The 72,089-nt window shown below is 39.4% G+C and overlaps 1 protein-coding gene across 1 annotated transcript; it reads right to left on the minus strand.

The window, feature by feature from the left end:
* Window positions 1-2,760: 2,760 nt before the first annotated feature.
* On the minus strand, window positions 2,761-49,507 carry LOC128739578 (zinc finger CCCH domain-containing protein 18-like). Its single transcript, XM_053835072.1, has 10 exons — window positions 49,437-49,507; window positions 43,661-43,766; window positions 43,498-43,594; window positions 42,983-43,434; window positions 42,504-42,926; window positions 42,280-42,416; window positions 41,854-42,003; window positions 41,589-41,777; window positions 33,439-33,542; window positions 2,761-2,960 (listed from the first exon to the last, which is right to left on the minus strand). Exons 1-10 carry the CDS (start codon window positions 49,505-49,507, stop codon window positions 2,761-2,763), a joined length of 1,929 nt encoding a protein of 642 aa, XP_053691047.1.
* Between the last annotated feature and the right edge of the window lie 22,582 nt (window positions 49,508-72,089).

The raw sequence follows: 72,089 nt of genomic DNA on the forward strand, positions 1-72,089 counted from the left end.
CACACCTAGAGATAGAGTGCCCAATTAAGTACCGTCATCCGGGGCGAGATTGTGCCAAAAAAACATACTTATTTATTCTTTAGCTCAGTATACACACAATTTAGGAAGTAAGTTGATTTCAAATCTGTCAATATATACTAAATTGTTCAATTAACAACTACCGTAGAGATGGTTTAGTTACAATGAAACTTAATTTTACTGGAAGTGCATAAACTTCTAGGGAATGACATTGTGCCAAAAACATAAAGTTAAGCTAAAAACCTAAACAGTGAACATTAGCATGTTTATAAACAATACACATAAATATCAGTATAGAGTAGTTCATATGGGACCATCCATGAACTAAGTGGACTATTAGGGGGTCGGCCAAAAATAACGCATCATACAACAAGTATGAACGAAAATAACCCGGGGAGGTCTGAAATAACTAATAATGAGTTCGCAGTCAATGGACAGCCTTTATATAGCCAGTACCGTTTCTAGGGTTAACAAGGGGGAAATATATGAAGGGGTGTATCCTAAGGGGGCATACCTATTTGATCATTTAACAAAAGAAACCATTACTTCGTTCGAGAACCCGCGGCCGCAGAACATATGGGCTATCCCACCCCACACCCCCTCCTTAAAACTGGCAGTCTATACACAGTATAATATATTCGTCTTATATTAGAGTGTTTATTCAAAGCATCTGAAATTTCCAGAGAAAAATTAAAAATTAGTTTACATTATTTAGCAGACTTATGATTCTGTTTGCTCCAAAATGGATGATGCAATCTAATCTGTCAAAATATTGTGCTCAATTGTAAAGAATGTGAGTGTACTGGTGTATACTAACGTATTTTTGTTGTGTATGTGAAATCCACAAATTGGATCGCTCATTATGGCTTGGCACAATCTCACCCCCGTGAAGCTCGAAAAGTACAAAGTTTCGAAAAATATTATTTTCGTAATCAAAACTTATCCAACGCATAATAACCTTTCAATACATTGTAAATGATTAGTTTATATACCTTCAAAATAGCAAGTTGATGCGATTTCTTGTTTGGGTTGGTTTATGGAGGACATTTTTTACGAGCGTTATTTCCGAGTATTTTTGATCGCGAACTTTGAAACCCAGTTTAGGCTAAATAGTTTGCTAATATTATCTGTGTTCCATTCTAAGGTAGGAATGAATATGTTATTTTCATCATCATTTTGAATTTAGGTCACCAGTTTCTACAGATATAATAAATTTTCATAAATAAACGTGTTTGGTTTTTGGCACAATCTCACCCCGGATGGCGCTAATAAAAGAAGGATCTAACTTCGGAAAGACTTAAACAGATTTTCAGGCAAATCAAAGCCACAGACTGAAAACGGAGGAGAAACCAATAAGGGAAAGCTTTGAGGCAATTTCTCAGATATTGCATGACGGGGCCACGGTAGCAATGGAATCAATTTCGCTGCCATAAATTAAATATTATAACTAGGCGTAGCGATTCTTCAAGCATGCATAAGTTCGTGTTTGTGCTGAGAAATTTATCCGAGAAAATTATGATTTAGCAAGGCATAAAATTGTGAATTCAAGCTTAAGTATCCATCTTTAACAAAGCAGTCAACTACTCTAGAGCGGTGCTAGAGTGGTACACTGCTAATAAGACTCTTCAAATCGTCTTTAGTTTCAAACCTATTGAAAAATTCCAGGTAATTATCAAGTTGCGTCTTCGACGAAGCGATTAACAGCACTGAAGAAATGTATTTCAAGTGGCAGAAATATGCTGATTCAGTACTACTTCAAACTGTGTAATGGTGAATGTGATTAACTCGATAAGAAAAAAGTTCTTGATATTGGTAGACCCAAAGAAATTTAGTTTTGTATCATCTTTGATTGAAACATGTCAATTACCGCAAATTAAGTACAAGTTGTTTTGTGTGTTTAAATTACCTTCTAGCCAGTCTTTATAATATAAAATTAAAAGGGTAGAACCCTGTTTTAATTTTATTAGCAATTATATATTTTAAATAGACCACTACGAATACCAGTTGAAAAAATATAAAATGATGAAAATTTTATGCAACTCAAAATAATTTTAAGTTTACAGAAAGTAGTAATATTTACTGCCTATAGACTATAGAAGGATTATAGAATCATTGTTCTGCCTAAACGTGCAGTAAACTATAAAATACACCCACACTAATCTGCGCCTCAACGGCCGCACACCGAATGGCGAAAAAAAGGGTACAGAAAAATTCGGCACAAGCTACAAAGAGGAAGAAAAGCTCCAAACCTGCGATCCGTGGCTTCCCACCCAGCTTTCGTCGTTCGTCTTCATCGGTGCTGAGACTGGACTGGCTGGTGGTGGAAGTCGTCGTCTTGACCGAGTATGCTCCGAAACTGGTCACCTTGACGGACAAAGCCGTGTGTTGCCACACCTCCAACCAGCGACGAGAGCAGCACACTAACACTCAGAAAGCACCGTCGAAGATTCGCCGTTGCCACGGGCAGGATGCTTTCGACTGCAGCGTTTCCGCCGTATACTACTGCCTATCAGATACACTTTCGCTGGTGCTGGCCGCCACGGCGCGGTGTGTTCCAATTTCGCTGCTGAAGGATCTAACCGTGTCGGCTTATATCCGCACAATTTACCCAAAACACAAACACAGACACGCAGACGAGCACTCTGGTACTCTCGCAAATACTGCCAGTTAGTCACAAGCGAGAGACGGAATATTTTGACAACAGCTCAGAAGCAAACAGTGGCTAAGGGACTCATTAAATGATCACTTTTCGCTTTCACTTGTTTTGTCAGAGTTGCGGGTCGGTTCTGCTAATAGAATCTTTCTGGCTCGGGTTTCACTTGAAGTATATTCGAACAGCTTTCCACCACCCACCACTACCGTATGTGGTTTTGCGTATTGATTCGATTTGGGTTTCTGGCACATACGACAGCTGACAACGCAGCAGGGTGTGATTATGTGTCCTGAATTTGGGTTGGAACAGTAATATGAGAAGGTGAATATTATCCTTCCACGCGAGCCTGTTGATACTTTGCCTCCAACATACACATATACATACACATACGGAAGTGGATTCCGATTCAGCAGTTTAACATCAATAACAGTGGCGATTGAACACTTATAATTCTGATACAGCGATAGACACTCAAACACCAGGACGACGTGCTAAAGCGGCGAGGAGGGTTCAGGATGATGTCATGGATGAGGACTTCGGCACGTGAAAAGAGGGAAATGGAATCCTGTGTGGGGGCAAACTTGGTGGCGACCGATAGAGATTTTCTACTATATTACTGCGTGGCACACAGGAGCGCGGTAGTGCAAATGAACTAATTGTTCAGCGTCCGAAGCTTGCGTATCCTTGGGCGTCTCAAATGGAACTGGCGCCGAGCTCGGCAGCAGCTCGGGAGCTGAAGGTGGATTTCCTGTTTCGCCAGGAAGTGCCAGCCAGCTGCCCCCAGATGCGCGACGTGAGGGCAAACGGGGGGAGGAGCTCGTCATCTCGGTGTGGCTGGCAGGCCACAAGAAAGAGAAAGTGAGCGCGAGAGATAGAGGGAGACTGAGCGAAAAATTCGGAAATTCTCGCGGGGAGAGCGTCCCGTTACTGGCAGGATTTACTGCCTTACTGGCAAGTTCAGGGAAGGATTGCCAGCAAAGGTGCGCCGTATATGGGTAGTTTTTCAGCTGAAAGTGGGAATAATTCGAAGCGTTCAGGCGGACAAAGCTGATAGAGTTGAAAATACTATGATACTGCTGGTAAACAAATATTTTCTTACCAACTTTAAATATTTTGAATATAAATTGCTTCAATAATTATTTAGTTGTATAAATTAAATTTCAAATATCTGGATAACAAGTTCGTAAGCATGTATTGAGGAAGATACATTTTTTTAAAACCGAAATTGATTGATGGCTCATTAAAAGGTGCATTTAGAGAATTCTTGATTCACCGAACTTATCACGCATCAACCCTCCCTCGGCTTCACCAAAAAGACATCTAAAATTCACCTCAATTTTTTTCACAAAATAAAGGAGAAGGGAACACATTGACTAAAAAACAACAAAATTATAGACTGTTTCTTATCAACCGCTCGTGCAGATAATTATTTTTACATGAAAATTAAAACTTGAGCTTCTTTTGAGTGAACTTTTATAAAAGGAATTATCATTAGATTGAACACATCGTTTTTACCGGATCAAATCCATTGTAACGGTTGCAGTGCGGCATGTTGCACCATCTTTTTGGAAGAAATGGCATTGCCATCAATTTCATCAACCTTGGAGAGAATTATAATCGCACGATCTTCATTTTTATAGAAGCTTCTGAATTGTATTTTTAGCAGACTAAGTCCCCGTACAAAGTGCACCCTGTACAAGACGCTTATTAGACCGGTTGTGCTCTACGAGCATGAAACATGGACAATGCTCGAGGAGGACCTGCGAGTGCTCGGAGTCTTCGAACGGCGAGTACTAAGAACGATCTTCGGCGGCGTACAGGAGAACGGAGTATGGAGGCGGAGGATGAACCATGAACTCGCACAGCTCTATGGCGAACCCAGTATCCAGAAGGTAGCTAAAGCTGGACGGATGCGATGGGCAGGGCATGTTGCAAGAATGCCGGACAACTACCCTGCAAAGATGGTGTTCGCCTCAAATCCGGTAGGAACAAGACGACCAGGAGCGCAGCGAGCAAGATGGTTAGACCAGGTGGAGCGAGATCTGGCGGAGAGTACTCGGTGTCCGAGGAATTGGAGAGCGGTAGCCCTGAACCGAGTTACTTGGAGAAATTTTGTTCAACAGGCTTTGTCTTAGGACGGCAAGCCACCTAAGTAAGTAAGTTCCACGTTTATCGGTCTTGGGCTGCCGCTCTCCAATCACTCCAATCACTTATAACACCCAACATCCGCTGCACAAGCATCCACATCATCAACGCTCATCCTACGCTTACGGGGTGCATCGAAGTCGTCGGCCTCTGTCGGGTTCTGTGCTGAATATACTTTTCGTAGGTCTCTCATCCGGTATTCTTGCTACATGACCAGCCCACTGTGGCCGACCGTATTTTAGTCGGTTCACAATATACGCATCCGTGCATACTTGCATACTTGCACTTGGAATATTTCGTGATTCATGGGCCTGCACCACACACCCTCTTCTAATATGCCGCCAAGAATTGATCGCAGAATCTTATGCTCAAAACGGCCAGAACTCGTCGGTTGCTCTCTTTCAACTTTCACGCTTCCTGGGCGCAGAGTATCACCGGGATAAATAGTATCTTCTGGAGCGCAAGTTTTGTATGAAGATGCTGACTACGGGACTTACGTCCCGTAGCTGGCTACATCGTCCGTTGAAGACCCTTTTTACATCCGCTATCCGCCTTTTTACTTCACTTCAAAAGCATCTCCGTCCATCACCACCGCAGTCCCAACACCTGTAGAGCTACCACGCCCTCTAGCAGCCACCATATACTTCGTTTTGGTAGAATTTATGATAAGCCATATCCTCGCAGCTTCCTCCTTAAGATGCGTGTACGCCTTTTCCACAGCTCTACGGTTAACACCGATGATAACGATGTCATTCGGTTGTTTGTAAACCATCAAGAGAAGCACGTATTAGTCTAATCAGTTTCGTAGGAAATCCATATTCATGCATAATCCGACACAGCTCATTTCGTTCAACTGTATCGTACACCGCCTTGAAATCTTTAAACAAATGATGATTCTGTAAGTTGAAGTCCCTGGAGTTTATCGAGGATTTGTCGCAAGGTGAACATTTGATCTGCCGTGGGGCGCCCCTCTCCATAGCCGCATTGATTTTCGCCAACAAGGGTTTCCTGCAATTGTCCCAGCCTATGAAACAGGATGCGGGTGAAAATTTTGTATATACAGAAGGGAAAAGAATGATGTCTCGATAATTGTGGCATTCGAATCGATAGTCCTTTTTGAGACCACTATTTGCACGCTTTACTAAATAAAAACTTTATCTATCTATCTATATACATAAAAATGAAATGCTGTTCGTGTGTCCGGTATAGACTCGCAAACCATTCGACGGATTTTGATGAAACTTGGCATACACATTGCGTTTGATGTGAGGAATGTTGTTGGTTGGTTTGAGACCCCTCCTTCCTCTAGAAGGGGGGGCTCCCATACAAATGAAACACAAATTTCTTCATAACTCGGGAACTTATCAGGCAAATGGAATCAAATTTGGCATGTGAAGGTCTTCGGAGGCTGATATTTTTTCTATGGTAAATTAAGACCTCTCCTTCATTTAAGAAGGGGGCTTCCATACAAATAAAACAAAAATTTCTTCATAACTTGACCATTAATCAAGCAAATGGAACCAAATTTAGCATGTGGGAGTTTCAAGAGACAAGATTTTTTTCTTTGGTTATTTGAAACCCCTCCCCCTCTAGAAGGGGGGGGGGGCTCCCATACAAATGAGATACAAATTTCTTTATAACTCGGGAGCTGATCAAGCAAATGGAACCAATTTGGGCATGGGAAGGTTTTTGGAGGTTGATTTTTTTTCTATGGTAGATTGAGAAACCTCATTCTTCTAAGAGGTGGGGCTCCCATACAAATAAAACCAAAATTTCCTCTTAACTTGACTATTAATCATGCAAATAGAACCAAATTTGGCATGTGGGGGTTTCTAGAGACAGGATTTTTTTCTATGGTTGCTTGAGACCCCTCTCCCTCTAGAAGGGGGGCTCCCACACAAATGAAACACAAATTTCTCTATAATTCGGGAACTAATCAAGCAAATGGAACCAAATTTGGCATGTGAAGGTTTTTGGAGGTTGATTTTTTTTCTATGGTAGATTGAGAAACCTCATTCTTCTAAGAGGGGGGCTCCAATACAAATAAAACACAAATTTCCCCATATCTCGACCATTAATCAAGCAAATGAATTTGGGGGTTACTGGAGGCAAATTTTTTTTCTATAGCGTATTGAGATTCCTCTCCCCTCTGGAAGGGGGGAGGGTTATCATACAAAATAAACAGAATTTTTTGCAATATTCAAAAAGTAATCGAACTCGCGAGTGTTGCTGTCCATACTAAAATATAAGATAAATTTGGAACAAAATTATTAAGAATAAATCGGTGAAGCCTAGATAATGGGTCAAATTAAATAAAAGTAAGATAATATAATACTTATTTTAAAAACAAAAGAAAAGGCAGCGAAAATACATTGTTGAAATGAAAATATGAAGAAAATAATGTTGAGATTACACTAAGTATATGGTTTCTGACCAGTTTTCAACTGATGAAGTTGGATTGACTGCACTGATATTTTATTAAGATTTTGCCAACATTACCATTTTAAGGTTTGGTAATAAAACCCAAATTGTTACGTTGGACTTGCTGCTCGAGTCACAAATGCTGATGCGTTGCATTAGAAATTTGCGGCATGATTTAGGAATATCTTGGGTTGTCAAAAAGAAAGCTCTTGGTTGCAAAATTACAATTAATCAAATCTTCAGGATTGTGCATGTACCCCCTTTTTAAAATGGCGTAGCAACGCGCGCCGGGTCCTCTAGTTTGAACTAATTAAAAACAATTTTTGAACACTACCCTTCGCGTCGGTGGTCGCTATGAATAAAGACTGAGGTGGTATTTCTCACTTCCGACAATTCTATTGCGTTTTAAATTAAAAATCGCTCTGGCTGTTATGAATGTTCACCTTTCGTTCAAAAACGGCTAGTGCACATATGTCTTCCGTAAGCAAAGTTACTGTCTCAAGTCCTTAGAGAACTACCGGTCTGATTAGTGTTTTGTACATCGTCAACTTTGTGCGGCGACGTATGCTCACAGCATACTTCCAGATCATCGCCGTCAATAGTCACTGTCCATGGGAGGCAAACGTTTCTTTCTCTGGAGCAATTTCCTACCATATATTTGGTTTTCGACGCATTGATTTTTAACCCTATCCTCACAGAACAGAAGTGGAACTCCGAACGATTCGGCGATCAAAACTGGTGACAGAGTCTTTTTTGTTTTTATTTTTCTTTGGGAAGGTTTTCGTATTGAAGCGAATAACAGCAATATAAGCAGAACGCTCTCTGCCAATCGCATAGCAGCTTTCACATGCTTTCGTGTGCATTCGTATGCGTTCGTGTGTTTTCGTGGAAAAAAGTGACTCGCTACCGTCAGGTTCACTAGTATCTGTAGAAAGTAGCATGTACGTGTTTGGATTTCTACTTCCACTTCTGTTCTGTGCTATCCTCCTAGCCTCCGTTTATAGTCTGACGTAGATTACTTTCGCCGTCCCAAGGTTTCTAGTAATGATGTCGAGGTCGCCTGCGAAGGCTAGGAGTTGGCAACTTTTGCTGAAGATCGTTCCTCTCGATGCCCGCTCGCCGAATCACACCTGCAATAGCGATATTGAATAACATACAGGATAGTCCATCCCCTTGCCGCAACCCTCTGCACGATTCGAAAGGACTCGAGAGTGTCCTCGAAACGCGCACGTAGCACATCACTCACTCCAGAGTAGCTTTGAACAGCCGCGTCAGTTTATCCAGAAAACCGAACTCGTGCATTATCTGCCATAGCTGTATGATGCGTGGGCACGTGCTATTCTCGTAAATTCTGGAGAATTTGTCGGAGAGTAAAAATTTGATCCGTAGAAGCACGGGCCCACATAAAGCCAGCCTGATACTATCCTACGAATTCTCTCGCTATTGGGGATAGACGACGCAACAAAATCTGGGAGAGCACATTGTAAACGGCGTTGACCTACGTGATGCCGCGCTAATTACAGCAATCTTGCCGGTCACCTTTTTGTAGAAGGGACAGACTACACCTTCCGTCCACTCCTGCGGTAGTTTCTCCTCCTCCCACATCCTAGGAATTATCCAATGAAGTGCCGTTGCCAGCCGAATCTTAATGGCTCTAAAACCATGCAATACATCTGGTGGAAACAAAACGGTAATGTGAATTATGACTGTTAACCCTGGCGCGTTGGCGATCGGCACAAGCCATAATTAATTCATTTGAGTAGTGCATTACGCGAAAACCGCTTAGAATACACGACGAGATATGACAGCATTATTTTGCTACATGACAGTACTCGGTCTCTTGCCGTAAGACTCGTGAAACGCTCAGTAGAATAATAGGGGAGAGACGTCTACAGTGAGACACTTTTTTTCCAAAAATTTTAAAAATTTTTTGGTGATAGTTACCAACGAGGTCTTCAATCCATTTGAAAGGTATATCCTTCTAGTTGTCTGAAAAAAAGTTTCAGCCCTTTTGGTTAAAAGATAAAATAGTTACAAACGCAAATGTGAAGGTGTCTTTTTGGCTCACTGTTCCCCAGTAGGTGGGAAGAGTGAGACAACGAGTATTGAATACTGAGACACATATTAGAATTAAACTTAAACCATATTTTTTGTTTACAAAGAATAGTTTAGAGGTCGTACTGCTTATTTTGTGCATAAAGGATACATTATTGTTGTGCATTATTGAAAATTCCGATTTTTCTCACAACTACATTTATATTCATATAAAGGTCAAATCCTGGTTATCTGACCTTCAACTTATACGTTAGAACTCATTTACAATCAATATATATAGATTGAGTTACAATTCAACACAAAATTTTTTTTTTAAAATTACCCACATCTGTTTGTCTCACTGTTCCCTATAGGAATGTTTTATGAGAAATAGTGAAATAGTGGTGTTAGCAAACAATTCGATGGTCTTATATTTTTTATTTTTATCTCTCATTCCTATGAGATGCCATGTAGTAAATTTAATTTGGATTAGTTATGCGATTTGCCGTTAAAAATCGCCTGAAAATGATCGCAATAAAATTTACTTTGACCCCCCCAAAAACGACTTTTGTTGAAAAATATACTAAAAAATTAACAAATTTTTCTCAAACTGTATTATGTGATATAGATTCACAAACTTTACTTTGCAGGAAAATATCATGGATCTTGTATGTTTTATGGCGAAGCTATTCCCGATGTCTCACTGTTCCTGTTGTCTCACTGTTGACTACTCTCCCCTATAGCTGGGTATAGCATCTCTCGATGACTGGGTTTTATGTTGTTTCAAAAATATTAATATATGCCTGACCGCATTTCAAGGTCATGACAAAAATCACGAGGTTTGGTCAATTTTCACAGGAACGGGGCCTTCCCCCGAAACCCCGCGCTGTGAATCGCGGCTAACACGCTGACAGATGAACAACGTTCACACGCAGTACCTTGTAAGTCGCAAGGGCCCGCATAGTCTCGTCATCCCGCCAATAAACACAAAGTTAGATTAAACTTCTCGGTAGGTGGTTTCTACAGTAGGTGGAGGAAGAGGCACAATTTGTGTCTAAAAATAGCCCAACCCATGTCACTACATTGATAAGGGGGATGTGCAGTCTCCTTTTGTCCAGCGCCTCTGTGGTTCATAGGTACACGGGTACCAGCGAGCCACATGGCGGGTGTTGTGTGTTTAAATCCGGTTATAATCTCTGATTATAGCTTGGTTCGACCCATGCACCTTCCACCATTGGACAAAAGGTAGGAGTCACAACGACAACTTGTTAAGCGTAGCTACCCCCCTTCCCCTTTCCTCTCCACTCTTTCCCCTCCATTCCCAAAAAATCCTTCTTCGTTACTTTCCCTTACCGTCCCTTCATCAATTGTAGAACCATCGTTTCAAAAATATTAACTTCATTCCGGTTTTGTTACCGTTTTCTTTATTTCAAAATACTGGTGCATTGCTTTAAATTTTTTGAAAGTTATTTCAATTATGATATTTTTTCCATTGAAATTTTTTATTAAGTTTATCAGTTTGTTAAAACTTATTGCAGTGAACATGTTCTGCGAGTCAATAGAATATTTAGGTAAATGATTTATGCACTTCCCAAGTCAGTTCGTCACTAAATTTTTATCAAAATCAGCGACAAAATGTAAAGAATCGAAATCTAAAATAAATGAATATTGATTTTCTCAGTTTTTGGACGGCCTCTTATCTAAAATTAATGCGGTACCTATCTTCCTGGCAGCTCTGCAGGAAAACATCCAAACAGAGAACAGTTCAGCTCTCGCATTTTCACGCATCTCTTTGAACCGAACCTTCGGAAACGCTCACCGTTGCGAACCCATGAACCACAGGTGGTAAATTTTCTGCTAGCTGTTGCTTGGCTGTCGGACGTTTTCCTTCTCTCTATTTTCCTCACTCACGCAACGAAGCCTTTCTCTCAGCGCTTACCACAGTGTAATGTAAGAATTTCTTGCTTCACACTCACACACTCACATGCGTCCACCCCCACAGACAATCGCATTTTCTTTATGTTCTCTCGTTCCGATGTTGTAACATGATAAGATTCCATTTTCCTTCGGATCCTACAGGCTTTCTTACATGCAACGTGTTATAGCAATTAATGGGCCCGGAGGCACAAGGACGATGGATGGCATGTTCATTCATGCTGTTTCTACGGTTTCGGAAACGGTTGTCAACGCCGTTTATGATTCTGTGTGCCACCGCAACGCACCGTGAAGCTCGCTCGACAAAACGTTTCGCGACAAAATGCTCCACGCAGCTGACAGAGGGCAAGGGGACAGAAGCAAAGAATCGGGGATAATTTCCCCGATATAGTCAAATAACTTGATGGTAACCGATTTTGGCAGCCTGTGACCTAGTTTGATCGGCTTCGCCCACATTTTTCGGAAGCAGGCAGGCTTGCGTAGGAATGTGATTCACGTCGAGTTGAAGGTTTTTTTTTCGTGCTGTCATACCACGCGCCTCCATCAATATTAAATAGGCTTTAGCTTTTATGGTTTATTCAAACTAAGAATCCTGCTACCTACGCATTTCAGTGGAAATCTATTTTTTCTGCGAAAATTTTTGTTCTTTAGGGAAATTCTGAAGCCTGAGAGAGAGAAGATAACCTGTTGAATCTGAACTCAGCGTAATCGGGTGGGATGGCAGCTAAATGTTAACGACACATGAAACAAAACGTGCAAATGTCACGATCCACGGTATCGAAAGCTAATAACGAGCTTATTTATGAGACTATTCGAAGGTAAAGACTGTTGTTCGATGGTGAAATCAAAAGAACATACAAAACGATTGATGTGCGTGCCAAAAAGGGTATTGGCATTTGGTATTCATTGAAACCTTTTTCACTAATATCGAAGCAAAAACTAACTCAAATAATCTCAATGATTATTGTTTTAGCTTTGTCGGTATGCATACCCAGCGGCATCGAATTTCTTAGAGCTCAGTTGATGGCACACTCGTGAGATATTGTTGAAGTGGAATTCCATCGAATGGTGAATATACCTATTTGAATCCTGATATTTTAACAATGAGAGCCAGATGCTGCTAATTACCGGGAAACGACCAAAGGAGAACCGGTTGTTTAAAACCCAATTACCGAGCATAGGATTTGAAAAATAAAATAATTATTGATCGGATTAAATTGTATGCAGGTGACCGGCAACTAAGTTGATTGAACATTTGCTGAAACATGAAATTAGTTTAATACTATCTTAAACGTTGTTGAGCAATGAAAGTTGTAGATTTGTAAAAATCAAATTCTGGAACATTATTAATATTATTCATATAAATTTGAGACTTAAACATATAAACATTTTTGTAGCTTCTGTAAGCACACCGTTAAATTGGGCCTGCTAGAGTATTTTGAATTTGCTATTAATCTTCAATACTATTTTAGTTATAATTTTCGTGAGAACGCTAGTTTTTTTTTTTTTGGCAACAAGGCTGAAGGTTTGGAAATTCAGGACCCCACTTCATACGGTTTTTAATGTCAGCTACAGAATACTCCTAACACTTCCTCCACCAGTTGGAATATGAACCGAGAGAAGAGATCGTGTAACCAACTCCAAGTGAAGACAATGCAAGACGCTGACAGGAAAGGGACACTCCTGCGGCCGCTGAGGGTTAGCGAGTGAGTACCTAACTCAGGCGTGGCTCTAGGTAGCGAGATGACTGCATTGTGCACCTTCTTTTCCTAATCAAGTGCGCGTTTCTTCTCTATGCTAGGAGCGGCTCGCGACAGTGTCTGACCTGAAGCAGTTGACTGAAATAAGAAATGTTGCTATGCTGAAACCGAATGCCACAAACTGAAATCGAACCCAATATCGAATGCTAAAACCAAGATGACAGCTCGAAATTAGATAGCGTGGCCCTAACAAGGCAACCTTCCTAAATACAACGACTACGATCAACCAAAAAAATTCTACACGTAATATTCGGTAGGCTACAAATATGAAATGGAAGTTCGGTCCATGGAACTACTGAAACTAAAGAAAAGGACACTTGCAGGCTTCGTCGTAGGCGAAATACGTATCTGTCGTGAATAAAATAAATAGTGGAATTTTATCGGAAAAATTTTTCTTTTCTTTAATTTAAGGTTTCATATTTCACTCCAAAACGCTCCAAAAACTTCAGCCATGGAAATTCGCTTCTTGCATGAGAAGAGTTTTGTAGTCCACAGCTACTGACTAACAAAAATTTATAATCAAAATACTAGGACACAGGATTACAACTATTCCGATCAACTCCATCAATGGGTATGAGCGATCCGTAAACTGTGTACAGCAATCGGAGCCTGCCACAAAAGACGATCATTAAACCAGCCGCATTGGGCTTTTAACCCAATGCCCTTCTGGCATACAAAAAAAATCATAATACAATAAGATATTGGTATCTGACTAGATACTCTTGTAGATACTCTATTACGAATTCGCACTTCACCAATTTCTAAAGAATTATCGAGAATACAATGTACCTACACATCATATTTTCGTCGACTTTAAAGCAACATACGATACAGTCGAACGAGAACTGCTATGGCAAATAATGCACGAGTACGGATAATCTCGAGCCAGTAGCACTCTTATAATTTGCCTTGCCAATAGCACCCTTCATTGTTGGTAAATGAAGATATGAAGGATGAATATGGAGGGTATAAGCCCATGTTAAAGTAACGTGGAACATCCGAATTCTGCTAAGATTGATTATTATTATTTATTTATTTATTTATAGACCCTTTTACTTCACTAATATTTGAAGTCACGGCCACTCGCTTGTCTAGTCAGACTCGATAACCTTGTGACCCCTTCTTAAGCGATTGTGATCGCTTCTTAAGCCATTGCGAGTTATACTTTACTTAGTGAAATATTGCACAAGATGGAAAGGTCAATAGAAATAGAATAACGATTGAACATGATGTACAAGCTGTGGATTCACCAAACTTGGAAGAGGTTAGAAAAACAGCGAGAGAGCAAGGTAGCTGAAAAGGGCGGCATCCCTTCCGAACTTTTGAAAGTCGGAAGTGAACGGCTGTATTGTGCAATCCTTCCGGGTATACTAAAGGTATGTACTGAGGAGGAACTACCTACGGACTGGTTAGAAGATCTCATATGCCCTTTGTAGGCGGATATCAGCGCGATTTTTGAGAGGGGCGCTCTACGAAGGGCTAAATATACACTTTGCGAGAAATCCGCGATAAATTCCGGGAATTCAACTTGCATATTCACCATTTGTTTATAGACTTCAAGGCGACGTATGATTTAGTTAATCGACATGAACTGTGACTGATTATGGTTCCCCAACAAAACTGATTAGGCTTATAGGTGCTACCCTTGATGGTTCTAAATCAAGCAGAAGAATAGCAAGTAAGACATCGGACTCACTCGGGCGTGCAGAGAAGCAGTACCATCATCACGAAATCTTACATGCTCCCAGGGTTTACGAACGACATCGATTTCATCGTTGTTAATAATAGGATTTGTCATTAATTCTTCCAAGATAAAGTAAATGGTGGCTGGTTGAGAGCATGGTAGCCCTTCAGGTGTTAAAACTGCGGTGGTGATAGGTGGGGATACTTTTTAAGTGGTCGACAAATTTGTTTAACTTGGAAAGTTAGTGACATGCGACAACGATGTAAGCCGCGAAGTAAAAAGACGGATAGCGGCTGCCAACAGGGTTTTCTACGGGTTACGTAGCCAGCTGAGGTCCCGTAGCCGACAATTCCGCACAAAACTCTATAAGACGCTAACTCTTCCGGTGGTGCTCTACAGTCACGAAGCGTGGACATTGAAAGAGAACGACCGACGAACTCTTGAGGCGTAATATCCGTAATATCCTGCGATTAATTCTTGGCGGCATATTAGAAGTGTAGCACAGGCGCATGCAATATACCAAGTATACAAAGATGCGGATATTGTGAGGTGGCTAAAACATTACAGGCTACAAAGGGCTGGGTACGTAGCAAGGATGCCGGATGAGAGACCAGCTAAAAGACAATATTCAGCTGAGACAATGTACCCGCGGGTGTTAGAGACGATTGGAGGGCGGCAGCCCAAGACCGAGTAACGTGGAGACGTCTCTTGAATTCGACACGGGTTCGATAACGGATTGTCGCCGAAAAAGTAAAGTAAAGTAAGTAAAATATTGTATTAAAATGCACCCTTCATTACGTTTCAGTGTTTTGTACAATTTACTTTCAGGACGAGCAATACAAACAATCCTTGACCTTTTGGCACGTAAAGTTTGTAAAGTTTTTCTGAAATGGAAATACTCGAAATCATAGTAAACAAAAATTTTAAAAATGGTCGTCAGTGTCTGTGAAATCAGACGACTACAAAGGAAATATATGAGAAAATTATACCTTTCTTATACAAGACCTCAGTATTAAATAAATTCATATAAAACCATGCATCTTTGTTCGCTGTTCTAGACACGACCGCATGGGTGACGTAGGAGTAGGAGTATTTTAGCAAAATTAAATAAACTCCAATTAGAAAAGTTTTTTCACGACAACAGACACGAAAATAATTTTGTATTCTTTTTAAACAAACAAACCTATTGGTGGGTATAAATCTCGGTTGCGATTCGTTTTTCTTTCTAAAATTTGATAAAAGAAAATAAAAAGGCGGGGCAAAAATCAAGCAGTCATTAGTGGCTGGAGATGGACAAGCAATTTTTTAGGGAACATCTTCGATGGTGAATTTGGCACGTAGCTGTGAAATTTTGATTCAGTGTTGCGAAGCCCGCACTCGTGTGGCCTATTTTTTCACACACGCATACTCAGTCTAACGAACGCGCCAGCGTAAGTGTCGCTTAAGGACTCTCGCTCTTATTTATTCATGCATTGCGACAAGTTTGTGTGTGTGTGTGTGTGTGTGTGTGTGTGTGTGTGTGTGTGTGTGTGTGTGTGTTTGTGTGTGTGTGTGTGTGTGTGTGTGTGTGTGTGTGTGTGTGTGTGTGTGTGTGTGTGTGTGTGTGTGTGTGTGTGTGTGTGTGTGTGTGTGTGTGTGTGTGTGTGTGTGTGTGTGTGTGTGTGTGTGTGTGTGTGTGTGTGTGTGTGTGTGTGTGTGTGTGTGTGTGTGTGTGTGTGTGTGTGTGTGTGTGTGTGTGTGTGTGTGTGTGTGTGTGTGTGTGTGTGTGTGTGTGTGTGTGTGTGTGTGTGTGTGTGTGTGTGTGTGTGTGTGTGTGTGTGTGTGTGTGTGTGTGTGTGTGTGTGTGTGTGTATTTAGCTAACAGCTACGATCGTCACTCTCGTTCGTCATTGCAGCCTGTCATTGCTGGAATCGGTTACTCGCGAGGGCTTGCACTCTCGCCCGTGACTAGAATCGAGGGCGAAGATGAACAAGAAAACAAAAAGTGTGTATCCCAATGCACCACTAGCCCTCACGGGCAGATGATTCCTCACGAGTTATTAGCTCGTGAATAGGCTATGCAAAAAGACGATATGAAGCTGTGCGTTTGTGAGTGTGTAGGTAGCAGAATGTCAGCATACGGCAACGGCGAGCATTTTCATTTCAAATCTGGTGAAATCCATATTTCTTTGGTAATAAAACAGTAATCAAATCGTGCACTGTTTTATCGTCTGTTCTTAAGACGTCAATCAAACGCACGTTCGTCTACAGTTGCATTGACAGTGAGCGAAGAGTTATTTGCTTTACAATTATCCAATGTTGTTCCGTAACGCTGGTGCTGATTCGAAAATAGTTGAAAGCACCATTAATTATGACAATATGATTGCTTTGCAACTAACATGTGGAATGTCAGTTGAAAATTTAGCTGGTAATAAGTTAATCTTTTTAATAGTATGGTTATAATCAGTTTTAATAACTTATTATAACCGTACTCGGAGTATGTTCTTGGCAGTGCCTGATATTATACTTATTTCAATATTTCAACTCGACCCCTGCAAGTTTTCTTGGCACTCTGCCGTTTCAGTTATTTTTATATACTTGACAGCAATACCTACAACCGAAAATATGTAAATAATTCCGTCTCTAATCTTTGAGTGCAGTTCGCATTCTGAAAATTTCTACATCACGTCATATGTTCGAATATTCCGCCTAACACCTATTCATACAAGACTTCGATACAAACGGGTGAGAAAAAGAATAGCTGCTCACATGTCTTTAACGGAAACTAGCAGTCATTAACTTTTCGTCGGAAAGCCCAAATTCGGAAGCAGTTTTTGGGCCCAAAGGCGGGATTCTGTTTATAAAAATGTAAATACTGCATTATTCTTGCCAATCTGAACACAGCGAATATATTTTCATGAACAGAATTTTTTTGTCAAACAAAAAAAAACTGCTTTTGAAATTGGCAGAATCGATGACGACTAATTTCATCTTAAAGTTTAAATGATCAAATCGGTTGATAGGAAGAGTTGGTTTACTTTTACAACATTGTTTACTTTCAGGACATCAACTTGGTCTATGTTTAATCGAAATATATAGTTCCTGACCTATTTCAACGGGAAGATTTGGTCACTTTTTTCTAGAATTAATGTAAACGAAGTCGCGGTATATGAGATGGTCGTATCTAGAAGGTAAAAGGAAAGGTGCTTGCATCTGGTTGGTTGATTTATTAACTCTTCACAGTTGCCCTTATTCTGCGAGTCACGTGACTCAATACGACAATTGTCACTCGCCGTGACTCGCCACGGCGAGTCGAGTCACCTAGGTGACAACCGAGTCACCTAGGTAAGAAACCCCTGTCACCTAAGTGACAGGCCGTGTCACCTAGGTGACAAAGCGAGTCACCTAGGTGACAAATGTCCAAATAGTCACGTCACTCGCCACGCAGAATAAGGGTGAGTGTGTGATATTTATGTTTATTTCAATAGTCTATATATAAGAGCCTTGTCTGCAACCAAAACCAGGTCCCTGATAAGGCGCCATATTTTCGTGGCAAGAATTGCTCACATTGAGCAAAAACTCAAAACCAATTATACCAGATTGCATTCAAGACAAGCAAAAATAACGTAGTTGCATCTCATTGAGTTACATACGTTAGCGTTACATAGCACATTACGAAAAAGCAGAAGATGTATTCGTTCGGCTTGAAACAATCGATGAATCGGAAGATGCTGTAAGAATGGGCGACGGAACGCGGGCACGGTCACCGAAAACAGGGCAATGTATATCGAAATCGTACACTTTGGAGGCACCTATTAATAAACGTACGGTAAGGTAAGTACTCAATAGTTTCATAAAGCTTAAGTTACTATTTTCATACTTTTATTCATATTTTCATAACTAGCACTTTAACTGATTCTCAAATCCATTTGTGTGCCATAGCTTGTAGGAAATAATAAAGAAAATACATTGCACACAAACAAATCCATACGCAAGTCAAACGAAAGTACTTAAAAAGTTGAAAGCAACACCAAATACTTTATACTGAAATAGAGCTGAATAATAATTTATTTCAATAAATAAATTTGTAGTTGAGAGAATTTTTAGCCGTTTAAGTCCCCTTAATATTTTGTTTGCTCTTGAACATCCTTTTTGCCGAATTTTCTCTTTAAAAAAATGTAAAGAATGTGCCTCTGCCAGGACGAAACTGTAGTTTTTATAAAACAAGAGTATGCTGGGATTTTGTTTTCATTAATTTTCAAAGAAAGGACAGTTCCCTCGTATATTCCATTCCAATAGATCCAGAAATGTTTTACTTGCTCTAAAAGTATACGAAATTGATGTCCTGGAAGTAAATTTCATTGTGTTTTATTTCATACTAAGTGATGGATGTTACGGTTTGCAACGTTAAGGCGGCTCATAAATAATTTTGAGCAGTTGAAGTGTATGTACTAGCATTGGGCGATACTGTATCTGTATCGAAAAAATCGATACTTTTGAGCCGATACATCGATATTTTGGATCGATACTGAGCGTCCCGATACCGGCCAGTATCGATGCTAAAACGACGATATTTGTATCGATACCTTTATAGTAAATGCTAGAGAAACTAAAATACTTTACTTATTCTAATGCGATGTCCATTAGGATTTCACCTGCATAACAATGTTCCGCCAACAAACTCGATCCATGGCTGTCCGCCTCCAATTTCTCGAATGTCTTACACTTTCCAGGACTTGCTCCATATGGTCTAACCGTCAAGCACGCTGCGTACCTCTGCGCCTGGTACCAACCGAATTCGAGGCAAACATCATTTTTATGGGATTGTTTTCCGGCATTCACACAACATGTCCCGGCCATTGTACTCTTCCAGCCTCAGCAACTTTCTGAATACTGGGTTGGCCGAAAAGCTGCGCCAGCTTGTGGTTCATGTTTTTCCTCCATAGACCGTACTCACATACACCACCAAAGATAATCCTAAGCACACGACGTCCAAAAGTGACCAGTCTCCGTCGAGCATTGTCCACGTTTTGTGCCCGTAGAGTATCGGTCTTATTTGCGCTTTGTACATGGTACATTTGGTACAGAGATGAAGCTTGCCAGATTTTAGGGTCTTGTAGAATCCGTAGTAAGCGCGACTTCCGGCAAGAATACCTCTGCGTATTTCTCTGCTGCAGATGTTATCCGACCACCTCGAACTCGTAGAAATTAAAATAAGAGGTGTACCTAATTAATGCGGCAGCTAATTTTTTTTTTCGATAAATAAACTCTGCAAAAATAGATGCATTCCTAGTTCCAGTCTTAAATCAAATTTTAAGTAAAACTTCAATTTCAATTTGAAATCTAATTTAAAGTCGGATTTCTTAGGTGATGTAAAAAAATCAAATTCAATTTCAAATCCTATTTCAAGTCCAATTATAAGTCCGATTTAACTCCAATTTCTGGCAAAGTTGTAAGTATAATTTCTAGTCAAATTTTTCATCCAATTCACTATTAGTTACTAGTAAAATTTTAAGTTCTTTATTATGTCCTATTTCAAGTTCAATTTCATGTCTCATTATAAGTCCTGTTTCATGTGTAATTTGAAGTCCAATTTACATATTCTAACTTGAGTTTAACTTCGCGTCCAATTTTAAGTGTGATTTGAAGTCCAAATTCAAGTTCCACTTCAAGTTTAATTTTAAGTTAAATTTAAAGTCTTACTTCCAGCTCAATTTAAAGTAAAGATTCAAGTTGAAATTGATTCAAACTGAAGTCCAATATCATTTGATCATCAATATCAATTTGAAGTTCAATTTTAAGCATAATGCCATGCTCAATTCTAAGTTAAATTTCAGTTCCCATTTCAAGTTCAATATCATGTTAAATTTCAGGTTCAATTTTAAAGCCTAGTATCGACCTGAAAAGAAATGGGCAAAAAGATAGGCCAAGAAATGCTGAAGAAAAGATTTTCCGTTTGCGATTTCTTTACCAGTATGCACCTCACAAGAAATATTGTTTTACTTTCAGATGGCGCAGATTTACATGCTAGTGAATTGAAACGTCACTTTTCCGTACGGAATAATATCCGGCGCAATTATTATCACAAGAAAAAATGATAGATAATTGCTTGCCTTGCAGTTGTAAAAATTTCTTCGGTAAATACCAGGATTTTTTCTTGAGCTGTTTTCTTTTCAGCTGGATACTAGGCTTAAGTAAAATTTCAAGTGCAATTCCAGCTCCGATTTTAAAATTAATTTCAAATGCGATCAATTAGACAACTCGCAAGTTGCTGAGTGAAGCTCTGCTTTCCTCAATGGATGTAGCTATCTTGGCACTCGAAGATGGATGTGGTTGGATACGCTAGACCGTCAATGAAGCCGCAACTGCGTTGTTAAGTGAAGAAACTCCGAGTGCATGAAATGACTTTTGACGGAGATGAACTGGAAGGGGTTGATGAATTCATAAATTAGGGATCTCTGTCAACCGCCGTCAATCATATGAGTAAGCAGATTCAACGACGCATTCTAGCTAAGTCAGGTCTACTTTTCCCTTCGTAAGTCATTTCGATCAAGGAGCATAAACCGTACGCAAAATATAAAAGCATTTGCTAGCGCTTGGCTGAGTGGTCGATTTCTGGTCGGCCCGGCCGGTTTTTCACTTGCAAAGCCGGTGACTGATCAATCTGGCAAAAAGTCGGTTTACCAACTTAAGAAAACGGATATGTACTTTTTGCCCGATTTTTTAAATTTATTTTTCATTTCCATCATTCCACTAGATTTTCTAATAAATTTTGTAGCAATCCTGAGCAATTCGTTGCAGTTTCCGGTCAAAAGAGTTTAAAACCGCAGGCCTGACCAGTCCGACATCAGCCTATATTTCGTTCCTAACGAGATTTCGTATGAGAACGAAAGAGAATCAACAGTAGTAAAAGCACACGCATATAATTAAGCACAAAATTAAGCTAAATAATAAACAAAAGTGTGGTTTCCGTTGCACCCTGTCAGTGTATCGATACCGATATCGATACCACTGGTATCGATACTTGCCGCCCGATATTTCAACGGGATCGATACCTTTACAAAAATTGTATCGATATTCGAATATCGATGCTTTTCGCAGTATCGCCCAATGCTAGTATGTACATGTTAATATGTCAAGAAAACCTACTGCGAAAGCTTTCAAACTGCAACGTTATTATTTACTACTGTGAAATTATATGACTGCAACTCAATGATATAATTAGGCGTCTTAAATAAAAACCCACAGTTTTTATTTTACAGATGCAATAATGGAATATAAAGTCCAGAGTCACCATGTTATACAAGCTTAAATTTGTCATTTTCTCAAAAAAGCTAAGCTCGGCTTGGAACATTTTAAACCAACAGATTATTTACCGTTAGTTGGGATGGTTTATTAAATTTCCGTCTATGTCGCATAACTCTACTCCTATTTTTTATTGTGGAAAACAAGGGTACCCTCTTTGGTGGGTACCCTCCAAAAACAAATAAACGTGATTCCTATTTACAACAATTCTGTCAACACAGATTGGGAGAATGTTGAATAATGTTATCAATATCAATATAAACCAGATAACAAATATTGTCAAATACCGCTCATGTGTTTAAAACTTTATGAAACCTTCAAAAGATACATATAAATAAATACTAACAAATCACACCACTATAATCACTGCTTTCAGCCAGCCAGCCAGCCCGCCAGTGAGCACAAGTTTCATTCGACAGTCTCTGCAACACTAATGGGACCGTGATTCGATGATAAACGGCTGTCGAGCGTGAAACAATTAAAGCCCCCTGTTATGCCACCATTGGAGCAAATAAAGTGTAAATCATACGTGGAAACTAGAGCATCTGCCCCCCGGGGGTGGCCAGGACGAAACGGCAGACAGTCTCGAATATCACCGACAAACCCGAACCGGAGTGAAGCGCAGAGAGAAAAACGTCAAATTAAATATTAATAAAAGTAATTTTTTCAACTTTTCAACATTTACCGAATAATGTATCATACTGCATCATCGGTCGCGTGGAGCAGTATTATTTTTCTTTTTTTTTTTTTTTTGTAAAAATGGCAACTCGCTGCAGTGCATAATTCGCTTCTCACAAACAGTGCTCTTCCCTCTTTGAAGCGTCGGTGCAGCATCCACATGCATGGATGCCAAGCCCTAGTCCGGACGGAAAGAACGGGACGGACGGAACGGACGGAAGGAAGGAAGTAGAGCATTAAATTTTCCGTACCTTATAACTGTCATGATTTACGTGTTTCGTCATTTAGCGATGCATTAAATTGGATGAGAGGAAGAAAATCCGGTGAAACAGAAAAGATCGATACGGCAGGCGCCTCGGTGACCGGGCTCGGTGACAAGTGGCAATTAGTCGCAATTTCGCAGGGATGATTGAACAAATGCTTTTGAGTAGAATAAAATAGTATATCCATCGTTCGTCCTCAATTACGGTTGGAGTCCGCCGGCATGAGTCGCACTTTGAAAATGCGTAGAGCGTGGCGATGCAAAAGCAAACACAACAGCGAACGACATTATGATGCGATGAATGGCACCCGAGCAGCAACGTAGTCAGGAAACGGAAACTCTTTCATTCCGTTGGCCAATCAAATGTTTGTCAAAGTTTTTTCTTATCAATACCGCACTGACTACGCCACTTTTAGATGTGAAAATAAGTGGAATCACTGTGACTGCGTGGTGGAAGATTCTGGCCCCCGAGGGCGTAAGGCTGGTAACGCAACGAGCCGGGAAGCATTATAAAACACATAAACATTGGCCAAAACGTGTTTTATCATTGCGTCAGCCCGTCCAGATAGAAAAGGCACTGGTGCGTGCGGCATTTTACTGATCCACAGGGCTTCCTTCTCATGACGATGGCATCGTGCAACGGAAAGCTCAGTCACTGGCTGGTGCGACCGTCGTGTCACGATTCGCTTTGTTGCTTTTCCGAACGTGGGTCTAGCTGGCGGGCAACTTCGGACATTAAACTGCCTCTGATACGTACTTGTTGATTTTGTTAGAAAATCGTACCGAGCTATAGTAGCGTGGAGTAAGCCGAAGAAAATGATAATAAAAGTTCGCACCCGGGACCGGAAGCCGGTCGTAAAGCAGTACGTTTGTGAGCGTCCTTTCAAGGGTACTTCATTCCAAAGGCTCCGACTCTGAATGGGGCTTATGGTTGAGCTTGACTGGAGATTGGGCTCAATTTTCGTTTGTTTTATTTACTCAAGGCGTTGACACGTGCACAATGTGGAGATTTATCTAAGCAAAACATATTTTTCCCGAAAGCAAAAAGCCCCGAACAGGGATTTGGTGAAAAGGTCGTTGGCACCGGCTACAGCACCGCCCGGCTGGCCGATGCGTGCGCTGAGACGGAAGTGTTTTCGTTCATTGAACAGGACTGGAAAGGTTAAATAAGCACCTGTGGGTAAGGAGCCTTTTCGGCACGATAAGGGAAATCAGGCACTCTCGACGTGCTGTAATATTATTATCCATAATATTGTGAGCTTTTCATTATGGTTAGATGATTACTAATTGAAAGTAAAGACCGTCAGAATTAAAGTACAAGTACGTTTTATGTGAGCTCTTTCGTTTTATTGCCGTACTAAATGAAGTCTAATTCAGAGAACAATTTAATGAAATTTGTCCACATATCGAACGACAAAAGATCCATCGTAATCACCATTATTCCTCGAAAATTCTTACTATTTTTCCTTTTTTTCCAATTTTATTTTTTCAAAGTTCTGAGAAAATAATCGGTGCACTAAAATTAGAATGATCTGCTAGATTCGATATTCTCGAATCCTTTAAAAGTCATCGTATTTTTTCTGCAATTTAATGAACAATTTTCAGTTCAACAAGCGTGAATTGTAGAAGAGATTGGTGATTTGCTTACTGATCAATTATTTTCATCGAAATCAAATTTTACTACACCATTCAAATGTAAAGATAGCATTCGTCACGTTCGAGCTATGAGCCGATTCTTATCCAATAAAGAAATGAAACCTATGAGGAAAGAAATCACCATTAACCGTATGGTATTTTACTGCAGTGTTGAGTATGAAATAAATTTTGATCGTAATATCCAGTTATGGCACGTAATAATAAGCGCCTCCGGCGAATAAATGAACGAACGAGGATGTATGGGTACCTTTATTTGTTGCTGTGTACATACATCAGTATCCCGCACTAAGATTTTTTTATTATCGTACAAACAGACCGAAGAACTTCAGAATTTGAAACACTTCGATCCCGATTGTATTATAAGATGAAAAATTATAAGCATTTAGACAGATTGTCGCAAAGTTTTACAAATTATGCGTCAGCAAATCCATTATTTTTCAGAAAGACACAGTCTTGAAATAGTAGGTACGAACCAAAATTTTATGAGAATTGGTTCACAAATTAGGGTGGTTTTATTGACGTTGCTTTTGACTTTTAGTGGCGAAACGCTGTGTTTTGTTCAAACTACAAATTTCAGATTTCTCTATAACTATAACAATTGAATAATTCTTGTTGAAACAGGACCACTACTGTGGCGAGGTCTTGAAATATTTAAGCTTTTGTACTTGATTGGTCTAAAATGGTTATAAAATGACAACTACACTTTTATTACTTCGAAACAGTGGACCCCTCATTCGCCAAGGGGGCCGACAATTTAAAAAAAAAAAAAGAAGTTGAATTGATAATGAAATCGCTTACAAAAGAACGATTTGGTGGAATGGAAAACTATTGTGTAGTAAATGCCATTTTGTGGAAACTATATTTTCGCGGAAAACCTTTTATGATACCCGCGGCTTTCAGTCCTATCGCTCATTTGGACCCACTTGAAAGACAATACTAGAGGTCAATAGATCTAGTAAATCGAATAATTTTTGATAAAAGTGATCTAGCCGGACCAGAGCGCCGTCTCACCCCGAATCGTCTATAAAACGTCTACAGCACTTTGCACAACGTGCAAGATAGTTTTCTTTGCTAAATACTTTTCGCCAAAATGTTTTCCGTGAAACAGTACTACGCGATATGGCCACAGTCTATTTGCATAACGCGTTTGAACGTGATTTGCGCAGTATTTTCATAACTAATGAGCGCGCGATGGTTTGATCCTTAAAATCATTACACCCAAATACAAAGAAGTCATCTACATGACTCTACATGTATCTTCAAGACTCTTGAATAGCTGGATAAAGAAGAATCGAAAGAATCGATAGAAAACCAGGAGCGAGCCGTCATGTGGTGTTGACAGACGTCAAACTATAGCAGAAAATGAAAAGGAATACCAAAGGTAACGTGGCAAGCTCATACCAATCGCAAGCTAGAAAATTAGAAACAACCGGTTAAACAGTGGAAAAATATTGAGCTAACATGGGCATTAACCTCAAGAAGCGTAAAGCCAAGCCAGAGGTGCCAAGCCATAAGTGTAAATCCAACGAGCTGAAACACTAAAACGGCACAAAGAGAAACGAAACGAGAAAATCTTGATGGATGATAAGATTTATTCAACTTTATATTGCAACGACTGGCAAGGAACTGGCTGTTAAACATCTCATCACGAACTCGATAGATATTTAGGAGAAGCAGGCATGGGATAAAACAGCCGCCGTTGCTGTGTGCAGACATTCTGCTGCCTACACACTCGCGAACGCGCAGTCTGATTTCGTTTTTCTGCATAGCCCACTCGCGAGTCAAATAACTCGTGAGTAATCACCTGCCGAGAGGGCTAGCGACGCACTGCGATACAAATTTTGCATTACTTTTTCATTTAATCTTCATTTTCGCCCTCGATTGTACTCACGAGCAGTAGTGCGAGCCCTCACGAGTAATCGGTATCAGCTGCACGGGCTGCAATGACGAACGAGAGCGACGATCGTGGCTGTTAGCTAAATGCATAGATGCACAAATGCACAATTGCAAAAACTCATCGGTGGGCATGAATAAATAAAAGCGAGAGTCCGAAAGGGATGCCAATGCCGGCGTGTTCGTTAGAATGAGTACGAATATATGAAAAAATTAGACCATCCGAGTGCGGGCTTCGCAACACTGGTGCCAGTCCTCTGTGATTCAAGAGTTTTTATTTTCACGTCATCCACCGCCATACCGCCACAAAACTGCTGCCGCACCACCGCACCGCCACAAACCCACCGTCCCGCCACCGCTACAAACTCGCCAGTTTATAAAATTACAAACTATGAAGTGTTAAAGTTCAACATAAGAAGAAAAATTTATTGTAAAATCCAAATATTATGAAAAAACATGGCAAAATAAATACTGAGGAGGTTTTATGCCTACGGGAGCAGGAATCTTATTCCAGTTCCACTCCCGCGGGCTTTTCCCTGCTCAATTACATCCCTGCTCAAAAAAGAGTCAAGCAACCCAGCTGGCACGAAATCGTACATAAATAAAATTATCGTAAATAACTTCCTAACAAATTCGGAATCGTAACTAAAGTTTAATACAGTCCGCCCAAGTCGATTTTCAGTCGTATATAATGATAAAAGCTAACATACATACGATATTCAGCACAGAATCGTATATCAGTACAGAGCGGGTCGGACTTAATCGGATTTTGTCGTATATAACTACTTATATCGATGAAATGCGTATGTTTATTCCTCATCACGTATATCGCCTCCAAAATACCACTGATAGCCAATTTCGTGCATCAAATACGATTTATTAGCATGTATATATGTACGTAATACTGATTTTAAACTCTTATATACATATGAAAATGCTAGCTGGGAATATCGGCGAATCACAGGGACTTAGGAGAAAAGTTTTGTTCAAATCCGTTTATAATTGACTTCCCATGTAACCTGATTCACCCCGGACCCTCAATAATCACTCCATATCTAATTATTTGCTCTTTTCTCTGCACGACGCGTCGTCTTGTCCGGCACTAGCGATACTATACTTTTATCATATGGAAAAGCAACGTTGAACCATTTAACACATTTTATGGTACAAACTTCAAATCATAAATTGAAGGCATTTTTAAACCAACAGACAATTTTGTGATGTTTGATCTGTTTGGCCAATTTCTGATTTTGGTATTTGGTAAGACAACAGGGACAAAGCTATGTTATTCCGGACTAATGAAACGCGCAAGTTCTATTAAGAGGTGAACCAGTCTCGTAAAGCATAAGAGAAGAGATGGAAAACCTGAACAGATAAGAGTGCGAGGTGGTGAACAGGTGGAAGCAATTGCTCGATGGACATTTCAATGGCTAATTTGGAAATGGACAGTCCTGTAAGTTATTCAACATGGTTATTAAAGGTGTGATCCGACGAGCGGGCATCGAAACGATCTTCAGCAAGAGTAGCCAACTCGAAGCCTTCCTCTTCTGTTGGGTACTCTTACCACTGCGTCCAGTATTTTGAACTATTGTGATACTGGGATCAATCAGGGATGACTTGGTTTATGAGCTGATCGGCGACGCAAACCAGATCTGCCTAGGCTCTAGTAGGCCCTTTGTGAGATACTGGTGCCCTATTAGTGCTCCACAATTGTAGAGCAAGTGTTTATTTGTTTATTTGTTTATTATTAATTTAAAATTCATCTGACTGTATGTCTTAATGAAAGTATAGCAACACAGTGTCTAATATTCTAAAAGTTACACAATAATATTTTTTGCAAAAATTTGTGAGACGGCACGCCAAAGTCGAACAAATCCTCCACTCTGCAAAAGGTACGCACGCTGGAGGCCAACGGTTCGTTAAATCCAAACGCCGTTCGATGGAAGCTGAGCTGGAGCAGACCAGTAGATCGAAGGGTACGTTGCACGGCACGGAAGTTTAGCTGCGATAGAATTCTCGGGCTGTCGACTTCACCATTAATCACCTTAGCTACAAACATCGCTTGCTCGATCTTTCTGCGTCGTTCAAGAGTGTCAATGCCAAGAAGGCGGCAGCGGTCGGGATACGGGGGCAAATTCACTGGATCACGCCAAGGTAGGTCTCGTAGTGCGAACCGGATAAACCGTTTTTGTACCCGTTCAATTCTCAAGTTCCATACAAGCTGTTGAGGACACCACACTAAACTAGCGTATTCGAGTAGTGGACGCACCAGTGAACAATATAAGGCCTTCAGGCAATAAGGATCGTTGAAATTCCGGGCAATTTTCGAGATAAAACCGAGCTGACGTGTTGCCTTAGTTATGACATTAGTGCGATGTAAATTGAAGGAGAGCTTGGTATCCAGCAAAACACCTAGGTCGCTAACGTGATCGAAACGTGTACGAAACCGAGATTCCGAAGATGATATTTACTCGCACAATGTCCTGTCACAAGACCGGTAAGCGTGGTGAGATCTCGCTTATTGAAACTCAGCAACTTTTGAGTATCCTTAATACTCGGCGTTACGGACTGCAGTGATTGCTGGCGGTTGATGAGTTCATATATTTGGGATCTCTGGTTAACCCTGACAATATGAGTAACGAGATTCAACGACGCATCCAAGTAGGAAGTCAAGCCTAGTTTTCCTCAGCAAGACGCTTAATCAAGGAGCATACGCCGCCGCACAAAGCTGACGATGTACAAAACAGTAATCAAATCGGTAGTCACCTACATACTTGAGACTGTAACTTTGTTTATGGAAGACATGCATGCACTTTCCATATTTGAATGAAACGTTTTGTGGACTATTTGTGGCGGAGTACCAACGGAGAGTGGCGTAGACGTATAAATCAAGAGCTGCAGCTACTTGGAGATATACGCACTGTGCGCCTGTCAAAAGTTGGGAAGCTACGGTGAGCCTAACACGTCACAAGAATGCCGGACTACCGTGCCACAATGGACCACTACAAGCACCAGGAATGGAGGGGTCCAACCTGCTAGATAGCTTGACCGCTCAACAAATTGGCGACGAGTAGCGCAGTAATGCCCAGTTAGCTTCAAAGTTCTATGCTGATCTAAGAAGTCAGTCGTCGTATGTTCGAATTGGCGGTGCCGTCGATAAAGAAGGGTCAAGTCTTAAAAATGTTTATATCCAACCCACCATCCAAACGTTAAAGATGTTTATATCCAACCCATCCGAAGCAAACCCAGCACTGAGTACAGTAAAGAGATTTTCTTGATACAACATGAGCCACCCCGGCTCTATGCTGCTAGAAGAAGAAGAAGAAGAAGAAGAAGAAGAAGCATGTTTCATTGTCCATAACGACACAATCGTATTTCGTCAGCAAATTGTCGTAGAGATTCCTTGATTAAAATTTTGCTTTATTTTACGTTCGCTGCAACTTATTTCATGAAACTTCTCAGACCAGCCCTTTTCTTTGCTTTGTGATTACTGGCATTCATACCACCAACGTTTTGATAATAAGTATACGTGGATATGATGAAATTCTGAGACATTGCTCGGATGGCGATGAGTTGGAAGCGGAGTGCAATCAATCACTAGCCAAAATATCCATTTCATTGCAAGTTAAAACAAAACACCATGCGGCTCCATTGCTTCATTTTCGCAACTTATCTGCTTTAATGTCACTTCTGTAGCAATACTTTATGTGTATTGTTTGTGAAAAAATGTTTTTATTATTAGTATATATTCTATTATAAATATTATTGCTAAACTTGTTAGCGGCAGCTGAGGTCTTCCATCATTCGTTCCTTTTCCCAGAATTGCGCGTCAACCGCCCACTACCTTCTTGTTACTAAGTCTCTCCTTCAAAGATGCTTCGCAGTTTATAAAGCCGAGGGGGGGGGGAGATGTAACGACCGCCTGAATCCGGGGCATTCATCTTGATTGTCTCATGACTTCATTGAATCCAGCTTAGCGTCACTTGATGAGACCATTCTCGCTGCATCCTTCATCCAGTGCCCAACAATTTTTTAGGCACAACTCCTGCAAGAGTTTGTGCTAGGCCGACAGTCGACACTGACAGTCCTAAAGGAACTGGACCATACCATGATCAGCGCGGCAGAGTTGGTAGAAGGTCTAGCTGCTGTAGTAAGAGAAGGGAGGGAAGTAGTAGACAGTACACTAACCTCGCTCGAGTGTCGTGAGATTGAGCAGATTTTAAATTTTAGACTCTAAATAAGTGGACCAGATAATTTTTATAATCCTCACCAATGAATTCTATTAACAGTGTTAAAAGCTATTTTTCACAAATTGTTTTAAAGATAAAAAAGAAACTCAATTCTGTTTCACGTAAAGAGTTAAAAAATGTACACGATATAGCTGATAAATAAACAAATAATAATTCAAACTTGGGCGACTTGTTAAGAACACATGAATTTTTAACCTTCTCAGTTTGGGAACATCTTACTGACTCACTGACAGACTTTGGTTTTCTTGCTTGTATTCAATAATCATTATTGCTCTCGAAGCTGGCCCCGACCTATTCGTTATCGGTATCAAATCAAACCGGTAAACAAGCCGAAAGGGGTATCTGTGGCTAGAGTTTGTCTTTCGACTTTGATGTAACTTCGCACTTAGGTCAATATTTGAAATCAGTAAATCCCTGATTCAAAATTTTTGATTGATATAATTTTCTACCAAGCAAGTAAATAGTATTTGTAGATTAGAAAAAAATCGAATTATTTTGAAATAACTTACTTTGACTCTTTATTCTGCTAATGGAAATGGCTGCTTTCGCTTACTCATAGGATAAAAAGCGAGTGTCTGACTCAAACCGTTGACGATAAAACTGTTTAGGAAACTTTTCGTGTCACTAACTTCGATGTTTTTCTACTTGACTGATTTCAAGTTAAGTTTTCTGATCACTCTTCTGAGATATCAGACGTAGCCAGTATCCAAAAGAAATCAAACCAGCAAATGTTTCTGCAAAATATTCGGTAATCTCAGGCAGTGGCATTCCTTATCTAGAAGCCAACCATTCTTCGCGAAGTCAATCCTTGCTTTATGAATCCATAAGTAAAAGTCGGTCGAAAATTCGTTCCTAGAAGAGCAATCAAGCCATTGTGTTGACAGAAAACCCCACGATGATTGCAAGATTTTCATAGCAGTTCTAAAGAATTTCACTAAACCGCAACCAGAAGGCATTCAAAGCACTCTCACTCACAGTTAATCATAATAAACTTGCTATGATTTTCCCCGCTTGAATTTCCATATGGAAAAAAGACGAGCCTCCCGAAGGCTTAAAGCTATTAGTTCAGCGTTCAATTTTTATTTTCAGCACCTAACCATCTGACACGACACGTTGAGGAGATAAATGTGAAATTAAGGCCAGATAATCCGGCATTTTTTGCTGCTCTTCCAAATTTTTTAGATTCTGGATCAAAGCATTCGGTACAAAGAGCAATAAATATTTTTCGGTTTTGGCACGTACACGTGCTTAAACAACTTTTTTGCGTTTCTCCTGAGGGATCTTAAAAGAACTCTGAAAGGAAAAACGACACAAAAAACGGGTTTTCCTATCTAACAGCAAGAAAAAGAAAACCGTAAACATCTTTTCGCTCCCTCCACCAATATGCCGTTCGAAAAAAAAACATGAAACCGTTGCTGAAAAGATTTTACGCGTCTATGATGCTCAAGGTCGCACTGCGAAGGCACCAATTTAAGTCCGCTTCAACACCAAGCCCGTCCGGTCCGAACTGTTTCCTTTTTCTCAGGAAAAAAAAACCTTGCCTTGCAGAAAAATAATTTCAACCATGATTTACTGACCCAAAAAACAAGAGTATCCGCCACCTTTCACAAGAAATACCTAGGACTAGTTTGCAGCCGAAGCCGTGTTAGTTGTAAGTCGACTCTGTGACATAAAAGGTCGGCCACACAGGCCGCCAGCTGTAACAGCTGTTGTGAATCTTGTACGAATCCTCCTGATTGTGATGTTTGATCCCTGTAATATACCGTTGAATTCAGTTTCTTTAAAATTATGCTCTTTCTCTTGAATTCAGTATTCTGCAGAATACTTAAAATACTACATTTTCCAACAAAATTGTATTGTGGTAATTGTTTAACAAGTAAAAACTTTCATTGATTTATAAATATTCGACATTGACACTGACATTGACACAGACGCTGAAGTCTAATTACGTTTGGGTTTTAATGATTTTCCAGATCCTATAAATAACTTAATCAAGCACAGTTAATTTCCTTTTTCCTCTGTACCTAATGGTAGCTTACTAAGCTGGCCCAGTAGTAGGTGATTGCAAATGCCCAAATTGTCCCAATTAGTTCAATCGTTTACCAAAATTTCTATCAACCGTCGCACCGTCGGTCGACACAAACTGTTCCGGTTCATTTCGCATGCCTTTTTCCTCGTCGCTTTCCCGCGGGATCTCTCTCCCACGGTTCCGGAAAGAATCCCGATTAAATGAAATTGATCCCATGGAAGGCTAAATTTGGACCAGTTTGGTGGTGAACTGGCATAAAACTTCGGTTCCGGCAGGCAATTCCCATTTCCCAAGCGGCTGTGGTGGCTGTGATGACAGAGTGTGTGCCATCGTAAATTCTGATTACGCTCGGGAAAAGCCTTCTGTCATAGAGGTAGGTAGAGGTGAACGTGGCAACATTTAGCAAATCCCAGCCTAACCAAACCAGCATTAATCTAACTTGTCATCGATGTTGGAAGCGGGGAAAAGGAGGAATTCGATGTGACAACAGAGAGAACGGAAGAGTCGTAAACAACCAGCAACCGAAGCGGCGACACCGACACCGCCGATGTCACCGGCGGGCGCCGAGCGATGGGAAGTGTAGGAAGTGACAATCTTCAAGACAAATCCACAATTTTGACAACACACACGTAAGACACGTAACATGTGGCAACCGAAAACAAGGGATCGTTCGTTTGAGACGGATTTTGCACGCTGGTTTTGTTTTTTTGATGAAAGCTTATAGCACTAATCATACCTGTTTGAGTACTAGAATCAAAAAACGTACTAGAAGTTTCCACTGTCATGGTGCTGACGGTGCCGTCGATGATTTGGGCGCACGAATCCCGCCGGCCGCGGTAGCTGAAAACAGAGAAGGGATCGATTTGTTACAAAACCATCATATACATTGGTATTAGCGAATGTGAAGTATTTATAAGGTTGACTACCGTTTCGCTGAAAACCATATCTCGGAGTTATACATCGCTGAAAAACTATTTCGTGTAAAACATTTTCACGGAAAATATTATTTGCCGCAAGATACAACTATGTATGTCGAAACCCTTTCATGAAAATTACTATTTCATGGGAAACCATTTGGTGGAGTAAACCATTCTGCGGAAATCCATATAGGAAATTGTGCAGGGTTCTGTAAGCGTTTTATAGATGAATCGAGTTGGCCGTATGCTGTAAGTATTACCAGCGACCAGGTTTATTTGTTTTCCTAGATACGAACGATTGCGAATAAGGTCGGATCAAACTTACTTTGCTAGTAGACCAAAAATCACGCGCATTATTAGACGGTTTACAGCAAAAATATAGTTACCGCAAAAAGGTAAATTTTGCTTGTATAGGGGAACTGTGGATGGCGCCCAGTTGGCACCAAATCCGCCATACTGTTTTTAACCAAATCATTCTATCGGCTAAAATGTTTTCCACGAAATTACACTTTCCGCAAAATATTTTTTTGTTATAGTCTACCTCGAGTTGATTTTCAACAATATGGTATTCGGGGAAATGTCACAAGCCAGTAGATGGGGTAACTTGCAACAAAGCTATATCGATCGAATTAATTGCATTTTATGATCTGGTACTTCAACCATTAATTTATTTATTTATTACTAGCTGACCCGACAAACTTCGTATTGCCACAAATTAAACAGTTTTGTACAGAAATCCTGAATCTCGGATGACCTTTATCACAATCTCTAGTTTTGCAAGTTTCTGAGGAGTTCATGGGTGTTTTAATATACAAATTTTCCTCACAGTAAAATAGAAAACAACTCCCCCCATTGCTCAGCCTGATGAAATACAGTGTATAACATTTAAATATTCGCCATCATTACAAACCATTTCGCCGAATACCATTTTGCGGAACACCAATTTTCGGTTGACCATAACGCGAAATATAGAGTTTCGCTGAATACCATTTCTCGAAAAACCTTACGCGGGATGTTACATTTCACGGAAAATACTTTCGTAGAAAGTACCATTTCGCAGGGGTGACCCTACTGAAGGAAAGTAATCGAGGTCAGTAGATCTAGGAAAATAAATAAACCTAGATAGAGGTGACCTCTACGGGCGGCTACAAAAATTCCCCTCTGATATGAAAATAGATATCAATTTTCATTCACTAGCCATTAGCAGCATTTTGTTTTTAATTCCAGCATAAGGTGCGTTATTTACACTACTACCAATATGTGAAGCCTGAAACGCCTGACAAGCTTTTATCGTGTTGACATAGCTAGTATTTGAGTGACAACTACTTGATTCTGGCGCTAATGTATATGAACGATTCAATGATACACTAGCGCCAGCAGCAAGCTGTTATCACTGCAAAACTAATTATCTTCAATGAGCCCGGAATGTAAGCAATACCGACACGTTATCCATCGGTCTCTTTTGATCTGTTTTTGCAAAGCATCTAATCCCTGTGCAGGCTATGTCGGCCGGTCGGATTTAAAAAACACAGACACGACTATAGAAAATGCACTCTGATCTCTCTTCAAATGTCGACTATAGAAAATGGGCTCAATTTAGCTGCAGTGACATCATCATTTCTCGCGACTAAAACTCAAATTCAGTAGCGTTTCATTAAAACCAAAATACACGCCGATATTCAGTAAATAATATTCTTCAACTGGTATAAAAATCTTGTCTCGAATAAATGTAGTTTCAACGTAATTCCTGAATATTGTTCAGGCTACCGCCTAATGGGCTGGAAATACCCTCCCGAGTGCGATGCATTGGAAACCGAAAAAAGTCGACCGGTAAACCTGGATGGTACGTTGATTTGAAGCCGTTCCAGCAGCTCCGGGCAGCTGTCAATATTGTTTCCAAGAAGATCGAAGACAAAGAAATGTTGCAGCAAATTTCTCCTATTTGCCAACGTGGGCAGACGTATAAGAGCGCATCGATGTTCATATGGAGGCAATCGAATTGAAGCATCCCAGAGTAGCGTTCGCAAGGCGTACCGAATGAAGTGACGCTGGATTCGCTCAATCCGTTTGATCTCGACAGCATGGTAAGGTGCACGTACTATAGCTCCGTACTCCAAAATACTACGTACTATCGCGCAGTAGAGAGACTTCAGACTATAGACATCACGGAATTGCTGCGTATTTCTTTTGATGGAGCATTACGCACATGGTTTAGCAGCAAGAATTGCAACATGCTGAGCGAAACATAGTTTGCTATCAAGGAGAATTCCTTAATCTTTTACAGAATCGACTCGGCTGACACTGGCTGTTTGCGTTCTATAGTCAAACAAAATGGTCTGTCTGTTTCTACAGAATGAGATTACATTGCATTCCTGTATATTAACTTCCATGCCGTTCAATGTACACCAATTCAACAGCGAATCAATATCGGATTGTATAGCGCAGCAATCAACTGTCGATTCTACTACCCGGTAAAATTTTAGGTCATCAGCGAACATCAACTTTGGAGTTTTTATAGTGGAGCACAGATCGTTCACAAAAGGATTGAACAGCAGTGGGCCAAGGTGGCTTCCTTGGGGCAAACCTGATTTTATCTCAAAAGGGAGAGACCTAATTCAATTAACTGGCACAAACGCATCGCCGTCGGTAAGATACGACAGTACCCACCGTGTCAGCCATTCAGGAAATCCCAACCTTACCAGTTTCGTTACCATCGATGAATGCGGTACCCTATCGAACGCCTTAGCAAGATCCACATAGACGGCGTCGATCTGCTGACGCTTTTCAAGTGCATTCGTCAGCGTAGAAACATGTGACATCAAGTTAGAAATCGTTGAGCGCTTGTTCACAAACCCATGCTGATATGCCGAGATCATATGAGGGAGCTTCGGGTAAAGCGAATCGTGATAAGACGTCTTTTTCTTTTTTCTCAAGCTGTATTTCGTTTACAAAACTCAAAAGTTATAAAAGTCTTTGCCAAGCTCCTACCAACAAAACAAAAAAAAGTTTGTTCCAATACGTTGTGTAGTTAAAGGTACATAAAGTTTGAAAATCGTCCAGGTTATTCCACGTCGCACTAGAATGCTTATGTGTATGATCGTTTAGTGGCCACTCCCGGTGTTCGGATCATTACAAAATTAGTATCAAAATAAGCGAAAAGGACTGCAGATTCAAAATCTGAAATAAAAAATAATGAATTTTTCAAAAAATTTAGTCGTTTATGTCCCCTTAAAAATGGGGAGCCGCTTGCTTCAAAACATTAATATCATGTTTCACATTTCATTTGGTAAATTAAATTCGCTTATAAGCAACACTAATTACAGTGTGAAAATCATTTTATGCTTGCAGCGGCATATACAATCAATACAAGCAAACTAAGACCATGTGTGTGTGGCATCATGACTTAAGTCTTACTTGACGTAGTTTCATTTTCGTATTGTGTCTCGTTCGGTGTGCACGTACCAGAGTTTGAGTTACGGTCGTTGATAATAAATAAATTGTGAAGCGGTGCTGCATGCGGCACTATTTTTCGTGACCTCAAACATCACGGCATAAAAAGAGGATTTGATTACTATACACTAAAAAGATATGTAGAGACGAGATCTGTTTAAAACCGTACAAAAAAAACGGAAGAAAACGAAGTGTTAGAACTGCAGGGGTCAAAAAGATTGTTTGAGAACGAATTCGGAATAAAGCAAGGGCTACCGCTCCGGAGTGCTATCAGTTGCTGTGGAGCAAGTCAACACAAACCATTGGAATGGCACCGAACACCAGTGGAAAGGAACCAGACGAGAAAGAAGAAGAAAGGACGCCATCCCGGTTGACTCGTTACAACAAACTACAAGTCATGCTGTCCTTCAGTCTTCGGTAAGAGTCATTGCAAAAGGGAAATTACGGTGAACGCGTTTCTAGTGATAAAGCATTCTGAACTGGCTGGTAATGCCATTCATGCCAGCAAGAAGACCAGAATCAACCCATGCCATTTGCAGCTGGCCATCTGTACCGACAAACAATTCAACAAACTTCTGAATGGAGTTGCCATTACCGAAGTTGACGTACTGTCCAAATTCGTCCAACAATGTTTCATCAACTACCAAAACCGCGCTTTTCAGAACGAACACCTTTGTATATTGAAGACATTTTTTTTGCTCTGCTGATTGTAATGAAATTTTCAGATTATTGACTAGCAGTTTTTTTTTCAAGTTGTATTATAGATTAGTTATAGTACAATTAATTTTACTTTAACTTTCGTTGATTCGGGAATTGCATTAAGCCGTTGATGTATATTTTGATATTAGCAGTGCTTGTTCCAACCAGCCACAGAGAGAGAATTTCTAGTCAGACATTGCCCAATTATTTGAAAAATTGTTTAGAAAATCTATTATCTAGTATATTGTAACAACTGATTTGATGCCGAATGCCAGAGAATGACGAATGAGAAGAATGTGGCCAGGAGTTGCGTGCTCACTTCGGCTGTACTTCAAAACAGAGAAAGGTACAGAGACACTAGAGCTGCGGAAAAAAGAACTCACGGATGGCAAATGGTAACTGGTTGAATAGTACGCTCCAGAACCTCGCAGTCTATTTTATACATGCAGCTATGAAATAGATTACACGGAGGTCCACAGCCTCCGGACAACCGGTGGAAACTAGGGTCGTTTGCGGACAAGGAAGGAGGCACTCATGCGAATTCTTTGTAGAAGGTAAGACTACTAATAACCAAAGCAGAGGGTCCAAAGCCCCTAAAAGGAGCGTGGTTTTAATAGCCTTTATCCATTGCTATTACGTAAAGACTTGAATGGATAAATCCCTAATCCAAGCTGTGACGCGACCCGTGCCGAGGGATGAATGGTGGAGGATGTTCTATAAATTCTCTGCCGCAACGGAGCCTGTGGAGTACTAGGGCGCCCTCCACAGCCCTTGCTGCATCAAACCGGTCACTGATGCAGTGGACCATTGCTTACCGAGCTCTCTCTGCCGAAAAACAAAAAAACGAAGGAGGTAGAGAGAAGAATAGGAGAATAGGGAACGCCTAGCCCTGTTCCTCGTCTATCCTCAACACGCCGACTCGTAGTAAGTCGACAGACGAGGTGGCTCCAACTCTGAAGGGTGAGCTGAAGCAATGGGAGAGCCTAACAGTCATGGCCAATTGGATGGCCGTACAATCGCTCAAACAATCTAAAAATGTATAACGTCGAGTACTAAGATTACTCAAAAGTTGCTGAGTCTCAATAAGAGAAATCTCAGCACGCTTACCGCTCTTGTGACAGGACATTGTTCGTGTAAATATCACGTTCGGAATCTTGGTTTCGTACAAGACGATAAAAACGGGTAGGCTGCTGGGAAGGATAGCGCGGAGCGAGCGGCTGTACGAAGCAATTCACCAGATCATTGTCAGGATCCGAAAGAAACTTGAGTATGAAAACTATCGAGGCATTACAGTGCACAATTCTTCCTATAAGGTGCTTTTTCCTATCCTGTTCTGCAGACCAAGACCGGTAGTGGAGTCTTTCGTCGGTGAGTACCAAGCTGGTTTTCGTAAGGTTCGCTCCACGATACATCAGATGATTACCCTGCATCAGTTAATAGAGTACAACTTGCAGACTCATCATCTGTTTGTAGACTTCAACGAAATGAGCTGTGGCAGATAATGTTAGAACAAAGTTTTCCGACGAAACTAGTTAAACTTATTCAAAATCATGCCTCAGAATAGCGGGTAAAACCACAGCCGCTTCCGGAACGTTGGATGGAATGAAGCAAGGGGATGCACGCTCTAACCTGCTATTCAACATTGCCATGGAAGGTGCAATACGGAGAGCAAACGTGGAAAGAAACGGGACTATCATCACGAAATCTCACATGCTTCTAGATTTTGCGGATGATGTCGATATCATCGGAACCAACCGTAGAGCAGTAGAAGAGGCCTGTAGGTCTTTTAAACGGAAGCGGAACGGCAGCGGAACGGAAGCAGCGAGATTGGGACTTACCAATAACACTGCCGAAATGACGTGTATGTTTGCTGGTAGGGAACGTGGGAGTCCAAAAGGTGTTGGTGTCGAGGTGGAGCTGGATGGGGAACGATATGAAGTAATTGAGAGATTCTTATACCTCGGAACGCTCGTGACATATGACAACGATGTAAGCCGCGAAGTGAAACGAAGAATTACAGCTGCGAATCGGGTTTTCTACGGATTATGTAGCCAGCTGAAGTCCCGTTTGGAAATTAGCACAAAACTGGTGCTCTACAGAACAGTAATCCTCCCGGTGGCCCCGTATGGATTTGAATCATGGACGTTAAAAGAAGCTGACCGACGAGAACTTGGGGTTTTTAGCGTAAAATTCTGCAATCAATACATGGTGACAAAATGGCAAACGAAGTGTAGCGCAGGCGCATGTATCAAGTATACAAATAAGCTGACATATTGAAGATAGTATAATGTGGCAGGCTGTGATGGGCTGGGCACGTGGCCAGAATGCCCGACGAAAGAGTAGCGAAACCCATTTCCAGCAGAGAATCTGGAAGAATTCAGAAAATGGTCAGCTAGTGTTCGAAGGGACTGGACAATGACTTAGAGCTTAGAAAGACATTCAAGATGTTCACGAAAATTTGTGATTGTGTTCTGACAGACGCAAATAACGAAGTGAGAACAGTGAGAAGTTCATGAACATGATTGTTATTTTGAGCATAAAAACTGCTTTTAAAATCCCACAAATTAATGATGCGTGTTTTAACCTCAATGATATCTTAATGTTTGGTTCAACAGTTTATGATAATCTGCTCTTAAACGTCTACTAGTTTTGATTCCATTGCATTGGTATCATCTACAGTCGTATGTATAGCAAAATATTCCGAATCTTTCAGATACATCGACGTAATTGGTGGTCCAAATTGTAACCAACTAATTGATGTGAAATAAGGTTGTGTAATAAGGCCATTGCAAATTAATTTTAAAGCTTTTGTCTCCGCCCCCACTCTTCAATATTGGCTCTAAAAATCAAGTGGCAAAAAAATTTGGTGAACCTGAGTAAAAACTTTTTGTTAAAGTCAATCATCTGTGGGTTTTATAGCCTAAAGAACTCGCAAAATGAGTGTACGGAGTGTACGGAGTGTTTACGCTGCTAGAACGAAACAATAGTGGAATATAATTTCTAAAATTTGTCAACACAATTTTGCTTTTGATTTTTGCTTTATTTTAGTAGGCTTTTTGCATGGAAAGTAAAAACGTATATATGAAAAACAAGAACAGATTCGGTTTTCACGATTAAACTCAAAGCAAAAATACATACACCTGTGTGCAAAATGATAGCAGTGGTGAGTTTAGCATTAGAGTTTATAAAAAAATTACAATGTGGGAATTTATGTATTTGATAATCATCTGTTGTTTAATTATGAATATGTTTTAGTCCACAATTCCTTTCAGCAACGTTTAGACGACCCATTTTGGCTGATTATACGTATATACTAAAAATGAACATACTTTTGTTAAATGTAAATAGATAATATTTATACCTTAAATGGTTTGTTTCAACGGTTATTTTATAATTCTGTTGAAAATTCTAGTGAAACTGTGAGCACTGCTATTATTTTAGCACAACACAGGAAAAACAGGTAGACAAACAAAACGATCCATATGCTCAATGATGGCAGTACGACAGTCGAGTACATTTAGTTAGAGATCGTATGCTACTAGCATACAACGTCATATAGGTAGCGTTCGTGTACATGATAAAGTAGAAAAAATATAAACGATTTTTTAAAAATATGAGGATTTCACTGCTATTATTTTGCACACAGGTGTAAAAATCTTAATTCTTTTTTTGCGTGACTCTAAAACCATCATTGTGTTTTCTCTGCAAGGAGCACGGTACATTGATAAACTAATCACTTACCATGCGTCTCCACCGTGCTTTAAGCGTAACGAAAGGCAACCTTCCAAACAAATATTCATGTATGTATGTAACTACTTACCGACAGGTGTCATCACTCTGCGAGCTTTGGCGGCGAAAGTTCCGACAGCGAATCATCTCCTCGGTGGTGCTCTGGCGACGAAAGCCACGTGCTATCAGGATTTCCTCCGTCGTCGACTGGCGGCGAATGGACGGACGTGCCGCACTCTCCGTTGGCAGTGGCGGTGGTCGTGCGCATGGGCTCGCATCTCTACAATAATACGGTAAAGGATTGGAAAGCTTATCGTATGAACGCACAAGCTTGCGGGACGGAAGCTTTAACCTACCTAGACGAGCAGCAACTGCTCGATTCCGGTGAACGGGGCTGTCGAGCAGCGGACGATGATTGTCTTCGCAGGCGACGGCTGCGACGTGGGCTGCCCTCCCGTTCATGACTGCGATCCGGTGACAGGTGCGTGCGTGAATCGCGGCGGCCTCTGAAAGGTGAATTGATTGATGGTTATCCAATTCTTGGTGGCGGTAATCGATGGTTTTGCGTGAAACGGGTACTACACAGCGTTCGGTCGCTTCAGTAAACATGGAAATGATTTCAATCCGCGCTGTAATCGGGTGGTATTCGGTAGAACGCTAATGATTATGACGAAATTAATTATTGGTACGCGACCTGAATACAAATGCTCCACCGGTTTCAATATTTGTCAGAATGTTGATCGAAGATTAAACGTATTTGTTTACTGAAGCGATCTATTTACCTTGATGCACTGTCCGGACTAAGGCTATCCCGTCGTGCCTGCCTCTCGGGGCCTTCCCCGTCCGGACTGAGCGCTGGCTGGGAACTACGGCGACTCCAACCACCGGGCGGCAGGCAACTTTCATCGTAGGCAGTGGCCTAGAACAAACAGAGAGAGTGGAACCGAGCATGTTCATTGGATGGGGTGATGATCGGACACTACAACATTTGGTTGGGGACATTTACTTGTCTTTGCAGCTTCAAAAGCCGCTGGGCACGTTCAGGACTTACACGGGAATCACGTCGGGATATTTTCGTGCCGCACTGGGTCGTCGAATCGCGACGACCCTTCTGTGCGGTGGGACTGGTGGCCGGGGGCGTTACTGAGCTCATTATAATGGTCGGGGGCATGATGGACTGACAGGCGGAATCCATTTGGGCGATCGCAACGAATAGGGGCCCGGAGTCGGAAGCCGTCGAACTGGTGGAGGGGCGCTGCTCCTGTCGAAAGTTGGGCATCTCCATCACTACTAGCGAATCTTTGCGGCCTTGCGGTTTGCGCTGGACTCCTACAACTTTAGGTGGCGGTGGGGTGGCTGTTCCTCCAATGATGGAGTCCCGTCGGGAGGAACGATCTCGACTTGAGTCGTTGGAGTTGCGACGAGAACCCTAAAATGTACAGCAATTAGAGTATCATCCAAAGAAAGCAGTTCAAAATAACCTACATTTCGGTATCCATCCGCATTGTAACCAGAATATTCTTCACGATCTCGCTCACGTTCTCGTTCGCGTTCTCTTTCGCGTTCGCGTTCCCTCTCACGCTCTCTTTCGCGCTCGCGTTCTCGCTCACGCTGACGCTCTTGCTCGCGATCTCGCTCCCTTTCACGTTCTCGATACTCTCGAAAGTCCGACACATAGGAATCCTTTCGATAGGACATACTTTTTACACCGGAATCGGCACTAGATTCACGTCTTTTGCGCAACGGAGGAGCGTGCCCGGTGATCGTGTTATTGTTATCACCGGTGTTTGCTTTGCTCCATGGCAAGCTTCGAGCAAGATCGGCTAGTGTTTCGCGTCGATTGAGCGGAGCTTTCTGACGTTTCGAACCACCACCGCTCCATTCGCGCAGAATGTCGGTCAGCTGCGCAAGTGAACTGCGGCGACGACGTTGTGCCCCTGTGAAGTCAAAGTAGGTTAATGAACAAGTAACAAAGAAAAGAACGTCACTAGAAAAGTTACCAGGCGGCGGAGAAGTACTAGGAGGTGACGCTCCACTGATCTGAGCTGCCGAGTCCCTGCGTCCGCCAAGTCGCTGCCGAACGGTGGATTCTTCGACCTAATTCGGTGCGAAATTAAACAACAATGAAAATTTTTACCAACCAATGCAGTAATGAACACCAACCTGCTCGCGAACGAGATCGTCCCAGCCATTGCCTCCCTGCCAAACCAGTCCCACTTGGTGAGACATAATCGGCAGATTGCAGACGAAGCATATTGCCGTCATGGTCCTGCAAGCAAACAGATCGAAGAAAGAAGAAGAGAAGCATAACTAAACTGACAAGTGTACGAGCAAAGAGCGTGGCATGCTAAGCGGCGCCGGTTAAATTAGGTACTACACAGCAAGCGCACTAGGAAAGAAGCGGTTTATTATAATCTATAATGGAAAGTGCGAACGGGGTGCCATCTATGATTGGTATGGTAATCTAATAGTGATAAACAAAACAGCTAAACAGGCGGTTAGGTACTAGTGGGTAAGCATTCACATTGCAGTTGTGGGCATGCTAGCAACAGGGTCTTGGGACAAATTAGGATTCCCTTTAGTTTACCTTATAGAGACTTCAGAAGGTTAACTTTTTTAATTGTCTTGAAGACTCAGATGTTCTTTTTTAATTAAAATGTAGAGAAAGTCGACCAATCTGTAGTCACTGTTTTCGATTCTGCTGTTTGATTGAACAGAGGATGCAACTAGAGATGGCACGGAAGCCCGAAAACAAAGCAATCCAGAACTTCACTGATTGGTGATTAGGAAGGTGATTCAGTGCCAGCAGGCGCATCTATCGTATATGTACAAACATGTGGACGTGTACTTGATAAACATATGTTAGTGGATGGGATGGCTTTTGACTTGTTGGAACTTCATCAAACGGGTCTAGCACAAAGCGGTTTGTTCTTTGGTGGAACTTGCAAAAGCTCCGGTAAAACAGTTATTTACTTGGTGTAACTGGTGGCCAAACTGTGTCTGTGAAGTTTCAGTAAGTGAACTTTTCGCTTGCGAGAAGAGTCGAGACTAGAGCAACGACGGTGAAGGCACGCCATTTTGAGAAGTAGATATGCGATGAAAAAAATTAAAACAAGAAATGAGACAAAAAAATGAAGAGAACAAGAAAAATACAATCAGTTCTTATTCGTGCCAGAGCAAACTGCAGAGTTGGTGCTGGTCTAGTTTTGTGTACACTTTAGCGTATCGCTACGTTGGGCCCTTTGGAGAGTCAGCTCCCGGAACGCTTCTACATTTGACGATTCGTGTCCCGTAAAATCAATTAAAATTCTGTTTCATATTGGTTCAGTTTCTAGTACTAGAGGTACTTCGTGGATTAACAGTTCCTAAACTTTATTACATATTGGCACAAGCTAGTATTGCTAACCTCGCACTCATTTATACAGCCCTTCACACTTGCGAGTTCTGCAACAACAACAGTGTTAGGAAAGTAATCACTTGAATGCATTGCTCACTTCATTCTCCTACTTCACAACAATATGTTATTCAATAATACTGAACTGCATAATTTATCAACTCACTAGTTGATTTTACATCCATAGAAAAGAATAAAAATGTTTCCACTAAGACTTCATAGGTTAAAACTGTCATTTTATAAATATTATTTGCAAACCAACTGGCTTATGCCAGTCCATAAATACACATCTATTTATCTTCAGCTGGTTTCACATGTATTAGAGGCACTGTAATAATTGTTAATAAGCTATATTGAGTTACAAGCAATTAAATCAAATCAAAATAAAATAAATCAGACAGATCGATGATACCAAATTATAACACAGTACATCATCTGTACACGTAATTGGATTTGTTTCTTGGATGACGCATTGATAACAAAGATAGCCGCTTGACTTGACAATGTTAAAGATAGATTTGTCATAGCAGCGTAAGTTTAGTATAGCAGCGGTTAAGCTTTAAGGCATAACATTCATTAAGAATATTTCAGAGAAGTATAGATCTTTAAGGGGAGACACAGTGCCTTGCTGGCGGTACATGCCGGGAAGCAATGAAATATCGGAGCACGGATTTTAATGATGAATTTGAAACTTTAGGTCAATGTATAAATTGTTACGTATCGGTTTTTAAAAATCCGAAAAAGTACTAAAATACATTTTTTCAAAAAGCAGCTGATTTTTCACCAAAAATCGCCAACTGAGAGCTAAAAAAAATTAAAAAAATGAAATGTCAAAAAAACTGGTACCGTCAAACGGGGTAACTTGCAACAACGCTATATCGATCCAAGTACAGTAACTTTTTGATCTGTTACTTAAATTTTTAATCTATATCAGTCACTGAAACCTGTTGTTAACACTTCAAAGAAGCCTTAGACACTGTTATGTTGATTTTCTGCTGTTTTGGTGATTTTTAAAAAATCCCACAAGATGGTGTCAAATTCATAGTCAATTTTTCGTCAGTAAAACCTTTGTGTCGCCCACAGGCACTTCAAATAAAAGAAGCCTAACATACATTTTTTATAGTCAAATGAACAATAAGGAAACACAGTAATTGATTTATGATGACTAGTTTTGTTTATCTTACTTGTTACCACGTTATTCCTAAAACAAGTACTTAAACGGGGTAACTTGCAACAGCTGGTAGATATAAAAATCTGTGTTCCGTTACCTTTAAGAGGTCCGTTATCATTTAATTTTGCATCAAACAATACTAAAGCACTCCTGAAGAGTGTAAGATACTTTCGGTAAGTCGGAAATATGCCAGTTTTTCTCTGGATATACTGAAAATGGCCATAGAAGAGGCCAAAATGACAATAACCTCACTGAGAGAATCAACCAGTAATATGACAGTGTCTAATTACGAACACTCGTAACGTTATGATCACTCATATATTACGTAGCCGAGATATCGATGATTTTTAACTCTCCTGCTCCACTTCATGACGCGATTTTGCATAATGGATATACGACGTGTAATGCGTTGTTACACATCTCCGGCTTCCCTAAGTGCGTTACGTAATATGTGAATGGTCCTTAAAAGGCAGCTCTATCGGATCCAGACAATGAATAGCAACTGCATGAATAATATAAAAAGTTATTTGTGTAATTTCCGTTACGGGCCTCATAAAAATTTTTCACCAACGTGACATAGGGCATTTATGCGTATATTCATAGCAAAAGCATTAAAAATCGCAAGTCGGATTATCATTTACATATTCAAGTCAAAAGGAACTCATACAAATCTTTAAATTCGTTCAATTTCCAAAAAATATTGCTTGTTGCAAGTTATCCCGTTTAAGGGGTTACTAGTAACAAATTAGTTAAAAACTTCTAAATCAACGGAGTATCAACGGATTTGAATGATGATTTCGAAACATAAGGTGAATACCTAAATTGTTTCCTAGTGAGAATTGAAAATTCGAAAAATAATCGAAATGGCGGGCTTTTTTAAAATCGATTTCTTTTTTCAACTTTCCAGAGTAGCGTTCCTCCTCAAATCTCAATAATTGATCAATAACTTTGCATACAATTTTTTATTGCTTTCGTTAGACAGACACATTTTCCACTAAGCTATTCAGTAATATTAAATGCATATGCATAGTATATTAAATACGCATTGATAATATATGACATAACGTTAACAAGAGTTGAATTATGTTCCGAAAACTTATCGAATTCTAACTCAAATGACAAATAAAATGGTATAACAAAGGTTACTTTCAGGTTACTTGTAGACTATTTCGATTACCCTTCTCCTTTGAATGAATAGATGAAAAATGCTTGAAATGCAATCCCGGGAAATGCCTGAAATTATACAATTACTTTCGTATCCGGCTACTTTCCATGGCTTTTGAACGATGGGTCGAAAAATGAAACAAGCGGAGTTGAAATCTAGAACACAAACAGTTTCGCGTTTCAATTTTCGTACTTTTTTAAACGTCTTTAAGTACATCATAAAAAGAAATATGCTCTGCAGCACACGAAAATTTGACAGAAATATTGCCTTTTCTTTGTATAATAACATATTGCAAAAACTCAGTGTCCTCTCTTTCAATATACATCCTACTAAACACTTTTTAGCCACATAAAAGCGAAATTTGTATATATGAGATCTCACCTGTTTCGTTACATACATTTTACGTGATTCAGACTTAATATTAGGATTAGGAACTGATAAATTTAAGGCATATTCCGTTAATAAATGTGCTTATCTTTTAACTAACGTATCTTTCTCTCCTTCTCTCATTCTCTCTCTCTATCTATCTATCTCTCCTTTCCTCTCTCGATCACTCCTTCTGTCTCTATCAGTTCATCTATAACTCTCCTTCTATCTCTATCTCTTCTTCTATAACTTTCCTTCTGTCTCTATCTCTTCTTCTATAACTCTCCTTCTCTCTATATATCCTTATCTCTAACTCTCTAACTCTTATCTCTATCTCTAACTCTCTTCGCTCTCTATCTCCGCTTCTCTCTCTATCTCTCTTCCTCCCTCTATCTCTCCTCTCTCCCTCTCTAAATAGATTTTCTTCTCTCTCTCTCTCCTTATCTCTCTATCTGTCTCCTTGTCCTTCTCTGTCTGTCTATGGTTCTCTCTCTATGTTTCTCTATCTATCTCTATGTTTTCTCACTCTCTCTATATCTCTTCTTCACTCACTCGCTATGTTTCTCTCACTCACTCTATCGCTTCCTCGTTTCATCCCTTGCGATCATTCTATCTCTCTCACTTTCGTGGTCTCTTACCCTCGCTCTCTCTCTCTCTCTCTCTGTCTCTCTTCCTCGCACTGTCTCTCTCTATCTCTCTCAATCTCTGTCTCTTTCACTCTAGATCTATCTCTCTATCTATATCTATCTCAATTTCTGTCTCTTCCTCTCTTCCTCAATCTTCCTCATTTTCATACGCTCTCTCTCTCTCTACCCCACTCGCTCACTCTCTGTTTCTCCGTCTCGGTCTCTTAACGAGAATTGCACAATATTCCATGCAGCAAATGGTGCGGCTTGTCGCTAGAACGAAGCTGAATCGAGGCACTATATAAAACAACACTTTGTAACCGTATGTAGTACAAAAAATTGTAAATTTGTCTTCTTGTTCTTCTTTTTTCTCGAGTTTTGTTTTGTTTTCAAATTTCAGAGGCTAAAAAACTTTTCTCTACACTTCTTCCAACAAAACAAGAATAAGATTTTTATTTTTTTTTGTTTTTGTTTTCTTGTTTTTACTATTGACAACATTATATGTTAACTCAAAGGTGATTCAAATTTTGTAAAATTTAATATAATACGAGCCATTTTGGCAAAATATGGCAAAGTTATTTTTCATTTAATATTTTTTATCATTTTTTTTTTTTTTGGTTACGGGGCTTTAACCGCCGAACCGTCAATCGCCCCAATATTTTTAACCAAGTTGTTCCAAATTTTTTATTAGCAACTTTTTCGTGATTTTGCCGTTATCTTCATTTCATTTTATAACTTATTGGGCGGTGTTAAGTCAGAGCGAACCAAGTTACAAAATTCTGATTTCAAGAAAAACGAAATTAAAGTTTGCTACTCTGTATTATTTGTAGTTACCAATCGTCCGAAATCATCTCATATCTTTGGCTGTTTGCAACATTCATATAAACTGATTAGAGTAAAATGTAGCTTGGGAAATTCTTAATCGTTTGCTGTCAGTAACTATTTTTTTTATAATTTAACGACTTGGTCCGGTCTGACTTAACACCGACTAATTGTCTTAATTTTTTCTAGAGATTTTCTAGAGAGGCTTCGTAGTTTTTTTCCCTGTATGGGCTCATCACTGCGACCAGTATTCGTTGATCTATTGTGATATCACCCGGGTGTTTGCTGTATAACCCGCACTGCATTTATTTTTAGTCGCTTTTAATCGCTGTAATCGCTATTGAGTGAGCAATATGCTTATTGAATTTTATGCGTGCTTGTATGTAATTGGGTACCCTTCCTTCAATGCTTCCTCTATTTTACCCAGCTCATTCCACATGACAGTGCTATCCCCAATTATAGACATCCCTGGCACAGCTAATCAGTGCATTTTACTATAAGAGTCATTTTTGCCCTGTAAATAGGTCACTTTAACATCGAATGGCCTGATTGTACTAAGATTCGATCCCACGACCATTCATTTGTCAAAGCAGACTCGGTAACCTTGTGGCTACAGAGTCCCTCCAAGGCTCCGTAGTTACAAGATCACCGAGTCCTCTTTGACAAACGAATGATCACCAGTAAAAATCTCAGCAGAAACAGGTTATTCTATGCATTCTATATAAAAAGAATTGAAGAAGGAGAAAAACAAATCAATAACAAACCACCGCGGAAATATTTGTTTTCTTTACTGCTAATATTTAATAGTAGCAGAGAAAACGAATATTTCCACGGTGGTCCCCTATTTAACCTACGTTAGCGGCTGCTCGTAATCTGCTTTTGAGATAACTTGCAGCTCTATAAGGGAGGGGGCATGTAGCGCCCCTACATGGCGCGTCCTGTTTCAACATAATGTGAACCTGGACTTTAGCTCCGGAAGAAATTGATCGGCACTTTTTTATGGTCCGCACATCATTGACCTAGTTTGTCATTCTGTTTGAAGTCAGCAAAATGCTCGACCCCGGCCTGTAGCAGCTACTGGCTCAGCATCCTTATCATAAACGTTTTTATACTTTTCGCTCAATGATAATATTGTGTCTACTTGCATTTCAAAATAATGACAAAGATCGGATGTGGTGTTCTAACAGCCGTCTTTTACCAAAAAAATCCAAATTATAGAAAGAACCAAAGAATCTAATCAAAATTCTTCATTGTAAGGGTTGAAAAAAAAAAGATTTTGCACCGAAAACTTTCATTTTCATTTATTGAAATTAGCATTATAATTTTCAATTCATTGCGAGAAATTATTAAAATCATATCGTAAAAAGGGAATTTCATTTAAAATAATGCCCAAAACAATAGCATGAATTCTTCAACCGAAATTCTTTTTACACCATTTGCTATTCTATTAACAGTTTCTGTTATTCTGTTAGAAGTTGTGAAAACCGATTAAGCTAAAATTCAGATCCAAATGACTAGAAATATTTAGAATTTTTATGTTACGTGATTCCACTTTCAACTTTCCAGTTTTTGTCAAAGCTCTGAACACTCTATTGTGCATTTACAAATCGTATATGAAATGATTGAAATATGTCGATAATTAATCACCCATAAAGTTTGAGGTGGAATTAGTCGTCATCGATTCTGCAAATTTCAAAAGCAATTTTGTTGTTTGCAACAAAAATTTTGTTTCGGGCAAATATATTCGCTGTGTCCAGATTGGTAAGAAGAATGCAGTGAATACATTTCTATAAACATAACCCCGCTTTTGGGCCCAAAAACTGCTTCCGAAATTGAGATCTACGATGAAAAGTTAATAACTGCTAGTTTCCCGTTAAAACACGCAAATAGAAGTTCGAAATGGTGAGCAGCATTGCAAGCCGTAAACCAAAACCAAACAAAAAAATTCATTCAGCAAAGCAAATCAAACATGTAACCGCTTAAAACTAAACATGCATAATATGTGACATAGATCTAAGCTGTATCAGGAGCTGACTTCCCATCGGCATTGCGCGCTTGGCAGTATTAAATTGTGAACACACACACGCACACGTGTTTCGGTTTCGGCTCAGCAAAATGTGTTACTGCAGCGGACATTATCCCCCAACAACGAAACAAAAGCAATGAATCAACAAATCATGTAACCGCAAACCAGAAACATAAAAAAGAACATTTTCTCGTTGCGCCGATGGCATCCATGCCAAAATGCTATAGCTATTAGAAAGAACAATGAAAACACGGTAAAATTAAAAGAAAAGCTTCTCTCTCATAACCAGAATGCGCATCGGAACCAAAAAAAGTTAAAAGCAACAAACACATGACTTTGTGATTTTTTTTTGTAACCAAAAAATTAAGTTGCAAACTAGCACGTTAGTTAGTGTGTGTTATGTAACGGTGTCTAAATGGTAACCCAAATGGAACTGGAACGCAACAACACCTGTAATGACGCAGTTTTGCCATGGTTCATGTTCTACGGCCAGTTTCGGACACGGTTCCGAGCCACGGGTTAGGTGAACCGGAGCGCCCCTCGACAACGGCAGACTTGGCAGAAATGCGCTTTCTTATTTGGCTTCAACTGGCAATTGGGTAATCCTAACTAGCACCCCTAACACAACCGCGAACACACACCAGCAGCACCTGTTCTGGCGCGCCAGCTGTTCGCGGGTTTTTGTCTGTTTTTATTTACGCGCTTGCTTGCTTGCTTGCTTGCTCTCCTGCTTGTTCACTCAACGACGCTGCCTGTGTCTCTTTGCAAGCGGTTGATCGTCTCTCGGTTTCCCGCACTGCAAGAGAAAAAGGATGGACGGTTCAGAGGGATCAGTTAAGGCCGGTGATGATGAACGATGACGTGGACAACCGGTGTGCTAGAACGCATCGGCGGTTGGTGTTGCTAGAACGGTACAGGATTTGTTAAATTGTTACAATACTCGAGCAGAGGAGCAGAATCATTGGGATAGAATCATAAAATTTGGTGTTCGATCGAAAAGGGATTTAATGGTGGGAAAAGTGAAATAATAGTACGAGATCCTTAATAATAGAATAGAAATATTGCACATTTATAAATGTTGGAGTCTGCACATTCAGGAACATCACATTTTAAAACAAAGGGTAAATGTGAATGAATAAATTATAAAAGATTTAAAAAATATTCGATCCGATTCGTAACACAGCAACAACAATGGTAAGCTCTACTGATTTAAAATCAAAAATCATTTGGTCGATACATGTTGTTATTGTTATTATTATACTAGACAACAGGACCTGGAAACAAGAGGATTTAACGAAAATAATTAAGAGACCGTCCCGTATTCGCTCTGTTGCATCGCAATTAATATGCATATTAAAATCGATTACAATCGAGCAGTATATTTGAGCAGCACGCGCCTTGTAATTGAATCTGATTTGGTTTCGAATTATTCAATATTCGTAAAGAAAAATAATTTTACTCTTGAACATACACACTCACGTTGTATATTGACGCAATCTATGGTTATCGTCCATTATTATTGATTACAGAAAAGATGGCAAATATTAACTTTTAATGAATAGAAAATAAAACTAATGTTTGAGCACAACTTGCTGTCCGAACAAACTTTCCGTAGCTCAACTCCAATCTATCGAAAAGCTTTAAATAATTTCCCAAAAAAAAAGCATGCCTCTTATCGCTCGGAATATTTCATGCTGAAATGATTGTAAGTACTAATCGTCGTGGAAAAATTTTCACTGGTTTTCTAGTTCAATCCCAACCACCAACAACAGAGGAGCAAGTTTATTATCAGATTTCACTCCGCAGTGAGGGGTTAGACGATGAACCGGCGAAGCAAAAGTTTTTGTTTGTTCACAGGGTGCTATCACTGCAGGCTGCTGCTGCTGCTGCTGTTGCGAGGTGCCTCGCTCACAACTAGTAAAGCGAGAAAACTCTTTGTTATGCTCGATATATTCAGCGTTTTTTCCATCCCATCGTCCATAATATGTATGCTATTTTTTGTCGATTGAAGCGCATCTGTTTTGCTGCTCCGATAGCTTCTCCAATGCGGAAAGACTTTCAATCTTAATGCCATTGCACAGGGCGAACAATGTTTCCCGCATACGAAAGTATGTCAACAACGTTGATGTAAATTCTATATGCATTTACGAACGAAAGTGCACATCATATGTTTTCATTGTTTTTCAAAGAATAATTGGATAAAAATTAAAGGTTGTGCATTGCGCGCACGGTTTATTTTGCACTGCAAATTAGTACAAAACAATAGTTTTGGCAAATATGAACCAGAAAAAATAGTTTCTTGGCTGGAAACAACCGTTTCGTTGTAATTAAAAATAAACCACCATTCGTCTCCATTGCTATCTCCAAATTTTATTTCCTCAACAAATTGTATTTTAAAAACTGAAAATTACGTGACTGGTTTTTGAAGAAAAGAAAGTTTGAAAAACATGAAGACTGAAGAAAAGATGAGCCCAGAAAAAACAAAAAAACAGGGGTTTGAAATATTCCGAACAAAATTTAAATAAAGACGGTGTATACTTTTAGACAATACTTTTGTAACAATAATACTTTTTTATGGAATTGCAGAAATTTTAAATGAAACACAATTTCAAAATATGGCCTGCGAATCCAATTCACATATATAATTGAACTTCATAGAGAGTTCAGTGTGTAATTGAATAAGAAATATAATAATTCTAAGCAAACCCTAATACTTTGAGCCTCGAACATTTTTTAAAAAATCATTTTTTTTTGTTGGAGATTTCCATCTTGTTGATTTTTTCACTTATACAAAGTTATGATTCTCATAAAACGTATAACTCGTATAACATATAACGTATAACTTACATTGTGCGAATCTATGTAACAGGTCAAATAACAATTTGGGCTTTATTACACACTTAGTATGGCTTTTATGATGGAACATTGGTTTTAAGAACCGCGATAAGAGTGTAATAAAACTCACATTGTTACTTGAGAGGTGAACCGCTTTATGGGTATTGTTTTAAAAATTATCTCACAAGTTTGGGCCGAAAGGCGCCAGAATTTCATAAAATTTTATATTCATCCCAAGCAACAATTTGGGTTTTATTACACTCTTATGATGGCTTTTATGACCAGAATTGGTCATGAAAACCGCAATAAGAGCGCAATAAAACTCATATTGTTGCTTGGGATATTGGCATAGTTAATAGACTTGTGAAGTAAAATAATGTTTAAAAAAATTCATGACCCATATTTTCTAAGGAAGCTTTAAGAATTTTTTTAGCGTAGAACTACGTTTTTGTTTTCTATATTGGGGTGCACTTTAGAAGTTCGAGAAATGAGCATGTAACGAAAAGTGTTTACGATTTGCACGCTTATACCTCAGCCATTTTTCAATGGATTTTAAAGATATTTACAACAATCGATCAGAATTTTTTCTAAAAATTGATAAATACAGCCCGGACTCGATTATCCGGGTGATCATTTTTATTTTCAGCCCGGATAATCGAATCATCATTTTTGGTACAAATTTTTTTTGGTATGTCAAGTTTTCTAACTTTTAGGTATCAGAAATGTTATATTTATTATTGATCTATCTTCCCAAAAGTCAGAAAATTCCTTTCTTACGATTTTTTCCAATGATGATTTTTTTTGTACAATATTATTTTTTGTATGTTATGGTTTTCAATATTTAGGTATTATAAATGTTTTTTTATTAATCTCCCTTAAAGTCAAAAAATTCCTTTTTTGGAATTTTTTTTCTGATGATTACGATGATGATGCTGATGATGATGATGATGATGATGATGATGATGATGATGATGATTTTTAAGTAAAAAATTGATTCCATCATCGTAGGATTTATTTTTGTTTTGTTCGCCGGTAAAAGGGGTATAAGAAAGGAATTTTGTAGCTTTAGGGAGGTGAATCAATACTTGTCAAGTTGGAATCATCATGTAGCATGAAAACTATAACATTAGGGTTTAAAATAAATCAATGAAAAAAAAAATTTTTTTTCACCCGGATAATCGATTCTAAAAACCCGGATAATCGAATCCCCGGATAATCGAGTCCGGCCTGTATAGCAATAATTTGTCGTATTACTATTGAAAAAATGCATAAAAATGCAAAAATGCATAAATGCATAAATAAACGAATCAGTCAATCACATGGAAGCACTCTTTTGCTTCCCAGACCCGGTACGACAATCTTATACACTTGCGGTTTCGTTTACTTCGTTTCCAAAAAAAAAAGTAACCGAACCCTTGCTTTCCAACAAAACAGGAATTGTTCATTATCAGCAAACCTGGACAAAATTGAAATCCTGAAGGTAAACAATTTTGTAAAAATTCGAAACTACCCCCGCTTTTTGATCGATGTTATTATTTAAACATTGAACCTAAACGAATTCGATGTCTTGGAAGTAAACAATTGTGTAAATGTTTAAAACTATCCCGTCAACGATCCCTACCCTTCGATCGATCTTGTCATTTGAACATGAAATCTAGACAAAGTTGATGCGCTGAAAGTAAACCGTTGAAGAAAACAACGCACCTACCTCTCCTCTTTAACTGATTATATCGATATACTATAAAAATATCTTCTAAATCTAAACTGAAGTCTTGAATAAAAACGTGGTAGATGGAATATTCTAGCATGTGATATGAGGCACAATTTTTCAATGTTTATTTAAAGACTAGCCATGAAATTCTTTGCAAGCTTTTAAACTATATCGATTGTCAACTGGTGTGTAGTTTCTAGCCAGTTATCTAAAGTTACCTGGTGCTACAATCCACCCAAAAATCTACAAAGTTTGGTATCACCGCCAATTACCAAAGACCAAAGGATGTGTGATTGTGACTTGGTGGTTTAATCCTTTATAGAAAGTTAGAAGAAACTGATACACACGATGCAGGCATTTGGAAAATATAATCTCGACCTCATCGAATAAAGTTATAAATTTGCGTAACAAACTGTGGAACATCTGAAAAATGTCCAGCGAATCGAATTGCATCTACATTCGTAGTTCTACGTTAGCGCAGCGTACGTGCGCTTAGGCACAGACCTTCATACTTTTTTTATTTTCTCGGACATTGTCTGTTTCCAAAACTTATAATTCTTGAAAATGCAAGAAATATTTTCTGTGAAAAGCTTTTAACAAATTTTTTTGCCAGATACAAATATGTTCTACCTTATGGTTTTACCATGTTCAAAGCTGTTTAAAACACTCTCAATAGCCAATACCGGATACACAAGGTCGAAGAAACAAATATGAATGTACCATTTCAAGGAAAACTTTCGTGGAAAGTACCATTCCGCAGGGGTGATTCTCTCCTTACTCGCTATCGCTCGTTTGGACCCAACTGAAGGAAAATAATAGAGGTCAGTAGACCTAGGAAAACAAAAAAACCTAGACAGTGGTGATTTCTGCGGGGGAATTGACACCCCCCCCCCCCCTAGTAGCCGGCGCTTCCGATGGCAGGTCACCGGCAACACTCGCGGTCGTCTCGCCCTGAATGATCTAGTGTTTCTATAGATAGTTTTTGTGGTCTTATTATTGACTAATATTTTATAGAAGAGAACGCGAATTTCTCGAGTTCGATTAGTTTTTGAGTAACGCAAAAAAAACATGTTTTACTGGTATGACAGTCCTTATCCCGCTACCACAGGGTGAGAGGTCTCTAACTATCGTAAAATAAATTCAAGACTACAAAATCCCCCAAATGCCAAATTTGGTTCCATTTACTTGATTAGTTCTCAAGTTATAAGCAAATTCGTATTTCATTTGTATGGGAGCCTCCCCTCCTGAACAGGGGAGGGGTCCTAATTCATAAAAAAAATTCTTGCCACCTAAAACCCCCACATACCAAATTTGGTTCCATTTGCTTGATTAATTCTCGAGATTAAAGGAAATTTGTATTTCATTTGTGTGGAAGCCCCCACTCCTAAAGGGAAGAGGGGTCAAGATTCCATTCCAATAAAGGGGTGGGGTCTCAATTCATCATAGAAGAAATTTTTGCATGCTAAAACACCCACATTAGAGTGTCCCAAAATAGCACTATGTCAGAAAACCCGGGGGCTCACCCCTCAAATGATAGCTTAGGGTGTCACAACAAAACTTTTATATGACGTCAACATTGGTTGCCGCGATTTAGGGGTCGCACATTTGAGTTTTATGGAAAAATGGCATTTTTCAGGAGTAAATTCAAAAAAATATTTTTAGAAATGTTATAATAGATGAAACAAGGTACCTAACTATTTTTTTCACAATCATTGGGACCTAATACATCCATAAAAAAGTTATGGTGGCATGTCTGGAGTCATATTTGGTTACAAAAATTTATTGAATTTGTCAAAAATTTAAAATTTTCGAAATTTCATTTAAATAAACGTCAAAACAGGGTATCAAACAGTGTCTTAGAGCAACGTAGCTATACTGTATAGATGGGAAATTTTATGACGAACAACTTTGCCGAAGAAAGTAAGGATGTCTCTTTAAATCTCGCTGAGATATTCACCGTTTTCTGAAGGCGGAACAAATCACATTTCTGTAATTTTCAAATTTTAGCAGTTTCAGGTGCAAGAGGTAAATGAAAAAACTTGAACTGTTTACTCTAAACGTCACTTACGTTTTTGATAAGAGGAAACATGCACCTTCCAAAAAATTTGGCACCATTTAGGCTCAAGTATCACTTCTAAAAAGGGCGTATTTATTTTAATAGGTGCTATGTTTGAGAAATTGTATCTCCTGAAACTAGGTTTGCTCCATAATGAAGCCTAAGCGTGAGTTTTTGAAAAATGAATTTTAAACATGAAAAAATAAAGACTGAAAAAAAATTCACTATGCTCCAAAGTCAGGAAAAAATGTAAAATTAAACTATTCAGGAAATGGTAACCTCGATTTATTTTTGGAAAAATAGTGGTGATTTGATACATTTTGAGACTTTTTCTGAAATGGAGCAACATTTATCAAAGGATTTTGTAGAACAACGCCTTTTATGAATATTTTGTAACCTAAGATTTTTATTATATTTCTTATTACTATTCTTATATTTCTCGTTATACATATATGTAATTTGAATTTTAGAACAACTTCATATGTGCTTGACAACACGTGTTGTCGTAATTAGCTTCTAAACGTTCACGTTCACTTGTGTTGTAATTAGCTTCTAAATGCAGCCGTATTTAGGATATTTAAAAAAAAGTTTAAAATATTTTATATTTTTATTATAAACGTGCCGTTTTCATATGTTATCCGCGTTATATTACCATGTTAGCAACTAGAATTAATATTTGCCTGAATACACCTTGCTGATTCTACCATCTACTGATAGTACAAAAAGGGTCAAAAAAAATTTCAGTGTTTATTTTTTCAGTTTGAAAAATCAATTTTCTACAACTCACGCTTAGGCATCATTTTGCAGCAACCCTAGTTTCGAGAGATACAATTTTTCAAACATAGTACCTATTAAAATAAATACGCCCTTTTTTAAAGTGATTCTTGAGCCTAAATGGTGCCAAATTCTGTGGAAGGTGCATATTTCTTCCTATCCAACACGTAGGTAACGTTTGAAAGACATACTTCAAGTTTTATCATTTACCTTTTTGACGTGGAACTACTAAAATTTGAAAATTACGAAAATATGTTTGGTCCCGCCTTCAGAAAAACGTGAATACCTCAGCGAGATTTGAAGATACGTTTATACTTTCTTCGGCAAAGTTGTTCGTCATAAAATTTCCCATCTATACAGTATAGGTACGTTACTCTGAGATAGTGTTCGATACCCTGTTTTGACGTTTATTTAAATGAAATTTCGAAAATTTTAAATTTTTGACAAATTCAATAAATTTTTGTAACCAAATATGACTCCAGACATGCCACCATAATTTTTTTATGAATGTATGAGATCCCATTGATTGTGAAAAAAATAGTTAGGTACCTTGTTTCATCTATTATAACATTTCTAAAAATATTATTTTGAATTTACTCCTGAAAAATGCCATTTTTTCATAAAACTCAAATGTGCGACCCCTAAAACGCGGCAACCAATGTTGACGTCATATAAAAGTTTTATAGTGACACCCTAAGCTATCATTTGAGGGGTGAGCCCCCGGATTTTCTGACATAGTGCTATTTTGGGACACTCTAACCCACATGCATTTGGTTCCAATTGCTTGATTACTTCTCGAGTTATGCAGAAATTTGTATTTCATTTGTTTGGGAGCCCCCCCTCTTAGTGGAGGGAGGGGTCTCTAGCCATCATAAGAACCTTCCCTGGCCCCAAAACCCCCTATACGCAAATCACGCCGATCGGTTCAGTAATTTTCGATTCTATAAGGAACATACGGACAGACAGACAGAAATCCATTTTTATAGGTAAAGGTTGCTGCCGTTTTGCCATTTTTTGTTGTTATTCTCATTTCGTCACTTCTTGCCATTTCTTCGTCTATCGGCACCACAGAAATAATTCTTGTTTTTTAATTTTAGGTACAGAAATAATGTCTTTTTACTAATTTTTCGTCGTTTTTCTGTCATCTATTTTATATATTTTGTCAATTTTTTGAAACTTTTCAAACGTCTTCTTGTCGGGGAGGTTAAACTCAACCTCCCCTCCCCCCCCACCCCCCCCCCCCCCCCCCCCTTTGGACGTCACACAAACCCGAAATAAATAAGAAAAGCGTGTTGAAAACAAAAACCGGTTTATAAAAATAGCTTAATCTTTTAAGAGTTAGACTATGATTAAAAAAACATAGAAAATAACAGTCGAGTATTTTCTCGAAAAACAGAAATTTAAATTTCGAGATTTTTCCGGATAAACTGATCTTAGAGTTATCTTTTTAACGAAACTATAAAAAGATTCCACGTTTGTTTTGTTAACTTTCTCTACCCGGCAAGTAGACTTTTGCTGCTTTTTTACAGATTTTTGTATCGAATTGCTTGCTTGTATGTAATTTTGTAATTGTGCCTGACTGTCAAGCGCCGTCAGTTGGAACAATTACCAGTTTCAATTGAAAGATTCTGTTCAACCAATCAAACAAGTCGCTTCTTGAGTGAAGCAAAGGTAGGAGAGAATCAGTTTCATTTATTTGTTTCGACGATGTCTGAAGATAAATCGCTGAGTGATGAATGACTGAGAAACAAATTTTTGCAACCTCTTGATGAAAATAAAATTTTCTTCGGCGGATGTCACATTTGCCTAGACCCCCTCCCCCCCTTTGTCACAACCAGTAACAAAATTGCCACCCCCCTCCCCCCATAAGCAATGGACGTCATTATTGAATGGTCCCTCTGACTCTGTCGCGGTTCACCGTAAACATTTTTGTAAAGCGAAGGAGAGTTTGGCGAGAGATTGGTACCCGAGTGTTTAATGCAATTAAACTACCGCCGCCCCTTCTATTATTATAAGCTGCAGTGTGGCAGATGGGAGCTAGCAGTATGGAATGGTTACTTGCACAGGAACTATAGAAATTCAAATATATGCTTCTTTTCCGACAGCCAAGCAGTTCTAAACACTCGGCGACATGCACATCTAAACATGTCTGGGAATGTGTTCAATCACTCCAAAAATTGCCTTGTCGTAACCAAGTCAATTTGTACTGGGTCCCAGGTCACTGTGGAATCGATGGAAATGAAAGAGCTGATGCGCTCGCAAGACTCAGATCATCTCATTAATTCGTAGGACCTGAGCCCTTCTATGGCTTATCTGGTTCTTCTTTAAAAATGGAGTTAAAAGCATGGAAATGTATTAAAGTGGAATCTAATTGGAATAATACTTTCAATGCTAGGTGGTCAAAACGGTTTATCTGTCCAAACATTTCAATGACTCGCAAAATCCTGGATCTTTCGAAGAAAAATCTAAGCATTTATGCTGGTCTCATAAAAGGACATTGTCCGAATCGCTATCATCTGAAGCTTATGGGAAAACTTTAAGATGATATATGTCGACTCGGAACAACTGTTATGCCAATGTCCGGCAATTCTTAATAAAAAAATTAAGGTTCTTCGACAGACGGCTGTTATTTGGAGATCATATCCCAGCGCAGTAATGCAGTCCATCCGAAGTGCATCACCGGCCTGGACAAATGCTATTAGTCAAACAACGAAGATCGCTTCTGATAGTGGTGCGTCATCTTGACAATATAGCGAAAATAAAATGGAGATATATCACAATAGTTCAAACAAATGGTCGCAGAGATAAAAATACCCAACTTGCAAAGAAAATGGAATTAAAACTAGAGGGACAAAATTAGATCAGTGGCTATCTAATAGAAGGGTGCGGCGGTAGTTTAATTGCATAAACACTCGGGTACCAACAGAGAGAGTATGGGTTGAAGTCCCACCTGCCATTGAACGACCCAATATATTTTGACATCATATTGAAATTTCCAGTTTAATCCAGTTTATAGTTCTTCTCTTCTCACCAAACGCTCCTTCACTTTACAAAAAAAAAAATTTTCGTGGTACGTCGCCTTTCGTCAACTTTTCATCGAATTTAGCCTTTTTATTATTTTTCGTAAAATTTGCATTATATGTTTGTTATCTTTACGCCATCGTTTCGTCTTTTCTTCGTTATCCTTTCTTCGTATTTTAGTCATCTTGTAATTACCTTTTTGTTGTGTTTTCTGAAGGCTTGAATGTTAAGCAGTACTTTGTTAAAATAACAGTAGAAAACTTAACAGTAGAAAAGCATTTCGAAGTTCTGTCGCACGACAGAAACCATACTAAGAACTCTCAAATTGCGCAAAAAAATAGAAATGAATATATTTCGCCCTTTTCCCGTATCCCAAGCAGAAAACTATTCAGCATTACTTTTAATGTAATGAATGTATTGCAGTCAGAGAACTAAAACCTGAAAGTGAAGAATATTATGCCAAGAACGCATATAATAGCGAAGAATTCTATCAGTCCGAAACTTTTCTCTCAGAAGAACTCATATCGGCTCTTAAAGAATAAAATTCTGCTTTTCGTGAGTTTTGTAATTGAACGAAATTTTCGACCATTTTTCGCAAAGTTTCGTAGATACCAGCACTTGATTCGTAGGTCCGCAAAAAATTCATAAATCCATAGAAGTAATACATGGATAAATCCGTGGATGTGGCATCATTAGCAGCTGGAGCTCACGAATAAGGGAACGAAAAAGAGAAAACACGTTGGGACGCCACTTTTCGTGCAACATTGTAAAGCATCGAAACAACAAACTTGCATTATGATAATCATGAGTTCAAACAAACGTACGCTTATGGTAGAATTAGCTGAATTTTGATCCCCGATAATGAGCAGAATCTCAAACATTAATTAAGAGCAGCAATTTGCCATATTTTGAAAAATATAGGCCGTACCTGTTATGGTGGAAACTCGAATCATTTCTTTATTTTTCGATCGTTACGTTGACGTGAGATTTTCCTCAGTATCAGTACTGAATATTGAAAAGTATTGATACTGAAGAACATTTTTTAAACCTACAAACAGCTTCATCGCTTTGTAACTACTTTACGAACTTTAAACTTTTGTTGACACAAGAAATCAACTCCGCAGCCCTGCCGGAGTTAACCTTGATTTGAAATGTTTAGACAGTGCAAACAAATTCAGCCCCAGCAGCGTATTCTCGTGCAACGCGCGCATGGTACTAGGTACCTACCTAGTTTATTGATGAAAGTTAAGAGATGAAGATAAACTTTGTCAAGCACCGCAAATCGATCTGTGTTCTTGGAATTAGGATTTCAGTCCCACAATGGTTCCGACCCGAGAATAGACTGACGCACGGTGCGGTGCTTTCACTGCTAGGTGCGTTACTCAGGACGGATGGATATCGGATAGATCGGAAAACTTTTGCTACCAGTTAAGTTGCGAGAAGCGGTCAAAGCTATTAAGTATGTTTTTAAGAATTTCATGATGTCGGCAGCTGCTCGTCGAGAGCAGAATATGGTGCACTTATTCGTTAGGAAGTGTTCCGTTAATCAGATTGTATGAAGACGGGTTTTTTTCGACGAAGTACGTTCAAACTTTTACGAATTGCTTCGTTGTTTCAGATTATGATAGTCCAAAAATTTTTTCTTAATTTAGAATCTCATCTGTTTGTTAGTTCACAAACAAAGAATAACTGTAATGAACAACGCGTCTCCATCAGTTCTAATTAAAAGCGGACGCATGGTTGTTTAATTTTTTTTTTTAAATGGTTTTAATTTAATTTAATTGTAGAAACCCTCTTGGAAAAGTGTTGATGGGACCCTCGTGATGTGAAAAATTCCCTTTTCTGTATAATTCTTAATGAACTTTGCCTTTGCTCTCGATAAATGTACCTAAAGAGTAAAACAAAAAAGTGTCTGACGTACGACACCCAGTGAAGGGTTTTATAACCTCATAAATATTTATGTACCAAAATGACGGGCACATTCGCTCCACCATACTTGCAAAAACCATAGCTGTGCTCGAATAACATAGCTAGTTTGTGTGCGCCTCAAAGCGGCTGTACTGTTTATTTTCCGCCAGACCATAAATCTTGTTGTTTTAGCCAATTTGTAATTTGAGCATTTTTTAGACGAAACAATTCAATATCACATCTGGTTGTTGGTCTAGCAAAAAATCAAGTGAACATCGTCGTTTAACTATTATTGACTAGTTAAAATCTGCAATCCTACAAAAAAAATGTATAAATTCGAGCGAGCGACGTTGATAAATTTCATTGCAACAATTTTGAAAAAAAAAATCATCACTTCGCCATAGATGATGGTAAGCCGTCATGTTTCCGTTAATTGACTGACATACCATATTCTCTTTTGTTGGTTGTCTGTTGCTATTACATTCACTAACAGTGTAGTCTGCAGGGCTACATCGTAGATAGACGTACGCTTATCTGTAGGTACTGGTAGATTTTCTGGTTTAGTAAAAAATATCTTGAAAACGAAACATTGGAGGTTCGGTTGGCTTGACAAGTTTCACCAGTCCTTGTGACGGATATGCCATCATGAAATTTACGTCGAATAAGTATGAAACAACTTGATTTAAAATTACTTTCGTCAGCCAAAAGCCTCCGGAGGCAGATTTTTGAAGTAACATTTTGTTGGCTACCATTACGTTCCGTATTTTCAGTCAACACCGTATTTTTTCTGGTTGTACAAATTTTTTCCAACTATGCAAATTCATAGAAGCAGAGAGATTAGCTGCCGAAACCTAGTCCTTTTGTCAGGAGACGCTCTTCCATTGACTAATTAACCAAATTTAATTGGACACCCACATAGAATTTTAAGAAATTAGGCTGTTGTAGCTAATTAGTGCTAAATTTTCAGGATTGTTTGCAATCAGTTCATACATTACCGTTTAATTATTACCAAATGAGTTTATTATGTTTCGGTTGTAAACACTGATTCAAACTGATAATATAAATTTGTAGATGTATTACAAAAAAACTAAAACAGTTTTGTTTTCTCTGAAATATATTATAGGTATATTGCCCAAATATTGATAAAAGATATTTTTTTCTGAACATCGTTTTGCTTCCGGACACTCTCCATATATTTTAAAATTGTACCCAAACCGCATATTTCACGTTTTGGTTTGTGGTCATCCACGATAGAGCCACTACTGGGATGGACCACAAACTCAATCTAAATGATAATGATCGCTCGTAGCTCCGCACTAGCTATAGGTACGGTTGGCTTTCGTTGGCCGTTGTTGTTGGTGTTGGATACTTTCAGACGACGGGATGAAGCTGGCTGGCTGGCTGGCTGTTCTTGGCGTGGTACTTGGTTTACAGCTTGGTCTCTGTTGGAACGATGCACCACAGCCGCCACTACTACTTCATCGCGGTAATCAAGGTGGAAATCAAAGGAAGCATTTAATTTCCTTTGATAACTTTGCCAAGGATTGCCTGTTTGCTAGTTTACCATGTCCCTGGATCCGGGACGGCATTGGTTGGGGGAAAAGATAAACTTGTGTCACAGTACATAACTTTTCTCCAACCGGAATGAAATGTCAATTCATTCTTTGTTCTACTTTAATTTATTTACAAACTTTATGTGTTTTGCTGCTATGCGAAGCTTTGTATTAATTTATGAACAAATAGTTTATTCAAATTTGTAACAATTCAACCAACCAAAATGGATCGATGTAAAGCATTGAACTCAACTTTAAATTCTCAATACAACAACCGAGTAGTGAACAAAAACTCAAATCCCAGATTTGGTTTATGATTACTTTAGCTTTGGTTGGCGTAATTTGATTGAATTGCCTATGGCTTCTCGCGCTGATTTCAGGTTCGTCGCTTTGCGGTTTGATATCTCCTCCTGTTATTTACGCGCAACCTGAATCCGGTAAAATAAATTGAATTATTCTATTGACATCGCGCGTTCGCATTACATAGTAGCACATATTTTCTCTTTTGAACTGGCAACGATCCAAGATTCACGCAAATACAACCTGTGCTGCGAAGCGTTGAAAAAGGTTCTCAATCCGGGGCACGTGCTAGGCATGACGTTACACAGGAACGGACGCACGTCATCCATGCGGTGGTGCGTGCTGACCGACCCGCACCCGGATACACTGTCGCGCCGTCACTGAAAAGGGGATTCTCTATGGGTATTATAAATGATTTTTCTGCCGCAATCCTGTAGCCAGCCAGGCAGGCAGGCAGGCTAGCTTTCTAGGCTGTCTGCCGCTCGCTGTTTCCTCAATTAACGAGTAGAAAAAATAGAAGATTATACCTTAGTAAAACCCATTGACACAGTCGTCGGCAGTCAACGAAGCCCCAACCGATGGATTTTGGTCGAGATTATCCTTTATAATTCTATGTCGACCCAGTTTTTGCTCCTCCTCCTCCTCCTCGGTCAGGTGGCAACAAAACCGGAATGGGAGCGAGCGACAATAATATCGATGAACGTGCCTAACTAGGTGGAAGATTTTTTGAAGCAATAATAATCGACATTTCATCTAGATACGTACTGGAAATGGATTGTGGATTATTTTTGCTATCGAATGTTCAGCCTATGGGGGCTTCTGGCATACGGACAGAGAGGGAATAGAGCACGCTTATCGATTAGAAACAATTGAATTCAGTGCACATTTTTTGTTTTTAATCGGTATTGTTCAGTCAGATTGTGGTCAGGTCTGAAAAGAAGTGAGTTATAAGTTATATGATACGTATTATAAAAGCTACATTGAACAATTGTAACTTCTGGAAAATATTACCAACAGTTAGTCGGAGAATATTAATCCGACAAGTTGCATTGATACTTGTTACTGAAACATTCACATTTATTCATTTGAAAAAATCCGAAGGGTTGTGGTGCAGACACGAGCGTATAATTGACGCCGAACTACCTTAGGCGGGTTTTTGCGATAAAACCTCGGATATTAAAAAAACATTTTTTATCACACTTATTCAACAATCGAAACTATAACCTTTTGTTAACATTAAAATCATGAGTTTTCATATCATTATAATATACTAAAATTAAGCTATTTTGTGACGAGTAGTTTCACCATTGTCAATATCGTAGTATCCCAAGCAACAATGTGAGTTTTATTGTACTCTTATGGTGGTCTTCAAGACCAATTTTAGCTTTAAATGCCATCATAATAGTCTAATAAAACCCAAATTGTTACTTCGGATGCCATAAAAGATATTTCTCTTACGCTCCCAACTTACCTAAAAACTAGAATGCATAAAACTAGAATAAAATGCAACTCTTCAAAATAGAAAGTAACTTGCAATAATGTAAGCTGTTGCTTGGTCTGGTTTTGCCAAAATCCAAATAATACTACATTTGTATTGTAGTGTATAAGTAAAAATCAGCTAGCTTCTTTTCGTAAAGCTTCCTTTATACCATTTCGTTGGCAGCCGCAACACTTGGAATATGAAATGGTCATCTGTGCCTGTGAAACAAGGCAGTCACGCAGAGCAATCCACGCTACCTGTTACGAGGTCGAGAATGAATAAAAGCTGCCGTTTGATACGCCTGAATCAAATTAATTAACTGAAAGCGGTCTGCAGAACTAGAAAGATTGATTGAATCATTTCATGGCACCTGACTATCAAATTATGTTTGTCACTGCATCATACTCGCAAACGGATATTATACTCTTCTGTACTGAGCCATGATCGACAAGTGTAGCAATCCGTCGAAACACTTTTAGATCATCGACAAAAGAAAGTTTCTATGATGAGAGCGGCACCAGCAGATAATTAATATAAATTATAAAGATGAGAGGACCAAGCATACTGCCTTGAGGTACCCCTGATGATATGTACAATAATCTGAAACACGCAGATGAATGGTGATTGTCTGATGTGAAAAATGATTAGTTGAATGAACTGGAAAATTTCGATATATAGACCAAAATATATCGGGTTGTTCAGTAACAGGTAGGAATGGAACCCACGTCTCTCGATAGCCAATCGTAGTTCGATACTTCTACACAACCACCGGACTGCTCTATTAGATAGTCTAGTATCTAGTTTTATTGCGATCTTCCAACTGTATCATTCCATTTACTCAGCGACAATATTGTTTTTATGTAAGTGCTCTTTGTTTCTGCCGCAGAGAAGATAGACGGTTATCCACTCATCAGTGCGGTAGAAACAGGCAGTGCATTGCCGACAGTCGCACCGGCAAGTGTCTGATGCGAAGAATGATTAATTGAAAGAACTGGAAAATTTCGACCGGGGCCATGGCAAGTGGAGTTCACACCCACGTTCTTTCCGTTGGTACCCGAATGTTTTACTAGCTGAACTACCGTCGCCCGTTTTATTAGGTAGTCTAATACCTAATTTTGTTTTATGTTCCCCACGAAGAACTTTTCAATTCACACTTGAGCAGATTGCTCGCCAAACCAAGACCTTCTTTCCAAACTTTTCTGTTCCGATGTATCATACGTTATCAGAAACACTTGTCCTTTGCACAGCGCTAAAAATTGCGGACCCAGAAATATACCGTGGACCCCCGTTCGTTTGACTGTTTTTAATCACGACGTGCAAATTAAAAATAGTTCAAATGTCAGTCTCAACATGGCATCATTTGCTTATGCAGACAACCCGAGCAGGAGCGAAGAGCAAAATAATATAAAAACAATATCAAACTGTGTTATAATGGTATATTTTGTTATTGAATAGAGATGGAGATACATTGATAACACATTTTGTTATTGAGTAAATATTTAAAACAGTGGTTGTAAGATGAATTTAATAACTGATTTTGTTATCATAGCTTATTTTGGCCTTAAAATGACATTCGATATATTTCATACAATTTTTTTGATTGATTAAAGAGATTTTAGATTATAACTGTTTTATAAAATGATTTTTTAATATCTCATATACTACTGCATTTGTTATTCAATACCTTAATAATACTAAAATATGTTATTCTAAACTCTGAATACAGTCATGTTATTGCTTTGTTATTCAAATAACACAAGTAGTTATTCTTTTGGCCTTAAAGGAGTAAAATTTTGATATTATTTTTTGTTATTTTACCAACTATGTCAGCCAAAACAAGACTAAATTTTGATATGAGTTATTCGATTTCCAATAACACATTTTGATATTATTTTGTTCTTCGCTCCTGCTCAGAAATGCACATAAATACGATTTGTTTGTACTGACCTAGCGTGTTTAGTCTGCTTCACGTTGCGTTTTCCCAATAATTATGATAGAAATCCGATCGGAGAATGAAATATTCGCTGCTTGCAACTGCCAACTGAATTAAACCACCAAAACAATAACAAAGAGCAGGGCGTCCAGTTCATACGAGTTCCAGCATTTTTGGGGCTGCCAGTTGTTCAAATTAAAAACTAACCCTGTTAGTTTGCATGAGGAATCGTTCTAACGAACGGGGGTCCACTATACATGTGTCCTGCTGGAGAACCATCCGTGCAGAATTAATCCGCGTGTCAAAATGCTAATCCTAAACATGCGCTTGAAATTTGCACTTCCCAGCTAGCACTAAGTCGTACATCACTAACCGAAAATTATCGTAAATAACTCTTAAAAAATTTGGAACCGTAACTAAAGTTTAATATTTATTAAGCCAAATGCCTCAATCACGCAAAAGCTATTGAATCTTTCAAAAAAAGATTTGAGTACTTTTTGCGGAGTGGTTACTGGTCATTGTCCAAGCAAATATCACCCTACTAGGTTGTTACAAAGGAGTTGTGGTAACTGAAATATGACTAATTTCAGTCGTAATGCGGTTGCTTCAACTAAATGGACTTAGAGTGTGCTACTTGTGCATATGAAGGTAATAGGAAAGCTTAATGATGATAGATGTCGTTTCTGCAATCTGGAGTGTGAAAGTGCTCATCATATACTGTGAGGCGCAAATTTCTTGATAAAGGACTGTTGGAGCCTTCGGAAATATGGGCTAGTTCTCCTCAGAAAGTAGTACAATTTATTCTCAACATATTACCGTGTTAGGACGATGCCATCAATTAAAATAACAATTACTAAACGACACAGTAGCTGTTCATAAGTAAAGGCATGCAGCAAAAGAGGACACACCACAATAGATCAAAGAACTGGTCGCAGTGGTCCAAGGGCACCAACAAGGACAAAAAAGTTTAATAAAGTCCGCCCAAGTTGATTTTTAGTCGTATATAATAGCTGACACACATACGATATGCAGCACAGAATCGAATAGCAGTACGGAGCGGGTCGGGCTTAAGACCAAGCTAGCGCACTAAAGAGAGAAAAAGGACGAAGCAAAATTTTCAATGAGAGTGCGCTTTTATTAGATGGTTTTGAATACTTAACTGTAGTGACATATCATATCAGGTACTGGTTTTACACACAATGATATATTCGAAAAACTATGTTGTAGCGTTATTTAAGAAATATTTAAGATTTGCTATCTTTCTCAATCGTACCAACGCTGTTTGATGCTTGCGCTGCTTCGGCCTTACTCAGATATGCTCGTATATAATCTATTTATATAAGAGGCTTATGTCTGTACCGAAAACCAGGTCTCTGACCGGTCATAAGAGGCTTATCGGTAACTAAAAACAGGTTTCTGACAGGACGTCATGCTTTCGTAGCAATGGGTTGTATTCTCAGTCACCTCACTGGTCGACTGCTGGACTGCTCGATTGCTCAACTGGTTGACTAGAATGCTCTACTGGACTAGTCGATTAGACTGCTCGACTCAACTGCTTGATTGGACAAATCGACTTGACTGCTTAACTGAACAGCTCGATTTAACTGCTCGAGTGGACTACTCGACTTAACTACTCGATTCGACTACTTGACACATTTGCTTGACTTACTACTCGACCCGACTGCTCGACTTAACTGCACGATTGAATTGCTCGACTGGACTGTTCGATTCGACTGCTCGACTGGACAGCAAGATTTATCTGCTCGACTAGACTGCTCGACTCGACTGCTCAGTTCAACTGCTCAACTTGACTGCTCGACTAAACTGCTCGCTTAATCTGTTTGATTCCACTGCTCGACTTGACTACTCGACTCAACTGCTCGATTCGACTGCTTGACTGAACAGCTTGACTCAATTGCTCGACTTAACTGCTCGATTCATCTGCTTGATTCCACTGCTCGACTTGACTACTCGACTCAACTGCTCGACTCGACTGCTCGGTTCAACTACCAAACTCGACTGCTCGACTCAACTGCTCGGTTGGACTGCTTGACTGAACAGCTTGATTCAATTGCTCGACTAGACTGCTCGATTTCACTGCTCGACTCAACTGATTCACTTCTGTTTGATTCGACAGCTCGACTTAACTGCTCGATTCAACTACACGACTTAGCTGCTCAACTGGACTACTCGACTTAACTGCTCGAATAAACCGTTCGACTGGACTACTCGATTAACCGCTTGACGCGACTGCTTGACTAAACCATTCGATTCGACTGCTCGTCTCAAGTGCTCGACTAGACTACTCGATTCAACTGCTCGACTAGACTGCTCGACTGGACTACTCGACTTAACTGCTCAATTAAACTGCTCGAATGGGCTGCTCGACTCTACCATTTGATTCAACTGCTCTACTCGACTGCTCGACTCAACTGCTCCACCGGACTGCTTGACTGAACAGCTTTATTTAACTGCTCGACTAGATTTAGGCGACTAGGCTGCTCGATTTGACGACTCGGCTTGACTGTTCGATTCGAATTCTCGACCCAACTGCTTGGCTCGATTGCTTGATTCAATTGCTGCTCGACTTGACTGCTCAACTCGAATGTCGCATGTCGCGATATCATAAGGTCGGTGTTAAATCAGACCGGACCAAGTCGCAAAATTTTAAAAAATGAGTTAATGATAGCAACCGATCAAGAATTTTTTAAGCAACATTTTACTCTAATCAGACTACATAAATGTTGGAAACAGCCAGAAGTTTTTATTCAGTTAAATTAAATCCAATACGACCATAAAAACTATTTGTTTCAGTTTCCGGCTATGACTCTTTTATGTACAACATCTTCGAGCTATATTATGCAATATAAGAACTCAAAGAACTTATACAAAGATTAAACATCTTCACAAACACTGGCCAATGGAATGTATCCGCAGTTTTCGGAATTCTGAACAGACATTTATATTTTCCGGATCGTAAGATTCGAGCTCAACTAGTTACTCATATTGATGAAATGCATATGTTTATTCCTCATCACGTATATCACCTCCAAAATACCACGGATATGCCAATTTTGCGCATCACATACGATTAATTAGCATCTATATATGTACGTAATGCTGTTTTTTAACTTTTATGTATACCTATAAAAATGGAATTCCGCCTGTCCGTATGTTCCTCATAGAAGCGAAAACTACTAAACCAATCGGCGTGAAAATTTGCATGTAGGGGTTTTTGGGGCCGGGGAAGGTTCTCATGATGGTAAGAGACCCCTCCCACACTAAGAGGGCTGGCTGGCATACAAATGAAACACAAATTTCCTCACAACTCGGGATCTAATCAATCAAATGGAACCAAATTTGGCAGGTGGGTGTTTTTGGAGGCAAATTTTTTTTCTGTGGTGAGTTGAGACCCCTCCCCTCTTTAGAAGGGGAATTATGACCCCTCCTA

This window comes from Sabethes cyaneus, chromosome 3 (assembly GCF_943734655.1).
Source record: "Sabethes cyaneus chromosome 3, idSabCyanKW18_F2, whole genome shotgun sequence".
In the NCBI taxonomy this organism is placed as follows: domain Eukaryota; kingdom Metazoa; phylum Arthropoda; class Insecta; order Diptera; family Culicidae; genus Sabethes; species Sabethes cyaneus.

Coding starts and splice junctions, on each gene's coding strand:
- LOC128739578 (XM_053835072.1), bottom strand. CDS start 49,507: ATGTCTATAATTGGGGATAGCACTGTCATGTGGAATGAGCTGGGTAAA. Junction 42,417..42,503: donor TTTTGAAGCTGCAAAGACAA/GTAAATGTCCCC, acceptor TGTTTGTTCTAG/GCCACTGCCTACGATGAAAG. Junction 2,961..33,438: donor TGATTCTAGTACTCAAACAG/GTATGATTAGTG, acceptor ACCCAAATTCAG/GACACATAATCACACCCTGC.